At 39.7% G+C, this 72,089-nt stretch overlaps 1 protein-coding gene across 1 annotated transcript; it reads left to right on the forward strand.

Annotated features, from left to right (window-relative positions):
• Positions 1-6,301: 6,301 nt before the first annotated feature.
• On the forward strand, positions 6,302-24,226 carry SLC10A2 (solute carrier family 10 member 2; the record flags this gene model as incomplete). Its single annotated transcript, XM_079721611.1, has 6 exons — positions 6,302-6,678; positions 13,441-13,559; positions 17,687-17,775; positions 18,948-19,123; positions 21,365-21,522; positions 24,069-24,226. 6 exons carry the CDS (start codon positions 6,302-6,304, stop codon positions 24,224-24,226), a joined length of 1,077 nt encoding a protein of 358 aa, XP_079577737.1.
• Positions 24,227-72,089: the final 47,863 nt, after the last annotated feature.

A 72,089-nucleotide genomic window follows, 5' to 3' on the forward strand; every position in this document is an offset into this window, starting at 1 on the left:
AATATCAAAAAAACAAATAATCCAATTAAAAAATGGGCAGAAGATCTAAATAGACATTTCACCAAGGAAGTCATACAGATGGCCAAGAGGTACATGAAAAGATGCTCAACATCACTAATTATTAGAGAAATGCAAATCAAAACTACAGTGAGGTATCACCTCACACCAGTCAGAATGGCCATTATCAAAAAAATCTGGAAACAATAAATGCTGGAAAGGGTGTGGTGAAAAGGGAACCCTCCTGCACCTTTGGTGGGAATGTAAATTGATACAACCATTATGGAAAACAGTATGGAGGTTCCTTAAAAAACTAAAAATAGAGCTACCATATGACCCAGCAATACCACTACTGGACATATACCCTGAGAAAACCATAATTCAAGAGGAGACATGTACCACTATGTTCATTGCAGCACTATTACAATAGCCAGGACCTGGAACCAACTTAAATGCCCATCGACAGATGTGAAACATATATACAATGGAATATTACTCAGCCATAAAAAGAAATGAAGTTGAGTTATTTGTAGTGAGGTGGATGGACCTAGAGTCTGTCATACAGAGTGAAGTAAGTCAGAAAGATAAAAACAAACACCGTATTCTAACACATATATATGGAATCTAAAACAAATAAACAAACCAAAAAAATGGTACTGATGAACCTAGTTGCAGGGCAGGAATAAAGATGTAGACATAGAGAATGGACTTGAGGACACAGGGTGGGAGGGGGAAGTTGGGGCGAAGTGAGAGTAACGTTGACACATATACATTACCAAATGTAAAATAGCTATCTAGTGGAAAGCAGCATAGCACAGGGTATAGCACAGGGAAATCAGCTCAGTGCTTTACGATGACCTAGAGGGGCGGGATAGGAAGGATGCGAGGGAGGCTCAAGAGGGAAGGCATATGGGGTCATATGTATGCATATGGCTAATTCACTTTGGTGTACAACAGAAACTAACACAGCATTGTGAAGCAATTATACTCCAATAAAGATCTATTTAAAAAAAAAAAAGGAACTGATACTTTCAGGTCTTCCACATCTGCTTGTGTGATCTGAGCATAAGGAAGGCTTACTTCCTCTGAGCCTCAGTTGCTTCATCTGTAAATTGGGGGTGATAATACCTTCCTTACAAAGAGATAGACTATTATTCTATGTTACAATGTCATGATCTTACTGTTCCAAACTTGACAGATGATAACTGAATAATTTAAGACCCTGGTGACCTTCTCTAAGAAGCCAAATTTCACTTAATCTATTGATGGTATAAAAATTTACAGACGGTAAATGACTGAAGAGCTGAGATTATGAAACCATTCCTTGAAATTACGCATCTACGTTTCCACCAGCTCTTGATGATGTGATCACATGGTTGAATATTCTCAGAGAATCTGGCTCAGGTAGGAACACAGGTTCTCCATTTTTTTTAAAGATAGTGTCAACTTTCAAGTTTAGTACCACTTTGAAATCATTGTGTGGGTTGCAGTGTGTGATTAGCTGTATTTGTATAAAAATGTTTGCAGGTTTGAACCATTGCAAGAAATAGCAATGGTCATCCTCCTAATAACAGAGGACATGACCCAGAAAACAAACTTATGGTTACCAAAGGGGAAGGGGGCTGGGGGAGGGATAAATTAGGAGTTTGGGGTTAACACACACACCCCCTACTATATATAAAACAGATAACAAACAAGGACTCACTGTATAGCACAGGGAACTCTACTCAATATTTTGCAAAAACCTATAACAAAAAAGAACCTGAAAAAAAATATATGTATATGTGTATATATATATATATATATATACACACACACACATATGTGTGTGTGTGTGTATAACTGAATCACTGTGCTGTACACCGAAAACTAACACAGCATTGTAAATCAACTAAACTTCAATAAAATAATTTTCTTTTAATATTGTGGGTCACTGAGGAAGCAAAAAGGACAGAAGCATTGCCTTCTATAAAGAGGATTTGCTTGGAGGTTTATCTAGAATTGATTAACCCAAAAGTACTTTATTAAAGATTCACAGAGATTAATGTTTTTAGACATTTAGAAAATGTTTGATCACCACAAAATTACTAAGCCATAGTTAGTTAGTTAGTAACCATAGGATGGTTAACAGAACCAATCCTTGTTAAATGGTAAAAGCAAAATATCCATCTCCTTACCTCCCTTCTAATCTTGATCCTCCCCAAACCCCCCACTTCTACCCCCTGCTTTATTCTCACACGAAATCATCTCAAGTCTAGTGTTATCTTCTGTCACTTGACTTCCCTAGGACAGGACATATATCTCCTCCCAGGCTGTTCCTACCAGGACAGAAGCATTGTTATTTTTAACTTCCTATTGAAGTATGGCATACTTCTGAGCTCTTCAGTCTCTTTTCTCCTGCATCCAAGGGTAATACCATCTGGACCTCTAACACCATAGATTAGTGCTGCCTGTTTTTGTATGGGCTCTTGTGAGTCTGGTCTCTTTCACTCAACATTAACCTTGTCATGGTAGATCATCCATCCTAACTGATGTATAAAATTACATTGTGTGAATAGATCACAATTTATGTACCCATTTTACTCCTGATGGACTTTTGAATAGCTTCCAGTTTGGAGCTATTATGAATAGGGCTACCATGAACATTCTAGTTCATGTCTTTCAAAGAACTCAATTTATGCATCTGTTTAGGTCTTTACCTGGGACTGGAATGACTGGGTCAGAGCCCAAGTGTATAATTTAGCTTTAATCGTTTTGGAAAATGGTTACGCCTCCTCCAGACTTTTAATAAGGTTTCACATTCATTCATAAAAGCCTTAAGAATTGGCCCAGTGTTTCCCACAGAAGAAGACCTAGAACTCAGATCTTCTGATTCCAAGTCCAGTGCTTTTCACATTCAGTAAATCCTAAACCCTTCATACTACTTCCTCTCACCAATACTTTGCTGTTTTTTTTTTTTCTTTAATGCAACTCAGATGCGTGGACAGCTAGTCATTCATAGGCTATTCTCCCCAGGGTATTTTTGCCTCAAAGAGGGTCCTTGGAAACTCCAAATAATAACTCTAATTGTGGACTTGCAGGTTCCACAAAAGGATGGGAGAAAGGAGAGAGGAAGGTCATTTCAGTCAGAGAGAACAGTTCTCCGGAATCTCTCAAGTCCCAAAAGACTGTTGGTCTGAATAGAGCCATCCCTGATGAAACACAATAGAAAATAGAAAGCTCATCTTTTATCATATGAACTTCAGAGCAAACACCTTGAAAAGCTATTAAATCCTCATTTCTCCAGAGTGATACACCAGAACCAGAGGGGGAAGCCTGAGCTCTTGAGTTGACTCACAACACTTGGTTTCTCCACCCAGAGAGCTAGGAACGGAAATCTGCTGCTGGTTTCTTGAAGACTGCCTATAGCTGAGCCCAGGGCATGAAGAAACTGAGCAGAAAAGATTGGAAAAGGTGACAATGGAAATCTAGCCCCAGCCTCCTGACGGCCCACTCAGGTGTGCATCTCTTCCCCGATTCTGTGTCGTAATGAAAGCAAATGATTTTTTTTTTTTCAAATTTAGATCTTTCCTATTCATCCTGGTCTGATGCCTGAATTTGAATGCAGCTGAAGTTCAGGGTATTAATTAATTGTGAATCTCTCCGATACTTGAATAGAAGGCCTCTCGAGCCTTAATGTGCAAATTTATGTAAAAACAATGTGAAAATTAGAAATGCATTGGCACATTTGTTTTAACCAGAACTGTAGCACTCTGTCTAGTCAAACAGACTGCTCATTTGCAAGTTGTCTATATGCAAAGCATTCTGCCCCTGGGAGCCTCGAATCTCCTTAGCAAGTTGTCTGAAATTTGAGCAGAGCTTTGTTCTGATCCTGCCCTCTCTCTCTCCCTTCACTTTCTCTCCTGCGGACCAGAGGCTCAGTAGGCTTTCACCTGGCAACTCCAGGCACGGCCAGAACATGAAGCCCCTCCCGGGAAAAATCCTAATCCTTCACCCCACCCGACAGGACCCCAATTTCCCTTTCCAGACCGGACCCAGTGAAGTAAAAGAGGCTGTTTGCGGGCAGGGCCTGGGCTAGCTTTCAGCCTCTCGGGTGATGCTGGAGGTCAGAGAAGCGCAACTGCTTGGAAAGCTGACGGGCCCTGGGTATGTATGTGTCAAGTGCATGATTCTGCAGCTCTGCACCAGGCTGCCCCTCGCCGCCCCCCAGCTTGGCTGGAGATGAGCCAGCACAGCAGGTGCCAAGGTGCAGCGGCAGGGGGCGCGTTCAGCTCATGAGTCCTTGGCTGGCTGGCACCTGAGCTGAGAAGTGGGTCAGAGATCAGGAGATGCTTGGAGCCAGCCAGCAGGGCAGGGCCAAGTCATTCCATACCTAGGAGTGGAAAGGGAGCCCTGACGGGAATGAGCTTGCTAATCATTTAGCTGTGGGGGTGAGAAGGGTGGTGGGAGAGACAGAGGATCTCCAGGACCCGGCAAGCAGCCAGGCAGAGCTGATGGCAGCCCACCCATGCGGGGAAGGTAGCTGATGAAGAGCGCTCCTGGGACAGGGGACTGCACCAGCAGTGAGTGTGAGTCACTGTCACTCTTTGAGGACCGAGCGCAAGGTTTTTCCAGCAGCTCAATCCAAGATGAAGAGGCCATCGCCAGGGACCCCAGGGGCTGAGGTTATTGGCTCAGTTGGCTCCTTTGCTTGGTGGTCCCCCTGTTACCCATAGCTCATGTTCATTCAAGTTATGGAAAAGTTTAATTTCGCGCATCAAGTTGCTCTGTAAACGCTGTTTGCAGTAAGTTCTTCAGTAAGTAAGTGACCAGTAAATTCAATTTTTACCAGCTTGGGTGCTGTTAGGGTCACCCTGATGTCAGTATTCTGAGACCAGTGTGGTCCCTGGATCAGCATCATCACCGTGAACTGTGAGCTTGTGAGAAATGCGGACGCCTGAGGCCCACCCCAGACTTCCAGATTCAGAATCTGCATTTTAACAAGACCCACCGGGGAGTTGTGAGTACGCTGAGTTTGGAGAAGCTCCTTTCTAAGGCATTTCTCTCAATCGCCTCCAAGCCAAACTGAGTTTCAGTATTTCCAGTTATCTGCTGGGTAATCTTGAATAAAGCACTTCATTGCCTAGACTCTCAAGTCCTCATCTGTAAAATGGGGATGCTAACCCTATTTAAGGTGATTAAATTGAATAATAAATTAGAATTTGTCCTATAAATTGTGAATCATGATCCAGATATTCAATTTTATTCTTATGCCGCATCCTGACCCAAAAATTGGATTATAAACTCCTAAGAATAGGAAGAATCTCTCCTCTGCTTTTTTTTTATCTTCCCTATATGCTGAGGACAGCTTTCTGCTCATAATAAGTTTGACCATTTGACATGCACAGAAATCAACCTCCCTTGGAACCTCAGAATCCCCCCCAAAATAATTTCTAATTTCCATTCCTGACGTCAAGTACAAAGAGCTCCCATCACTTTGACCTAATCCTCTGAGGTTCACCCCTCCAAATAATTGTATTGTCTCTTGCTATGAAGCACTTTGTTACCATGGCAACGCATACATAATTGTGTGTGTAAGTAACTGACGGGGGGCTTTCCTGGCCGCCTTCCCACCAGACGGAACAGAAAACATCCTACCCTCCTGCATGTTACTCTCCCATAGGTTTGCATCAAGACCCTACAAGTTTCTCAAACGTAAATATTCTTTATGCACACTATAGACCAATACACACAGACAGAATAATACAGTAGGAAAACTAGTAGGGGAGGAAATTGATGGTCTGGGTTCCAGCTCAGAGTCTGATACTAGTGGGCAATTTGATTTGTCACAAGGCACTGGACTTCTCAGGACCCAGTCGCCCCCATGGCAAGGAGATGCTTTCCTGCGGCTTAACCCCTACAATGTTCTGTAATAGTCTGAGTTGATTTTAAGCGTCATTTAACTGACATTATTGAACAAAGCTTCCCAGCATTAAATATTAACACAGCTCTTTTTATATGGCACTGTTCATTATCATGTCAATAAATGATTAAATAGAATTCTCTGTCTGGACCAATAAGTTGGCAGGACTTTTATGATTCATAATTTGTGCTGTGTTGTAAGGTTACCTCTCGAAACTGACATACTAGCATTTATTGTTTTTTATTGCCTCTCTGAGGTGGCTTTTGAAGGAGACACCAGGTGACATATGTTTCAAAAGGGTTTAAAAGTGACGCAGTTGGAGTAGACAGTACTTATCTAGTGAGGAGAAGAGGACGGGTGCTTCTGTGGACCTCTGTGAGCATTTGAGCAGAAAAGCCAGCAATGAATAATTCAACGGTCTGTTTGGCCAATGCAACAGTTTGCTATGGCGCGTCCTGTGTGGTGCCAGAGGACGATGTCAACACCACTCTAAGTGTGGTCCTGAGCACGGTCTTAACCATCCTATTGTCTCTGGTGATGTTCTCCATGGGATGCAATGTGGAAATCAAGAAATTCCTAGGGCACATAAAGCGGCCGTGGGGCATATGTGTTGGCTTCCTCTGTCAGTTTGGAATCATGCCCCTCACAGGATTCGTCCTCTCAGTGACCTTTGACATCCTCCCCATCCAAGCTGTAGTGGTGCTCCTCATGGGATGCTGTCCGGGAGGAACCGCCTCCAACGTCTTGGCCTATTGGGCTGATGGCGACATGGACCTGAGGTAAGATATCTAAACCTCCCAGTACTGCAGTCACATTGAATTAATCTTCTCAGAAGCCTATGGCATTGTGAATGTCTGTCTGATCTGCCATTGATCTAGGGTCCAACTAAGAATTGAAACAGGAGACGAAATGTCTTGACTCGCCTTCCTATGCAGCTGCTTAGCTCTGTGAATTTAGGGGTTCTATTTTGTGTTTGTGTTTTAAAATCTAACTCAGTTAACAAGGAGTTGTATAATTGCTGTTTCTCTTTGGGAAAAGAGTCAAAGTTTTTCAAAAAAGAAATCCTTTCCAAGCCACAAGCTGCAGCTGAGAAAGTTTTCCTTGTTGGTATCAGAAAAAAAGAAAAACAAAAAAACACTTTCTTTGTGGTGATGAGGAGCTTTGAATGCAATCGTGAAACTAAATTGTTCATTAAAAGTTAGACCCTAGGATGAGACAATGGCCAAGCACAGCCAGTTTTTTGGACAAGCTTTTTCTTGGTATAAGGTATAAGAAAGATTTTGTACATTTGCTTCACTTCTACTGGCATTAAACAAACAAACAAAAAAAGAAAGTAAAGAAAAGAAAAAAGAAAACCACTACAACAGCTTTTTTAAAATTATGCTTACCTTCCTATAAAATAAACAGAAAATGGTTTCTCTGCTTCCCACAGAGTAATCTAAATTGCAATGTTTGCCCAGTTCATCCTGTGCCAGTCTGAACTAGCACTGGAAAAAAAATAAAACTAATAGGAATAAGACAAAGCAGTAATGCAAGGACACCAAGAATTTTAATGCTGCAAGTTGAATAGACAAATGTCTTTTTCCTTCCCTCACCATTCCTCATTTCCTGTGAAAGGTATGCCTTTCTGCAAACCTGCCAGGTGTCAGTGTAACGAGTGCTTATTAGATACCGTACAGTAGGCAATGGGCTCTGTGGATCACGTTATAACACTCAGAAGCAAATGTGTAGAAATATAAACAGAGCAAAATGTCAGACTGGGTTCCAGGTTGATCCAGTGCCTAGTGGGCAACTGGAAGCCTGCCACCTGAGCCCAGCTGGTGAGGATTTCTCCAGAAGTTTTAGAAAAGCCATACAAACGATATACCTTCACGTGACATCTCTCTCACATAAGGAAATACCATCCACTCCTTGCAATAGATTTTTTTTCTAAGGAAAGTCTTGTGAGGAGCAAAGGATGGCAAGTGCTCTTCGGGTTTAGTTAATCTGTGAACCACCCTATAGCGATAAGGCCTTGTTAGATTTCAACTTGGTGTGACCTGGATGAAGACACAGAGGTGAGAATTCTACAGGCAAGTTGCGGGGAGTGAACTGAATTGAATACAGGACTTTGCCACCAAACAGCTTTTACATAATATTTGTAACTTTTTAACAAATCAGAAGTCTTGTACCTCCACGAAATGCCACATGTGTCATCATTCTGTAAGACAGAAAAGTGTGTGTGATGCTGAGTCGAGCAGCTACTGGGGCAGATTCCCTTCTGGGGGCTGAAACTGTAAAAGCCTAACCTAAAAACTCTAAGGTACACTTTCCTGTGGTTTTAAGGAAATCTTATTTCTCTGGAAACAGGAGATGATTATGTAATCTTATCTCCCTCGCATAACAATTCCTGTAAGAAATAAGAACCAGAATTAGAATTTGGAGCCTTGGTGGAAAACCCCCAGCTGAATCAGTATAGATGAATCCTTCAGCAAGTCCTCTAATGGGACACGTGGCATTGAAAATTGTTAATTTTCATTCTAGAAAGTGTGCACTCCACAGACCTCCCTTGTCTTGTGAACAACACCAGGACACATCCAGTGCAGTCATCACCTCTCTAGCGACTTCACCTATCCGGAACACAAACAAGACCCAGTGAAAGACTCTGCACACCCAAAGTAAATCATACTTCATCTCATAGACGTTCCTCACACAGGACCCACTTACTCTCCCGATTGTAAAGCTCTAAAACTTTTCCCCAGCACAGAGGATGAGAAACAAGAAGTGGGGTGGAGCAAGTTGTTAGAGGGGGCAGGCGTATGTCCCACAGCAGCCAGTGGCCCCAAAAGCCTGACTGCAAATGAAAAGATCAAAATGCCTCCAAAGCAAAGGAGATAAGTCAGAAAGCACAGCAGCTCTGCATCACTATTTTAGGGACAAACAGCTCTGTAAGCCTATCACCCAGAAGACATCACCATATTTTAGTGGAACAAGTAATAATGATAACCCATGATCACTGAAAGGACGTTAAATTATGCCTCTAGGAAGATGATGACGTTATGCATTGCCTATGTTAGAGGAAAAACTGTTGAAATATTTCTTCAGAGCAAATTAAGAAAGTAACACCTCAGCTATTGGGAAACAGTTTTCCAACACTTTTTATTCTTCTGGAGTGAGCAGTGGATAACTAAAGTCTCATGATCATTTATGTAGATACAATTCTATCTACCCTTTATATTTCCGATTCTGTCATCTTGGAACTTTACCTTCTCCATTTCCACTTGAACTCTAGCAATGGCAGCCAAGATATGACTGTTTATACCAACAGGTATCTGCATTAGTTGAGCAGATACCATATAACACCGGCAAAACAACTCCATCTGGCTTTCACTTCCTGGGTGTGGTTCCTGGGAGAAACCAAGTCATCTCCCCTTCACGCTGTCATCTCTTCCCAAACCTGGGAAACCATTGCATTCTGCAGTCTCTGGTGACTTAAACACATACACACACACACACACACACACACAAAAATAGCAAAAAAAGCAGACCTTGCTAATGGAATCCTTGCTCTTTGTCATACAGCAAGTAATATTTCAGCTCCTTCTCAGACCGCTCCAGCCTAGACAGTTATGGGAATCTGATCAGTGAACAAGCATTTTCACCTGTTCTAGTTCTGGTGTGGGCACATTATGAACAAAATGTCTCAGGGAGAAATGAAGGTGGTGCTCTCAGGTGAATTTGCTGGTGGCCCACAGTTTGGGGAACAAGCACAGAGACTTCCACCCCCTTGTGTCTGATGTATACCCAAAGACTCCCCATTTTTAAATCTTTCCTTTCTTTAGCAACGGCCTCGGTCACACCACACAAGGATGTTCCTTCCTATTTTCCTTTCTTTATTTTTTTAAATTTTTGTTGGAGTACAGTTGATTTACTATGTTGTGTTAGTTTAAGGTGTACAGCAAAATGAATCAGTTATACATATACATATATCCACTTTTTTTTTTCTGGATTCTTTTCCCATAGAGAGTATTGAGTGGAGTTCCCTGTACTACACAGTAGGTCCCTATTAGTTATCTATTTTATATATACTCGTGTGGATATGTCAATCCCAATCTCCCAATTTATCCCTCCCCAACCCCTTAACCCCTGGTAACCCTAAGTTTGTTTTCTACATCCATGACTCTACTTCTTTTTTATAAATAAGTTCATTTGAATCCTTTCTAGAGATTGCCATACGGAGTGAAGTACGTCAGACACGGAAAGACAAATATCATATGATATTGCTTATATGTGGAATCCATTTTCCTTTCTCTGACTTCTTCTTTGGGGAATCCCTGCCTATGCATCCTTTCTTCAGTTTCCCCTAATTCCTTCACTGCTATGCACTGTCTGCACTCCCTTTGATTATTTTCTAGATTTAAGAGTTTCTAAGTTTTCCTACTACAACCTTTGTTCTTTTGCCGAATGTTGTTATATTTTTCATCTTCCAACTTCATGTTCACTGTTATTTTAGTTATTCAAAATCCCTGACCCTCTGGCTTATCACAAATTCAAAGCAGTTCTTCCCATTTCAATGACACAAATGTCCAGCTCCTCTCTAATCTAAGAATTAATCCAACACTATTTGAATTCCCCTTTATTTTCCCTCAGAGGAACCGAGCTTTGTTTTGCTCTGCAGCATTTCTTTTTATTTACTAGCTAATATTTAGTGGACACTGTTAGGGGCCACTCACAGTATAAGTCCTCTAGGTGTATTTTAATCCTCAAACTAACCCTCTGAGGTTAGTACTAGTATTTTCTGCATTTAATAGATGATAAAATTAAGGCTCCTATCCTTGACAGAGGTCATAGTCAGTACACGTGAGAGTCAGAATCAGAATCCAGACCTATTCGCTTAGCCCTGTCCAGACTCTTAACCTCTGTGCAATACTATTTCTATCAGTCATCATGTATCCACCTTCTAGCCCCACCTGTGTACACTTTTTTGATCTTTCAAACTTGGTGTTTCATTTCTAATATGATTATAATCTTTGCATTCCTTATCACAGACTTCACCAAATTCTTCAGCATTCACTGAATTCTCATTTATTGCTTTCTTTTAATTCCAAAAAGAAAAAAGAAGGAAAACAATTCTCCCTGGCAATGAATAGGACTAAGACAAGAATTTAAACCAAGAGATTTTTTTCTGATGTTTTCTCTTATTCCAATATAAATGCAGGGTATAGTATTCCACTGTTGACATCTTTGCTCTTTGTAGAACTTCAAATTTTTTACGTAAAATGATTTTTTCCTTGCTAATTTATTCTCCTACATTGTCCCTTAAAATCGTTTATCTGAGTTGGTTTTCATCTCATTTTGAGTGATTCTGGCCATCTTTCCTCTTGCCCCTCTGCAGCATCTCATGGTCAAAGTGGCCACTAAATCTAAACCATTCCCTTCTCCAACTCCTGTTTTGTCACTTCTCGTGGCCTTTAAGAAACCATTCTTGCCAAATCCAAGCCAGGACACAACTTCATAAATTATCTTAGCAATGAGTCAGAATTGAAGCTTTCAGAAGGAAATTTGAAAGAAAAACAAGGGGAGAAACAGACTTCCTTCTAAAAGTTGTTCTCATGGTTTAAAACAAAAAATGGTCAGCCTTCTCTTCATTGTGATGCAGGTAATGCACACTGCTCCCTTCTCCACCCCCATCCCATCATCTCCACTCTGTAAAGCATATTGGATGTATTGGAATAAAAGTAATTTTATTATGGGGATAACTTTAAATCCATCCTAATTTATTTCTTTAAATAAAAGATGAAAAAGAGAATGGCAAAGGAAGAGAGAGAGGGGAAAATCAAACTCCAGGATCTTACTTATAAGTAGGACAAAGCACTATTCGTAACAAATTAACGTATTATTCTGGTGTGGAACTCTGCCTTTAGCATCCTATTGCATATCTAAATTAAGTTAACGTGTCACCATAACAGATTGAACTTCTTGGAAATGCTTTACATACATCCCCAGCACTGGTTATTGTTACACAATTTTAGCTCTACTAAGACAAGTATTCTTTTCTAAATCCTTTAAACATGTCTTAAGTGACTTCATTCTGGTTTTTAAAAAAATGATTAGTATACAAGGTAAGCCCCCTGATAAACACTGCCCCATCCTTTATTTTGCCAAAACTGCTTAGTTAGATGCAATGAAACGAACTTCCTCACCTCCAGCTGCTTTCCTTAGCAATGTGTAGGGTGGTTTGTGGTTTTTGGTTGTTTTTCCAGAGGGGAGGCAGTTATTGTAAATAACTTAACATTTCCTTGAAGTCCACATTTAATTCCTTTAAGAACTTACTACTCTGATAGTCTCAGTGCTACGGCTATTAGAAAAAGGGCCTTTCAGAAAAATCTCTCTAGTTTCCTGATTCTGTATTATGCTGAAACACAACACACACACACACACACACACACACACACACCACACACACACACACAATGGCTGGATAGGGTTAGGGTTAGGGTTAGATTTAACTGGCTTTTAATGAGTGCCTTGCATTATTCTAAGTACTGGACTCATTGGGTCCCTTAGTCCTCACAGCCTAGGAGGTAGTGATGATTATGATCTTCATTTCACATTTCTTCATTTCACAGATAAGGAAACTAGCAAAGGGAACTCAAGTAAACTACCCATAGTCATAAATGTGGCCACACCTGCTTCCAAGCCAGCCAGTGTCTGGCCCAGCCGTTTAAGGGCTCTGTTTCCCAGGAAGAGAATATGCCCCCCATCCACAGGGCACTTTTCAGGGACCAAAAGACCCACTACCCAAAACCTCTCCTCCATCTGCTGCAGTAGTGCTAAAAATAGCATAATTTCATACCCCCTCCACCTCCAAAGCCAAAGTCCACTTGTTCAACCATGTCCACTCACTCAAACACTGATGCTTCAGGAGGAGCGCTACCAGACCCTGGTGCTACTGAGCACCATCTGCTAAATTTCTTAGCAGAACTAGAACCCAGGCCCACCCTCCCTGCTTGCATGTTTTCCTTGGTTTTTGAAGTCAGCTTCCTCTCCTTCTCTCAAGCTTTGGGCATTAGGGGAATAATTTATCTGCTTTAAGGAAAGACATTGAGGCTTCCTCCCTTGAATGTGCATTCTCCTCCAGGGGCCACGGAGGCCTGTCTCATCCCGAGCAGACACAGCAAAGTCCCTGATGTCTTGGCGGGTATAAATGTGTTTGCTCTTCTCTGATTGGAGGTTTGAAGGGTGGCATGTCCAAGCACCTTGTACCTTGTTTAACAATGAGTTTATACAGTCACGAAATATCTTCTCTGATCCTTGAGAACTAGTGGGGAGGGAGGGGTGGCACAAGACAAAGTAGAAAGACACGAAATACAAATCTCACTATCTTGCCCCCAGTGTGGCCCTGCACAGACCAGGGTACGTGTGTATTTCTGTCCATCGGACCGGATGGTGCTGCTGGCGGAGGGTCTTTGGCAGGACTTTCTAATCACGCACTGAAAAATGAAACAAGCTCTCCCGTAGAAAACCCAGGTGGCTCTATCACCCTGCCCGTTTCCTTTCAGCATCAGCATGACCACATGCTCCACGCTGCTTGCCCTGGGGATGATGCCGCTGTGCCTCTTAATCTATACCAAAATGTGGGCCGACTCTGGGATAATCATAATTCCCTATGATAAAATAGGTAAGTCATTCCTCCACCAGATTGCTTAACCGGCCCTCCTCCCCTCTGCTTGTCCCTGGGTAGATCCTCAGGCCAGGCTCACACTCAGCTAGACCTTACTTCTTGGACCAGCAGTAGTTTGTGCCCAGTTAGGATTTCAGGACAAGTCTCGCCTGTGTTTGAATGAGGATTGGCCGAATGTGAATTCCAAAGCTTGACGCCGAGGGAGAACTGGTTTTGTCCTCCACTGAAAGCACCAGGGAGGGGGCTGATGGAATGGAACCCCGTGCACAGCCATGTGGACCTGAGGAGGCTGGGGCTGCCGATGCACAGGTGGCTCTGTCCTTCCCTCATCCCAGGGCACAACTTGTCCAGGGCACTCCGGAACACTCATATTGAACGAATACAAAAAACATTCTATTTATGGTTTCAAAATACGGCACCCGGTAAGCAATGGGAACAACATCGTGATTCAGAAGTTGATCTACTGGCCCAGCTTGTGTACCAGGCCCTCGGAGCCAAACGTGCAAGTTATAACTCTGTCTCCACTCAGCTCCCAGATGGTCACCCCCAGCCCCAAAGGGCTTTATTTCCTATTTCTGGAGAACAAATATTGGTGGGAGATTAAGTCATTGGTGGAACATGGGGTCAAGGGCAGGACAAGATAGTTCCTGGTCTACCCAAACCAGGTATCTGCTAGAGCCACGGTCATCAAAGATGAGATGTAAGTGAACTAGTACCTCAGTACCAATGGCCAGCTACTTGACATGCTAAATAGTCTTTTTTCAGCTGACCTTGCAGACCAGTGTCTCCCTGATGGGCTGCCTCAAAGAGGTGCAGGGGTCCTGTGGAAGGGAACATGTGAGCAAAGACTGAACGGTGCCTCAGAAAGATGTTTGTAAACAGGATTCGTGTTGACATGGGAAGCTGGACTGGATGGCTTCCATTTCTAAGAACAATTGTTTCTGTGATAAAAACATGATTTGGGTCTATACAACTGAGTTAGAACAAACTTTGGAACACTCATGGGGGACAATCTGTATTGCAATATTTTCAGACAGACTCTACTCTATTCCTACCATGGCCATGAGACATCCTCCCCACACATACAAAAAAGTGGTCCTTTTTGGCACACCTTGTGCAGTATGGGATTTCTCCTCACGTGGTCCTTCTACAGACCCCAGAGAACTCCTTCCTATCAGATGTCATCTCCTGCAAGCAGGCTTTAGGGTGACCCTGTACAGCCACCTGCCTGTGCCTTACGCTGCTCAACTCTCAGTCTGCTCCCTGGGAGGACACCTTCCTTCAAGGAAAAGAGTGCAGTTTGCTTGAGTGGTGTGCACTGTAGGCCTCTCACAGAATGTGTCTGCTGAATGAGGAGTTTTAATTCTATATTATTTGTTGTTTAAGAAAAAAATGTAAGCCTTAAAATATTCTCCTCTTGATAGTCATTCCCTCCTGGAAAATGCCCCATGGTGATATTGGGAAATTCTAACTACAGTGTGAATGACTGATAGCACCTTCTTCAATGTGAATAAATTTTGAAAGGAAGAGAAAGTGAGTCATTAGTACCTGAAAGGAGGAAAAGGTCATCCTACAAGGCATAAAGGGCAAAAAGAAAAGAAAAGAGAAAACAGAAGGGGAGAGAAATGAAGAGGAAAAGATAAAAAGTTTTAAAATGAGAGTTTGAAAAAACAAAAGTATTAACTCTGCTTATTCACCATTTTGTCCTTGTCCTTTTTCCAACCTAACCTTCTTGCTACCCTTTAATGTAGAAAACACACAACCTGATTAATTCACAAGATGTTTTCAATACTTTTCAATGAGGCAATTAAGTAAGGCTCAGGGTATGTGTTTAATTTGTCCAAGATGACCAGGGAGCTGGAAATAACCCTCGGCCTGCTCTCCACTCTGCTCCGTTGGCCGGCCTATTGGGCCCAGTTTCCATACGGTGCTCACCATGTTCTGATGATTCAATAAATACCCCCTGAGCCCCTTCAGATGGTGACATTTGGATGGAGGAGGGAGGCAGCTTGTGCAGCTGGTACCACTGCAAACACTGCAGAAAGCTCCCATGCCACCTCTTCCATCCTGTGCATGTCTAGGACCACAACCCGTGTATCCATTTCCCCATCTGATTCTCACAACAGCACCATGCATTAGACATAATTCTACCCACTTCACAAACGGGGAAACTGAGGCTGGGAGGCTTAAATGATTCACATGGTTCTCAAAGTTTGCAAATAAGGTTCAGCTCCGAGTCTGTCTGGCTCCAAGTTCTACCCCGTGACTCTGTTTCCCACTCACTTTTCTTCTTTTTTCTTTGTCCCTTTCTTCCCTCCTGTACCTGCCATGTAAACTTGATTAAAGACCAAGCTATGGTTCGAACAGTGCAACTGTAAGCGATGCTCTCTCGTCTCAATGGACAAGCATTTGCCACAGAGAGCTCAGGCACATGGGGAATAAGAAACACAAATCTCTAGGCCTCTGGAGAGTAAAGAATTCCAGGTGGGAGTCACACGCTCTGAGTGGGATGAAGGGCAAAGAGTGTCTTTTCCAGCCAACTTCGAGTCCCGGAAAATCTTTATCCGGTCTCGTCTGGTCAAGAGGGGAAATGCAATTCTGCCATTATCTTTGGCCACTGGTCCTGCTTGTGTGTTTATCTGGTAGCCTTGGGTTGCCCCCAAGAGATTAAGACTCAGCAAAGAGGGGCCGAGCACGGGCTGGGCTGCCTTTGCACAGATCCAACACATGACAGATACATCACCAAAACCTAACCACACTCACATTCCAATCACAGTATTGGCACCCAGACTTAAGCAACCACAGTGCAACCAATTTGTATCAAGACGGCTTTCCTTTAAGGCCTACAAACATCCATTTAGGAAATAGTCTGGACACCCAGAGGAGGAAGTCTCCTCCCAAAGTAGCAGGATGTAAAGATACCCAAAGGGGATTTTTCTGGGGGCTCTGACCAGTACATCCATCTGTGACCTTTTTCATTTTCTTTATTCCACCATTTTCTCCTTACTCTTTCATCCCTACTTTTTTTTTTCTTTTCCTGCTCTTTGTACCCTTAGCTATTACTTAATCCCATTGAGTAATTTCTGGGGAAAAGTAATTGCAGACCCTTATATCACCAGGAGGGCCAGAAGGCTACAAAGACATTATGTTTTCATCACTATTGTATTCATTTTAAATTGATATTTACAGCCCTGGAATCTAGAATCCATTTCCCAGCCCTAGTTCAATCTACTCCAATACTAAACAACATCCACTCTCAGAATTTCATTATTCAATTCCACTTTCTCCTACTACTTTAAAAGGATGTTTGAAAAAGAAACAGCCTGTGAGAAGTTAGAAGTTGTTTGGTGCCATATTATATAAAAGCAGCCATCGGACAAATGAGTGTTAAATAACATGGAGAAACAAACCACATGTCACAAGAACAGCAGTAAATTTAACACAGAGAAACTGAAGTATGACTCTTTTATCTGGCTGGGTGAGCACGTTCCTGCAAAGAATTATAATTACTTGAGAGGTCGACAAATATATTATCTCATGGAAAATTTAAAGCATGCTTTTTCAACCTATACTTTCACTTCTCTGCTGCAGATTTGAATCACCCAAATCAGTCTTAACCGGAAGTCATTAGCCACAGAATGTCTGGAGAATTTTGAACTTTTTTCTTTTATTTCTACTACCGTGAAGTAACAGACAGATGTTAAATATCATCTTTGTACACCCCAAGAATACACACACACACACACATACACACATACACATACTTTGAAAAGGTATTTTTCCTAGGATATAAAGATCCCAAGGGCACATAATCCAAGATTCTGACAAATTGAAACTAAAAGATTTTGATTGGCAGTATAAAGAACTCTAAAAAAAATTAATCCAGGATTTAGGGAAAGGACTTACATCATCAATATTACCAATCTTCCACCAGTAATATTGAGTTATATACTGGAGTAGGTAAAGAAGTAGAGTTTGGGGGAGTGGATTGTTTTTTAAATTATTTACTGTATTCAGGAAGGGAGCCTGTTCTACATCCTAAACCTTTTTGGGGGCCACTTACTCTTGTTTTCCTCTTTCCTGTGCTGTATTCTGTTGATCAAATTGCCCTCTGTCCCCTTTAGGTATATCTTTGGTGGCTCTTGTTGTTCCTGTTTCCATTGGAATGTTTGTTAATCACAGATGGCCCCATAAAGCCAAGATCATACTTAAGGTAAGTGTCCCATGCCACAGGCAGCGTGGTCAAGTGTCCCAGAGTGTGCACTGCAGCGATGGCTCTCTCCATCTACTGAACTGGTTTTTCTCACTGTATTATAAAGCCCCTTCTAGAGGGTCTTAAAGTTATTAGACATGCAGCCCACTCTTCTAGAACACCCTTCCCTGTCCCAACCACAGGTCAAATTTCTATCCACCCTTTGAGATTCCCAATTCAAACTTCACCTCTTGGTTTTATTCTACTCTGTACACCAACAGCACTTTGCTTTTATCTCTGTTATGTGGGTTTGTATTACAAAATATATCTAGACAGCTGTCTTAGAAAAGAAATAGTATCTTTCTTATCCCTGTATCTATATGGCCAGTTCTGTGCCTGGCAACTGGTAGATTTTATATACACATTTATATATACATAAAGATAATAATATATAACTATATATATAAATGATGATATACATAATTAGTAACAATTCATTCCCTTTTACCAACTATATTCTAGCCACCTGATGGAGACAGACAATATAGATGATATAGACAAATATAGACATGGATAGTTTCCACTTCTCAGGGGGGCAAAATAAGCCACTTGGTGTTCTGTTTCTCTGGACCAGAAAAAAAAAATGTTAACATCCCCGATTTTTTTTTAATGTGAAAAGGAGAAAGCAATAACAGTGTTTTGTTTTCCCATGCCTTTTTAACTTTTATAGAATTTTATCTCCATTTTCTCATTATCATACCAATCATAAAATGTGACTCAGGTAAGATTTCATCCTCAATTACAGATGAAACATGTAAGACTCACAGAACTTTCATGATTGACCTAAGGAAGGCAGGCAGGAGGACTTGAATCTGGAAGCCAGCTCTTCTAGTTCTTATTGGAGTGGGTTTTCTTCCTCTCTGACAAGGATAATTTGCAACTAGAACATCTTCTTCAGGCTAACCGAGCACGGACACTCAACTGGTCCTGTTAATCTTCTTAAAAATTAAACCGTGGGACAAGCACCAGCATTTCTGGTGGGTCTACCATGGCCATCGGGCAAGGGTTACACAGAAAGATCACTTATTCTCACTTTCCCAGAGAGAAAGAGATGCTTAGGCTTCTTCTCTGACAAGAATATTTAGATTTGCATTGACTCACGATTGTTGCATCTGCTTGTGTCTTTCTTCCAGGTTGGGTCCATCACAGGCGCCCTGCTCATCGTACTCATAGCAGTGGTCGGAGGAGTACTGTACCAGAGTGCCTGGATCATCGAGCCCAAACTCTGGGCTATAGGAACCCTATTTCCATTGGCTGGTTACTCCCTAGGGTTTTTTCTGGCCAGAATAGCTGGTCAGTCCTGGCACAGGTATGGTGTTTTGGTAAATCAGACTAGGAATTTTCTTCTGTGATAGCTGCTGTATTTGTTTGCAAGGGCTGCTGTAACAAAGCACCACAAACAATGGCTTAAACAACAGAAATGTATCTCCCAGTTCTGGAGGCTAGATGTCCAAAATCAGTGTCAGCAGGATTGGCCCTTTCTGAGGGATAAGGGGGACCTGTTCCAGGCCTCTCTCCTTGGCTGGTAGATGACCATCTTCTAGCTATTTCTCTCCACAGTGCCTTCCTTCTGTGCATGTCTCTGTGTCCAAACTTCCCCTTTTTATAAGGACACCAGTCATATTGAATTAGGGTGCATCTGAATCACCTTGTCTTAACTAATTGTATCTTTAGTGACCCTATTTCCAAATAAGGTCACAATCTGAGGTACTGAGGGTTGGGACTTCAGCATATGCATTTGGGAAAATACAATTCAACCTACAACAGCTGTACATACTGATGCAGATTCAAAGTTTCTCACCTGTAATAACATTACCCTATTTCTGAATACATCATTCTATATAAACTCATTCATCCTTAAATTATGCAAGTCCCCCAGAAAGAAAGCATTGACTGCCTCTTTTTTTGTTCAAATTCTCCTGGACCATTCCCCCTACGGTGCAAGTTGGCCTCTTCCACCGTCACGTGTCCTTATTCTCCAAACAAAGTGACTTCAACCAAAGCATCCAGGTTGGCCTTGTGATCCACAAGGGTTCCTTGGGCCAGAAACAGGATGCACTCATGATCCACAAAGTGCTGGATATTAGAACTTGTTTTAGCATGTATGGGCTTTCCTCTCCAACTAGATCATAGGAATCAATAGGCAGAGGGAAAAGCAGGTGTCGGAGCTGGTACATGTATGAGGTCAGGGACAAGGTGGGAGGTACTGGACAGTGGAAAGGGTGTGATGTGAGTCAGGCTGACCCACCACTCACCCATGGTGGAACCCCACGCCAGGCACTTACTCTTCCTTTGATTTTCTCATCTGTAGAATGGGGCCAGTAATGCCCACCTTGCAGATTTTTGATCAAGATTTCACCAGAAGAACAAAACCAATTTAACAATAAAACAGCAATAACAAATACTCTACCTTGAGTGTTTTCTCAGCCTCTGCTCTGTGCTCTGCACTGTTACCAAGGACATAATTAAAAAGAGTGACATGAACCCCCTCTGCCATTTATGGAACATTAATATAAATGAGCCTGCTCCTTTCAGATATATTTTTTAATTTATATATATATATTATATATATACACACATGTATACATATATATCTGCTTTCAATGTGTATATATTTATTCAACATATAATTTTATTTTATAAGTAAATCTATAAATTTAATCAATATTATATTTAATAAGGATATATTGCTTATTAATAAATGTTATCCATATATTAAATATAATATAAATAATCTCTGTGTATATATACACATATAGAAATAGATGACACAGATACTTCCACTGCTCAGAGGGCAAAATAAGCTAACTGGTGTTCTTTGTTCCTCTGGACAAGAAAATATTATAATCCCCAATTTTTTTAATTTGAAAAGGAGAAAACAATAACAGCGGCTTTTGTTTACATAAAGCTTTTTAACTTTTGTAGAGGTTTATGTCCATTTTCTCATTATCATAACGATCATAAGGGTGACTAGAGCAAGATTTTATCTATGTATATGTAGAGAAAAGTGATAAAATATTTATTTATATTATAATGTATTATCTAATAATATGTTAATAAATTACATATTTGTTTAATATAAATAAAACTATATAGTGAATAAATACATATATTAAAAACAGATATATGTATACAAACATACATATGTACTTGTTCTCATATCTGCTTTTTTTCCATAGTAAATATTTTTTTAAATTGAGGCTTAATTGACAATGTTGTGTTAGATTCACGTGTATAGCAAAATGATCATTATACATATATGTATATTATTTTTCAGATTCTTTTCCTTTATAGGTTATTATGAGATATTGAAAATAGCTCCCTGTTCTAGACAGTAGGTCCCCTTGCTGTTCACCTATTTTATATATAGTTGTGTGTACCTATTAATCCCAAACTCCTAATTTATCCCTCCCCACCCCCCACTATCCCCTTTGGTAAGGGTAAGTTTTCTACGTTCATATCTGCTTTTAATGTTATACAATAACAAAGCAGAACAACTACACCCCAAACAAGCCAATGAAAACATAGGTTCTCGGAACATTTCTTTCAGGTGCCGAACAGTTGCTTTGGAAACTGGGATGCAGAACACGCAGCTGTGCTCCACAATCATCCAGCTCTCCTTCACTACCGAGGAGCTCAACCTCATGTTCACCTTCCCACTCATCTACAGCATCTTCCAGCTCATCATGGCAGCAATATTCTTAGCACGTAAGGAACACTGATCATCACATTTCATTGTGATGTGCTTCTTTGAGAAATTCTGGAGTTGCTAGTATGGCATTTTTTAATTCCCTTTTTCTGGCATTGAAATCAACAGGTGGGAAAAGCCACCCATAATATTATCATGACTTCCCAACTGTTGATGAAAAAAATTATAATCTTACCAAAACGTTCTAGTAAAGGGTATTTTTAAGTGAAAAGTAATGGAGGTTGATTCTCTCCACTGACTTTCTTTTTCTCAGTAATTAAGGAGCATATTAACCTGTTAGGACCATTTTATAGTGTGCCTACCTACCTGCTTCCAGGAAACCTGAACTGGTCATTTTTCTCAAATCATCATCTTGATATGCTTATTATATATGTAAGATATTTATCAGAAAATTAGTATACAAGGGATATTTATCAGGCTAAGTTATATTGGAAGACATGTATGTATGTGCATACATGTGTGTGTATATATATATATTTTATAATAACCATACAATTGAAATAGTTGAAGCAAACATGTTCTTCATTTCAAGTACTAAGAATAGCCAACTTGATTTTTAATTTCACTCTAACGTAGCATATAGCTTTGATCGATTAGCCCCTGCCACCTGCTGGCTTTCACCTACTTGAAACTTTTCTTTATATTTTGTTTTCTAAGGACTGGTCATATTTGACCTTTATTTTCAAATTCTTGGGATTTTTTTGGGGGGGTTGGTTTAATAAAGAAACTTCCTCTTAAATCTTAGTGGCATTTTAATGAGGATTGTATAGTGAAAGTGAATGAAAAAATGTGACTCTTAAGTGATACAATGACCAGAGGTACAGTTTTGTATAGGTTGAGGTTTGGTTTTTCACTTAGCTCCAACAGATGTTTAACTGGCCCATAGGAGTTAATCATTCTCTGTGCTATCATCTTGAGTGTCATTCTCAAAGCAGAGTTGTCCTTTCCAGTACAGGACCCTCTGGACCCATTAGAAACGTTCCACTGACTTATCACTGGTACACGAGGGAGGGCTCCATGGCCTAATTACCTTGTTTACGTGTATGATGGAGATGTACCAAGTTTGGTACACTGTGGGATTTTCCCAAATAATACTAGTGGTGTCTAGTAGCCAAACCAGAGAAAGTAGATTGGTGATAGGACAATTACATAGATTTACTAGTTAAATAACTAATTCAAAAGGGATTAGTAGATAAGCTGAAGGAATCATGGAAAAGTGGGCAATAGTATTGGTCTTGTATTTTCCCCCAGGTTTAGCAGCAAGAATGGAAACAAGAATATGCAATGCCGGGAAACATATTTTGGTGTAAGGATTAGAAGTCTAAATACTTTGGGGGACAAGGAAAGGAAAGAAGGAAGGGAAGAAGGAAGGGAGGGAAATAAATAGTTTGGTTAAATAAAATCAGTGATAAGTTGAGGGATTCCCGGCTCAAAACCGTTTATAATAAAAGTGTTGGGATATTGTAATTAACCACAAGCTCAATTCAATAGAGTCAATAGCTCAGTGGCTTCAAAACCAATATATTAGTAGAAGGGCAGAGACCAACCTAGGGGATATTGACCTTGACATATTAAGACCTTGGAAGCAGGCTATTGTCTCTCTCAGCTTTGTATCATCACAAGAGTTAGTGTTTACTGAGCACTTACTACTCTCGCAGGGCTGTGCTAGACCCTTTACCATTTTATCTCACAATTGCCCTATGAGATAGACGACAGTATTATTATACCAATTTTAAGTGTGAGGTATTGGAAACTGAAGGTGCCAGTAAATAATACTTTCTTTTCCCCTGTAGACTTTGGAACCAGATGAGAAGTAGAAGAAAAAAGATTCAGATATTTAGATAACAAAATAGCACTTTTATTATAGATAAAGCTTAATTATAAAATATGGCTCAAAACAATGACCACGTGGGCTTGGTAATACCGTCCCTCTCCACTGCTTCCTACATGTTCATTTAGTACACGCATACACACATCAACTGCAGGTCAGTCTGTCCAGGTGTGAGCTGACCTCAAAAATATGCTGAGAAATGGCTGCCACCAGAGACTAGCAGCTTCGTGGAAGAAAGGAAGGCTGATCATCCATCAGCCAAGGCTCCCCCATCGTAGGAAAGAGAGAGTGAAGGCTGGGAGAGACCATTATTCCAGCTCAAGTCCTCCAACACAGACCAGTACACCAAGGTCCTGACAATGCCCCTTAGCTTGTAGCGTATTACTGAGGACTAGCACATAACTGGGAGACAGTAGGGACAGAATAAATGTTTGCTGTTGTTGTTATTGGTAAGTACCACCTACAGGGCTGATGCCTGCAGAAATCAGGTGAGCAAATAGCCCTTAACTGTGTGATAGGTCCTTCTGAAGTGCAGTCACCCCTCTTACCATGAGCGATCATGGAACGAAGAATGGTGATCATGCTCTATAAGTAGCCTCCAGCCCACAGAAAATGCCAACTGCTTTTTGAGACATAGATTATAATCACTGTCCAAAGTAAGTTTGCAGCTTATTATTATGAAATTTGCTTAACCTGCTGTGTATTGTTTTCTAGTCTATGTAGTATACAAGAAATATTACAGAAAAAACAATATGGAACTTCCAGAGGGCAAAGGCAATGAACCAGTCCCTGAGTCATCATTCCAAAAGGTGAATGAAGGATTTCAACCAGATGAAAAGCACACACCAGTGGACCAAAAAGAAAAATTCTAAAGAACACGCATCAGCTATAACAATATTTAACTATTTGTTTTGATGGGATATTTGGCAGAAAAAACGTTAAGGAGAAAATTTAAGTTTGAATTGAATTCATGTATTGGTTTTGGTACCATGTGACTGGTGGTCCAAATCCTTAATGTGACAAATATTTATACATATATATATATATATATATATATATATATATATATATATATATATTCTGTCTTTGAATATGCCCCCAAAATATCCTCAAACCTCAGACTAAACCCAACATAAGAAACACTGAGAATTTAATAGCCAAATTAGAATCAAGCCCATAACTCGTCAATGGTTTTGTATAAGCATTGCTCTGCCGTGGGAGTCCAATGATGCCCACTTGATTTTTTTAAGAAAAACAGAAATCTTTCAAATGGCTTGAATTTGGCAGCTCTTCAGGCCCTGGAGAGAGACTTCCTCTAGGCTTGCCTATGTGACACTGGCTACTATGACAGCTATTTGGTTCATACGAAGCTTCCACAGTAGACAACATAGAGCAGGGAGGTGGTGGAAGACACAAAGACAGAAGTATTGGAAGAAACTCGACTGCTCTAGTGGGTGAACTCCATTCAATGGGAGATCATGGGAAATACATGGAAAAGCACAGATAACAGAAACTTGTTTGCAATGCAAGACGAGAGTCAATTAGATGTGCAGAAGTAGCGGTAAGAATGAAGTCAGGGAGCCACGTGAGAAGTGAGTAAGTATTAAACAGTGTTTCAGGAAGAAGAGGACAAGCCCAGGGCCCAGAAATGGGAAGAGCATCTCCAAGAGAGTCCCTGGGATTCTGTAAGCCGATCTAACAGGAGGAAGCAAAGAGGATTTGGCCAATGGTAGCAGAGTTTCATGGCAAAGGGGAAACAGCTGGCCGACAGTTGGGTGTCTCCATTATGGGGCTAATTTAATCTCCTTTCCCTCATTCCGCAGCAAGATGTGGTACCTCCTTAATTCAGTTCAGAGTGGCCTAGTTCCATTTTCTATTCGGACATTTTCACTAACTCATCCATTCCCTTTCAAATGTGTTGGTTTCCAAGGGCCTTTTGCACTTGGTTGATGTGAGTTCAGGCCCAGCTGGTGTCCCTCAACATTACAGGAACATGAATATCAGCTCTAAACTTAGTTCTTCCAATGCCGAGGGGGAGGGATTCTGCTTTTAAATGTTGTAACATTTATACCTTTTTATACCTCGTTCACATTTACAATTGAATAAGACCTCTATATTTTTTCATCATTAGACAAATATATTAAAAGGAACTAAGGATTTTTTAAGGGCTAGTAAAGAGTTGGTACCGATCTTCCTATTAGGGAGGGTCAAAGACTATGCTTCCAACAGTGCAACAGGAAGATTTTTCAATCTATCTGTCAAGTCTCTCCTATACTTTCCTCACCAAATGGAAAACAGGCAGGTTCATTAAAGACACACTGTGAATTCATATCATAATTTCAAGACACCCAAAGTCAAGGGCCTGGATGCCAGCAGCTGCAGCAAGCAGCTTTTTCCTCCCTGTTGATCCAGATATGTAAGTCAAACAGAATGTGACTCTCTTATACAATGTGGTATCTTGTGAGTGTTTTTTTTTTTTTCCTAATGTGCTAGAGGGAAGAAAAATATATGAGCTTTTTCAAATAAAAACTCTCTATTTTTAAATGAGTTTGAAAAGCTGATTAAATTATGTATTTTATTGCCTCTGTGAGTATCCTATTAAATGAATATTTTATTTTAAAGGCTTGAATAAATGAAAATAATTTTTGTAATGGTTAGTCTATTTGGGTCTTTTTGACAACTGTCAAAATGTCTTCACTCTTCAGTTCGAGAGATATAAATAAGGTGAATTTTTTAAAATGTTAAATTGCTTTTTGAAAGGTGCCTGAAAGAAACTCTTAATTAAATACTCTAATAATTAGGTCTCCTACTGATACAGACTGAGGTGGTCCCCAAGAAAATCATACTGGGGGAACATTAATCAAATATTCTTAAAGATAGTGTGACGATACCTGATTTTAAATAATGGTAAAAGTATTATGTGTACTTATAAGACCATCACCTCCTTCTATGAAAAAAAAATAGAGAGAGAGAGAGAGAGACAGAGACAGACAGACAGAGAGATGCAGAGATACAGAGAGACAGAGATAATTCAATTATGGTTCTGGTGCATTAAAATCTCTCATTAAAAAGAAGAAGAGGGCTTCCCTGGTGGCGCAGTGGCTGAGAGTCTGCCTGCTGATGCAGGGGACACGGGTTCATGCCCCGGTCCGGGAAGATCCCACATGCCGCCGAGCGCCTGGGCCCATGAGCCATGGCCGCTGAGCCTGCGCGTCCAGAGCCTGTGCTCTGCAACAGGAGAGGGCACAACAGTGAGAGGCCCGCGTACCACAAAAAAAAAAAAGAAGAAGAAATTCAGGTTATGAACCTCTTTTGACTACTCAAAGACATCACTCTGTTCTACATCTAGGAAACTCTCACTCTCTTCCAGAAGGAAATAGCTTATCTTTCTGGGAATATTTGGCATCCCATTGCCTATTAAGCCTTTATTTCTCAAAAACCACATTAGCTTAGAACAAGGGTCTTCAGGCCTGTGGTATGGATACTCCCAGTTCATGAAATTTCCCAGGAGTATGCAGGCATGGAGGGGAAGCAGGTCCCATTTCTTCAACCTGCATACATACACTTTCCCAAAACTCCCCTGCTTAAATGCTCCAGTGCTTGAGATGTTCTCCCTTTCTACCTCCTCCTTCCTGGCAAGACGCTCCCCCTTGAAAAAGTAAAGCCTTATTCTCACCAGCCCTCATCTTACTGTGGTGCATTGGCCCAGGGTACAAGAATTTTGCACACAAACTAAAGGAACAATTCAGAATATTAGTGTCTAAGAAAGCCTTCTCATCTTTCTCAATTTTTAGAAACATTGAGAGAAGACACTTTTTTTCATCCAAGAGATGACAAACTTATGGCAAATATCCCAACTTTATCTATCTTGAAGTTGGAATTCAAATGTGAGGGGATTGACACAAGGACCCATACTGATGTATTTGTTAGAATTGAAGATGAAGTCAAACATTTTTTTTCTGACAGAAAGTGTGATATCGTTAATGGGTTTGACAGCGGCCTTTGCTTTGCCTGTTAGGAAACTCGAAGGGCATTTTTCCATGAATTAGATGAGCAAAATCTGTAGCACCAGGGTTTTAAAAAATATAGTTAAAAATGTGATAATGTAAAAAGTACATTACAAAAATGATTAATCTAGAATATATAAAGACTTGCAACCCAATAATAAGAAGGAAAAGGACGATTAAAAATGAGCAAAAAATCTGAACAGATTCTTGAGCAAAGCAATAAAGCAAATAAGCACGTGGCCATGGCAAACAAATACATGAAACGATGCTCAACACCCTGAAGAGTTAGATAACTTCAAATCAAAACCACAGTGAGGGGCTTCCCTGGTGGCACAGTGGTTGAGAGTCCGCCTGCCGATGCAGGAGACACGGGTTCGTGCCCCGGTCTGGGAAGATCCCACGTGCTGCGGAGCGGCTGGTCTCGTGAGCCATGGCCGCTGAGCCTGCGTGTCCGGAGCCTGTGCTCTGCAACGGGAGAGGCCGCAACAGTGAGAGGCCTGCGTACCGAAAAAAAAAAAAAAAAAAAAAAAAAAAACAATGAGGCACCACTGCATCCCAATAAAATAGGTAAAATTTAAAAATTACTGATGATAGCAAGTATTGCTGAGGATATAAACACTCAGAGATTGCTGGCGGTAGAGTCACTTCAAAACCAGTTTGCAGTGTTTTATAAAGTTAAACACACACTAACTGTATAACTCAGCAATCTCACTCCTAGGTTTTTACTCAGATACTAGAAGTAAAACATAGTAACAGAAAGATAAGAGGCCAGAAACCTGTAGGAGGCATGGACTGCGACAGGAATGAGGGAACAGTTTTTGGTGGTGGAGATGTTCTATATCATGATGGTGGTGGTTATACAACCTTAAAACCTTTGTCAAAATTCACGGAACTGTACACGTAAAACTGGTGAACTTTATTCTATGTAAATTACACCATTAATAAAACTGATTAGAAATGTTATTGGTCAAGATGAAGCAGGTATATTTATTCCATTCCCAATCCTCTCTGAGAATATTGAGTTAAATTTGAAGCCTGTAAGTGAAAGAGTAATAGGCTTTAAGAGCTATTCGATAAGGCTAGTCAAGATTTCTGCAGTCTATTTCCTAGAAATTGAAACAGTGAATAGCACAAGTTCCAGAGACATTTTGAAAACCAGGTATTTCCAATTCTTTGCTTTCAACAAAACTGAGAGGTTCGGGTCAAGTTGTCAGTCTTGCATAGTTTCCTTGATAGACGGCTGTGATTTCTTTGGCAGGTAACTTGGAAGGAGTTCAGATTCGAGCACAATAATACATACCAAAGTCCTTTCACTGTTGTCTCTCTCTTTATGTGAAACAAGGTTGATCAGCACTTAAATCCATTTCTTTTAATTTTTTTTTTAAAAAAGGAGCAAAGTGGATGCTGATCCCTATCTCAGTCTAAAAATAACAACAAAAGTTTACCTGGTGCTATTGTGTTCCAGGTTTTCTTTAACTTCCATACTACGTGAATTGATTTCGTCTTCACAGCAATCCTATGGCACAAGTAATATTTTCTCCCTTTTACAAAGGAGGAAATTTAGGCACAGAGAGTTCAGTAACTTTCTCAATATCACACAGCTGGCAAGTGGCAAAACTTGAACTCAAGAAACCCAGCTCCACATTCTGTGCTGTTGACCACATTGCTAACCTACAACATATTCATCCACAGGTACATGGAATCTCACAGTTTTCACAAATTCATTAGATTAGAATAATACTCTTCAGTGGAAATGAAATTAAAATATAAATTCAAGTAGAAAGAAAAACAATGTGAAATTCCCAAATATGAATGCAGAACTTGTCCATATTTTTTTTCCTTTTTAAACAGCTTTGTTGAGATATAATTTATTTACCATACAATTCATCCATTTAAAATATACAGTTTTATGATTTTTACTGTATTTACAGACCAGTGAAATTATCTCCATATTTTGAAACAATTTCACCATTTCAAAAATAAACATTATGCATTTTATCTGTCACCCACCTATTCCTTCATCCCTCCCATCCATAAGCAAACGCTTAATCTACTTTTTTGTCTCCATAGATTTCCTTATTCTAGATTTTCATATGAATTAAGTCAGGTAATATTTAGATTTTTTTATGATGGTTTCCTTTCACTTAGCATAATGTTTTCAAGGTTTATCCAACCTTCCACATGTACCAATACTTTGTTCCTTTTTAATGGCCAGATAATATTCTATTGCATGGATACCCCAAATTTTATTTATCCAGTCATTTGGTTGAATGTCAGTTGAAGGCAGAACTTGTCCAGATTTTTTTTAATTGACAATGGGTATCATGCCTATGATGTATGCAAATTCCATTGGATATATTTAAAAGTGATGTAACAATTTAATTTAAAAAGTTCAGTATTTACAAAATTGTGTTTGCAACTATAGTCAGAAATTGAATTTGTAATTATTTTATCTTATGATGACAAATGGCAAATAGCACCTAAAAATGTATAAGGTATTCAAAGGTTTTAAAAGTTATTTGGGGGGTATGAAATCTAGTTTTCTTTTTTTTAATTCTAGTGTTCTAGCCATCTATTAACTTGCTGAGTATTGCATTTAAAAGCCTGGTCAGTGTTTTAGAGGTGGTATGGGAAGCTGAAAAAAGATAGTTTTTTCTGCAAATAAAATAATACAGACACAAACACACACACACACACACACACACACACATGCACAAACACATATAGTGCAAGAAGTAATAAAAAAGATAGTATCATTATTCAAAATTAAAATAGTGGCTTGGGATGTTTAAATACAAAGATTACTTGCATGTTGGACCAGCAGGGTTTTCAGCTGACTTACTGATGTTCATTCATTATATTGAATTATATTGATGTTGACTTCATTATAAAAGTTCTTAAGTCACCATGGTTACATCATTCTCAAACCAGGAGAATTTAAAAGAATAGCTTTTCAAAAATAACAAATATGATTCAATCCTTCTGCTACTGTGGATTTAATGACTTTTTTGCAAGTAGTCTCTTGGAACTAAGGAACGTTATAATGGCTACTAAATGTCTACCCTTTAAAGGAATCAGTAAGAACAATACAGATATTCATTAAGGACAAAATGAAACAGCAAGGTGGACAGGGTTATGAAATAATGTTAAGTGAAAAAATAAATTAGTACTTAATTATCTTTACACTGAAGTACATGCAAATGATACGGGTCCAAAGGAAAATGGAAACATGAAAACTGTTTAAGGAAATGGAAGTGAGAGATGATTTTTCAGTATATTTCTTTATTAGTATATAATATGTGAGAACCAGGTAAACTCAAGAGGGAAAGAAAGAAACATTAAGAATCGCCTCGAGGGATAACCTGGGTTCGCACATGTCAATATACGGATCTGGGTGAATGTGGCTGGAGGGGGAGAAATACACGCCTCTACTGGTTTTAACATCTTCTGCCGTCTGTGCCTTTTCTCTTCCCAGCAGGTCCCCATAAGTCTCTGTTCCTAACCAGTGGAGCACAGGCTTTCCAGGTGTGGCCAACACTATCGTCTGGTTAACCCAACACCCATTTCCGATTCCCTTCTCCCATCCACCCCCTCAACTAAAAAATCATGCTCCCACTTTTTTTTTTTTTTTTTTTTGCAGTACGCAGGCCTCTCACTGTTGTGGCCTGTCCCGTTGTGGATCACAGGCTCCGGATGCGCAGGCTCAGCGGCCATGGCTCACGGGCCCAGCCGCTCCGCGGCATGTGGGATCTTCCCGGACCGGGGCACAAACCCGTGTCCCCTGCATCGGCAAGCGGACTCTCAACCACTGCGCCACCAGGGAAGCCTTGCTCCCACTTTTATTTACAGCTAGGTGGCCATATGCCACAGTTCTAGACAATTACATGTCAGCAGAAATGTCCAGGGTGATTGTAGTAAAGCCTTTGGTAATTTTGTTGATGTTGCTGTGAGGTAGCAAATGCATCCAGCATTGCTCCTTCTTCCACATCCTTCTGCCTTCAAGACAAATGGGTGCCTGATGCCACTCTAGTGACTAGGAGGGAATAAACAGGGACCCGCACAGACACCAGCCCTAGGACAGCTGAGCCACTGAACCAATGCCACCATCCACCTGCCTCCGGACTTACTGATATCTGAGAAGAATAAAACCTACTTTTTAAAGCTGATGTTACCCTGACATGGTATTACTGGCAACTAGAAACATTCCTAATATATAGACCTGGTAATTACTGTAAGTGGAGCTGTCTTGGGTATAAGCCTTCCACACTAACATCTGAGGACACAGTGATGGTGGACAAGAAGAGGCTGAAAGTCGTAGGGGGACAGTCAAGACAAAGATTCTCCAAATACAATTTTGTTCGGGGCACAACAAGGTGACAAGTTCTGTAAAGGCAATGAATTTTTTGGGGGGGAACTCACCACGAGGCTTGCAGTTCCCCAAGCAGGTATCGAGCCCAGGACCCTGGCAGTGACAGCACTGAGTCCTAACCCCTGGACCACCAGAGAATTCCCAGTAAAGGCAATGACTATAACATTTAGTTTGCCTATCTCTTATCAAAAAAGAAGCTCAGTACATATTTGTGACATTGAATACATTGGCTCTGAATCAGATTATGGAAAATGTTGCATATTTTCAAGCCAAAAGAATCTCCCCATAGACTTAAAATTAAAAGTAATAAACACGGAAGTTACAGATATAAGGACTAGGAATATTTTATATTATTTCCAAGTAGCTACTGCCAAGCTATATGTTGGAATATTTCACTTTGTACTACATAGCACAATTATAATTTTTATTAATTCTTCCCAGACCATGCAAATTTCTTTAAAGTATATTTACACTATTCATTTGCTCTAATGTAAACAAAAGTCCTACCCTACAGTGATCGGATGGGATTAGAAAAACAAAACAAAAATTCAAATTATATAATTCTAATGTGTAGTATAGCATTTAAAGATTTCAAATACGTACTTATTACATTGGGTTTCCAACTGTACATACAGTCATGACTCAGACGGTTCTTTTATTGAGTAAATATGCATTAGGTGCAATTTTAAGCACTCATTATTAACTCAGCCAACCAGAACAAACCCATTAACAGTGAGCTTATCTGGTTTATCAAGTGAATCTAGACTAGGTTCTTAGGAATATGCTTAAATGTTATATTTATTCATTAGACCTCGCTAGAATCACAAAGTAACATATTCATTATGCCATGGATCTTTAATGGACCTTGCAAATGATGTTCTCCAAAATGCTGAAGTGATATGATACAATTAACTTCATAAGCCAGGTGTTAACTCTCATGATGTAAAGGGCCATAAATGAATCACCAACATTATAAAGAATTTTGTTACCTTTGGTCTCTAAGCTCCCTATATGATGTCTTCCCAAATTTCCAACCCCCAGTCTCCATTCACCTTAGAAACTTTGATCTCTTTCTTCTTTACCTGGAGATTCTATGGTTGAACCTGAGAAATTTACTGAAAGCTGATGCTTCCCCCAGACCACCAGCCAAGGTCCACTGCTTGGGGCTTCTCCTAAATCCAGGCTCCATTGATTTAGAGCCTGAGGAGGTGAGAATAGAATCACTTGTCCAGCATGAACTGATATCTCTAAAAAATAATAATAATTTTATCTTACATAGCACACACCACATCGACCAAAATGCTGAAAATGATTTAATTTTCAGATTTGGTGATCTCCTTATTATTCTCTACCCATAGATTTTATATCTACACTATCACTTGGCACTTCCCAAAGGCTTCTTTGGTTAGTTTTCTTTCCCCTTCCCCAAGCCTCGTAAATAGGTAGGGTTTGATGAATATTCATTGAATAACAGTTATTTTAAAGTACTATAGATCTTTAAAACACTCAAAGTGTCTTTATTCCTTTTTCATGCCACCTGGCCAAAATTTTCTTATTCTTGTGTTTCAAAAAATCATTAGTCCTATAACATTATTTCATAACTCATGAAATATACATTGGTTCCACACGTAGGTATCAGCAGCCCACTTGTAGTTACACCTTCCTGTTCCTACCTAGTGTTTCCAGGCTCACAGACATTTACCTAAGGCTCACACTTCACACTTTGCTGAATTACAAAATCCTTGGAAAGACCTTCAATGATGAGGGCAATTACCAAAGGGCACACTGCGATTATGCCTGTGTGTGTGTATTCTTGCACTCACACAGGTTTTATGTGTCTAATTAGTACAAACAGGATCCTGATATTTACAGGGAAGATGTTTTCCATGAGAAACAGCCCTATGCTTGCAAAGGTAGAATGCATCTTTGCAAAGGAGAGACCTTTGACTATAACGTTAGCGTGTGTTGGCCGCCTTCTGAACCTTGCTTGCCTTTGTTTATTGCACTCATTTCTGACAATTCAGAAAAGGCCATGTCTAGCAATTAACATCTACTCAGCAGCTTCATTTCCTGAGAGAACGTGCCTTAAGGACCCTGCCCCACCTCTTCTACAACTCCCTTCTTCAAGGACTTGAGCATTTTATAGACTTGTAAAAACACTGTGTGATATCAGATGATGACGATGTACATCTGTCATTTACCTAAAGTTCTGTTCCTTCCACACTCCATCTTATCTCTTTTTTTATAACTCTATTTTATTGTTATTGGGATTACTGAATCATAAACCTAAGAAGAAAAATGTTCCATTTAAAAATATCTTTTATACTATTGGGGGATTACACCCATACTTTGAAGCTTAATCACATATTGCACAGCAGTTCTGTGCAATGTTGTATCACACAGCATGAGAGTATTTCAACCTCTCTTGCATTCCCCCCCACCACCAATATATAACTTCCATGTGGTCAGGGACATTTATACTCAATCCTACATAACCTTGGCATCTAATATAGTGCCTAGCTCATAATAGGGGCTCAATGATATTTGTTAAGCAGAAGTATGAAAATCTATTGTTTAAAATATTGACACGTGAAACATTTTTCTTCTCCTATTTTCTTCCAATTATAAATCTCCTTATAATTCTTCTCATCTTTCAATAATCCCTTATACCATCTGTGACCATCTCCATTATTTAGTTCTTGGCTCTATGCTCTTCAACTACAGTATAAGTACAGTCAGCCCTTGATATCCATAGGATATGTGGATATCCAAAACCCCCAGAGATACCAAACTCAGGATGCTCGTCTCATATAAAATGTGGTAGTATTTGCATATAATCTATGCACATCCTCCCCTATACTTTAAGTCATCTCTAGATTATCTATAATACCTAGTACAATGTAAATGCTATGCTAATAGTTGTAAATACAATGTAAATGCTATGTTAATAGTTGCTGATGTGCAGCCAATTCAAGTTTTGCTTTTTGGAACTTTCTAGAATTTTTTTTTCTGAATACTTTTCATCTAAGGTTGCTTGAGTCCTTGGATATGGAACCTGCAGATACGGAGAGCCAACTATAATGCGTCACATTAAAATAGAATTAATGGTTTAACTTTACACTGTTAATGACATATATCCAGCCTTGATCTCTCATTTCAGCTCTAGCCCTGTAACTCTAATTGCATGCAGGGCATTGCTACTTTAAAATAACATCTATCCTCTTTGTACCAACGTTGTATCCACTTAACTTAATTTCATTTTTTCTATCAATAGCATTCTCCAAGTCAGCCCAGCTTGAAAATCTGGAGCCACCTTCTCCTCTTCCCTTTCCTTTATCTCCTATAGCCAACCAGTTAAAATGACAGGTCCAGTATGAATTCAAAAACCTCCTAAATCCAACCCCTCCTCCTTGCTTTCATCTCCTTACTCCAATATTGCCCCTCATTTTCTCATATCTGGACAAGTTCATTAGCCTCTTGGTTTCCCTTCCTCCAGTTTCTCTTCCCACCAAATTCCCGTCCACCCAGGCTTTGACAGCATCTCCTACAAATATTAAGAGTCGACTACGATTTGTTCAATGAATGAATGGAAGAATGGATTCATGAATAAATGCTCTATTATATAAAGTGCCTTAGATCTTTAGTTCATTGTAGTCTACAATCTGACTCCAACTTTTGTCTACTATTTCTAAACTACCCCATCATCCCAAGTAGCTTTCCCTAAGCGGGCCAGAATCAAGTTTCTCTGGCTTTAAAAAGCACCCATCCGGGCTTCCCTGGTGGCTCAGTGGTTGAGGGTGTGCCTGCCGATGCAGGGAACGTGGGTTCGTGTCCCGGTCTGAGAGGATCCCACATGTTGCGGAGCGGCTGGGCCTGTGAGCCATGGCCGCTGAGCCTGCGCGTCCAGAGCCTGTGCTCCACAATGGGAGAGGCCACAACAGTGAGAGGCCTGCGTACTGCAAAAAAAAAAAAAAAAAAAAAAAAGCATCCATCCCTCTTTATACATGCAAACTTCGCCCCAAACCTCCATGAATAGATGTCTAGAATGACTTGTGCCCCTCACTAGCTGTCCATCTTCTCGGAATTCCTATAACATCCCCTATACAATAGTGATAAATTTTGGCATTCTATCTGCAATGACATTTCACTATTTCTTTCCCCTATGTCTTTTTTCTTCAGCTAGATTTACATAATCTTGGAAGACAGATGCTATGTCTTAAGGTCTTTGCTCAACTGACTATGATGATTTAAAGGGCTATGCATTTCTTTAACTCTCAACAGGCTTCATTTTACCTTTGTATACTTCCTGCAAAGAATAAAAAGGAAACAAACTTTAAAGCAAAAAAAAAAAAAAAAAAAAACAAACACTATACATAATAGGCTCCTGAAAGGCAAGGAAACCACATGTTCTACGCCAGTTAATTAATACGGAGCATATAACTCAAGAGACCTTTATAAGTAGAACTTCCTAAAGGCTTCCATCTACAGCCATGAAACTGAGAAAAGGAAAAGAAAATCAGAATTAGAAGCAGAATATTTTATTGTTTTTATTATTGCTTTCTGAAATGCCCAAATTAACTTACTATTTATTAGCAGTAGGATGAAATGGGAAATATATATATATATATATATATATATATATATATATATATATATATATATATATATATATATATATATAAACTTATTCCTGCTGCTGTGGAATAACTATCTAGAGAAATTTATTTAATGTGATGGTTTTCTATTGCTGAAGAATAACAAACTGTACAACCTGTTTTTTAAAAACATCCAGTAATAGTAAAGTCAAAAGACCGAGAATAAACAGAAACAGAAATCAGATATCAAAGAAAGTACCATATAATTTTATTAAGGATGTTGTTCCTACAACTCAAAAGTTGAAAATGCTCTTATCAGATAAATTTCAAAGATAAGAAGAATAACTGAAGAGTTTATTTTTGACCCTCCAAGGACTAGCAGGCATTTAGTAAAGTATTAAAAATAATAAAGGAAATAACTCACATTTTTTGGCCTTAGGAAATATCCTGCTGTTTATGGAAATAATTCTGCAATCTTTATCCCTTGTTTTTTCAGATAATTATTTCAGTATTCATTTAGCTTTGTTGCTTAATAATAAGAGTTTCAGGGGAAAGATTCTAGACAAAATGACTAATATGTAAACAGAGCAACCCCAGGCCATTCTGTGAGGTGAATTGTGCATCTTCTCCTCCCCCTGCATTCTGCTTCCTCTTCCTACCAGGTGCTCACCGTGGGTCATTAGAAGTTTCTAGTCTTATCTGGCATCCCTTCCCCAGAAAACTTATTCTCCAATAAGGCCGACCCTCTTCAATATTTTACCATCACTCCTTATATACACTTGACTCCACACCTTAATGTGAACCATTTCTGTAGCCTCTGACACCTTCCTCTCACCTCTCCAGATATCCAAGTTTTGTAATCCTTGGAGGTTCCACTCGAGTCTCACCTCCTCTGTGGAGTCCTCCCTGATCACATCAGGGTCTTCAGAAATGCAGCAGAGCTGCAACATTCATACAAATCCTGTATCTTCCCTCCTCAAATAGGTTTGCCTGTCCTGTTGGAATGATACTGCTGACAAAAATAATCAGTCAACAATCTATAATAGGAATAGTCAGACAGAAGTTTTATTTCAGCCAAGCTGAGGACTACATCCTGGAAGTCAGCCTCTCATATAACTCTGAGGAACTGCTCCAGGGAAGCACGGTTTCAACACAGTTTTAAGTCTTGTCAGAACAAATAACACCAAACAAGTCAGAGATACATTCCTTCAAGGTTTCAACAAAACAGATAAGCACCTACACAGTGAGTCAGGATGGCCTTGGCCCCTGGGAAGGGAGTAATCATCGAAGGAGTCCCAGCCTTGGCATCCCAGGAAGGAAGGCATTTGATCTTCATTTTTAACATGGACATTTTTTACCTCTGGTCAATGAGCCCTTTCCTTTAATAATTCCAGCAGATGTACAATGTACATTTGATAGGCCACAGACAGGCTGTTTTAGTTAGCAAAAATTCAAGTTAACTCATGTATAAGCCAGAAAGACTTCCCCATACTTCAATATGTGAACATTTCTTTTATCAATATCATGTTTTATGCTTCAAAAGACAAGTGGTGGGGGCTTCCCTGGTGGCGCAGTGGTTGAGGGTCCGCCTGCGGATGCGGGGGGCGCGGGTTCGTGCCCCGGTCCGGGAGGATCCTGCGTGCCGCGGAGCGGCTGGGCCCATGAGCCATGGCCGCTGAGCCTGTGCGTCCGGAGCCTGTGCTCTGCAACGGGAGAGGCCGCAGCAGTGAGAGGCCCGTGTACCGCAAAAAGAAAAAAAAAAAAAAAAAAAAAAGACAAGTGATTGGGGTGCAAAACATGAGCCTACCTTGTTTAAAATGCCTACCTCTTAAGTCTTCACATCTTGTTTACTGCCTTCTATTTTGGTGAGTTTTTGTGGAAACACGTCTTATCTCTCCTGACAATAGGAGAAGTATCTTAAGAGCAGAGCTACGTCTGATATTGTACGATTCAACCACCAATATGAGCAGTATCATATACAGACTAAGAAATAACTGGGAACTCTGGAAGTATCTGTTTAATAAATGTAACATAGTGCTTTAGAGTTCGAGCATCTGGAATCTAAGTATGGTTCTGTCACTTACTACCAGTGCCATGTGACCTGGGGGTTGTTATTTATCCTCCACCAGCCTCAGCAGCTGCATCTGTGAAACATAACAGCATCAGTGATTTTCGGTACTGTTTTGGGTATTCCCAGGGTTGTGGTGCTTTTAGCAGTCTCCTTCCATCTATAACTGGGAGAACGGCCATGTCTGCGGTGAGAGACAATGCTTTATTTAAGAAATTTTAACTATCCCATTAAACTGTCTGCAGAAAATTTACTGACTCTTATCACAGTATTTTTCTGAAGTTTTCCTTCCAAAGTCATAAAAGTATGGGAAGGCAATAAAAAAAAGGAAACATTTATAATATATATGTTCACTCTTAATAACCCAAACAAATGATACTGCAAAAGCCTTTGCTGTTAAATATCACTTTGTAATCCTCTAGGGGTATCCAACCTCAGTTAGGAGCCATAGGCTGAATTCTAGAGACGGTTTTGTGGTTCATTGCAGTCTTGGTGGAAGTCTTTAACCCATGACACTCACTTCAGTGAAAAGTTCAAAACCACCTTCAGTCATTTCACACATAACAACACGTACTTGCTTTGTGCTATTGCGGCTTGGCTGCAGCATGGAGCTACAGCAAAAATGGATCTGAGCCTCCAAGTGGCAGGCTTCTGGAAACCTGACATTTGCTTACCTGCGTGACTCCCTGATTCTCACATGCCAAAACAATTAAAGAAGCAGGAGTGGGTTAAAAAGTGTCCTTTTTCTTTTTTCTAAGTCATTGCACACAATTCCTCTGCATAATTTGTTTTCCATTTTGCAGACTTCAACATCTTGTTTACCACCGCTCAGATGGACTGTTTCTATTTAGAAAAGTTTCTGAGTTTCTGTGAATTTATTAAGAGTGAGGTTTCGAAATATAAAAAGTAGTCATTATTCAGTAAAAGAGGCATTGCCAATCAACCGTGAGTGTGTGCGATGAGGCACGTGCCCAGCAAGTGAGCTGACTCTGGACCTCTCATTCATCGGAGCATCACTTATCTCTTGTGCAAACCTTGTCTTACAGGTATTGTGCTCGGCATTGGGAGTAGATCAATTTCCTTGCTTTAGGATCCCATATATTGTCTTTTGTATTTGCAATTTGTAATTAAGATGATCTGATTAGCAAATCAAAGAGAGAAACGTTACCATTCCAGAAGATCCATCTGAACACAAGAAAGAGTTTAAAATCAACCTCTCAACAATGTGATACGGTCAAATTAACTTCCTAGCCATGGTCTTTAAAGGTCTTCCATAAGAGCACCTCTCCAACTTCATTATGTAACCCCCCGCACACTTTCAAGCCATGAAATATATTATCTGAGCTAAAATAAGTTAGTCATAGGCTCTGTGTTATAAATGCATACTCGATTTAGCCCTTTTAAACTTTTATTCCACTATTTTTTGCTATCCTCTCCCTCCTTGGAAAATACTTTTTTCTACTCTGTGTCTCTCAAATTGAGACTGCTTTTCTCAAATTCAATCAAATAGAACCATTTCTTCTAGAAAATCCTTTTACGCCGAGTTTCAGTCACGATGTTCACTCGAATAAAGGACATTCAACTCAATCTCATACAGTATCTAGATTATTCTAAAATATAAGTGTAAATATGCATTTACTATGCACCTTGCACAGAGCAGCTGTATAATTAATATCTAATGAATGCATAAAATTTCCTTCAATTTCTCATCTCTCTGCATGAAGAGTCTTTCCAATATACCATCAATCTCTATTAGTGTACATTTTGGCACATCGACAGTTTTGTTATGAAGAGAAACCAATTACAAAGTTATAAAGACCATTAGAGATACTTAAAAAAAATGTGTGGGGTTTGCGTAAAGAGAAAAGTAAAGGTTTAGTCATGTACTAGTATGAGCCACTTCAAAGGGGCCTTTGATTTTTAGAAGTGAGTCCTGGGAAACGTAGACTAAGACGAATAGAAGAGATGCTTAACAAGTTAGCGCCAGTTTTCTAAGAAAACACACACACACACACACAATGACTGGTCAAATCATAAATGGTGTCTTTTATCCAGAAATTTCAGTAATGAATAGACAGATCCAGGAAATTTGCACAGAGAAAACTAGATTTCCATGTTAGTCACCCAATGGATGTAGATCAGCAAAGCAGTTACAGTTCTAAGTTGGACTCCCAAAGGTCTCCTTGGCCAGAAATGGTGGAGGCCCATAGAAACTTCTCAAATTAAGCCAGAATCCTGAGATTGACCTAGCACAGAACCATAGAGAAGCTGGAAAAGAAGCCAACATTGACCTCAGCATGAAACTGCCAAATACAAGGCACCATCAAAATTTTAAGAGAATTACCCTCAACTACACAACAGTCAGAGGGCTGAGCAAGGATGAGAACGCATCTTTTTAACATATCTCTCCTGAGCTCAGAGCATTGACTCTTGCCTAATATCTGACAATAGAAAATATTATTTCACCCGTTTTGTGTCAGAATCAACCCCACGATAAGACCTTAAGTCAAAGCATGATAAGTGGTTGAGGCTTTTTCTCATGTAGGCACAGCAATGCTGAGGAACATGAATGTTAAAAGGGAAAATAGCAGTTTGCAGGACCTAAACTGAGAAAACAGAATATTATTTATATAATATATATTATATAAATATATATAATATATATATGTGTGTGTATATAGCTTAACTTATTAAACTTGATGTTCCTTTCCATTGAATTCCTTATTAAAGGAATGGGAAAGAATCATTGTTTGGTTATTGGCCCCAAAATATAGTTTTCTGTCTAAGTGTATCTCAATACGTGGTCACTTGAGACAGTGATTCAGAATTGGGTGCTGAAGGGATTTCAGCAGAGATGCCATCTTTATGACATTGCAATACAAACGTACAAGTTAATCAAATGCCATGAATTTTTTCCTTGCTAATCTATGCAGCCAACACTGTACTGGCGAGTAGCTGTTTAAATTTACAGCTTCCAACCAGGGGAAGTTTGCTGACAGGTAAGACACAGACGGTCTTAGGAGGAAAAGACCCGTGAAAGCAATTTTTTTCAAGTTCTTAACATCCTATGCCCTACCTCTGCAACCAGTCCCAGGAAATGCAGCTTTTGAGTCATGACACACAATCTGTTGGCTTCAAACTCTGCGAGAAGTTGGATGGGAATCGTCTTTGGACTTAACTATATCCTCTGTTTACCGTGTGACTCTCAACACATGCCTTTTTGTGTGCATGTCCTCAGCTATCCCCTCTCAAGCATCCTGCTTCTGAGTCGGTGAGGCTGGGTTCAGGAACACCACGTCCACCTTGCCCCAATCAAGTGGCTTCACTGTTGATCTTAACCAGTACTAATTAACTCAGCCCTTACATGTAAAGTAGACCAGACAGAAAACAGCGTGTCCTCGATCATCTAATTACATTACCTTCAGCACATTCTGTTCTTTTTTTATATTTTTTGATCTTTCACTCTTACTAAACTTAATAATCTAACACCATAACTGATTTTTTAAATTCTATGTATACACACAAAAAAAAGGAGACTTGAGTGACGAGGTCAGACACATAAAAGTGTGATCTCCCCAGTCAGAGCCAAATTCCTAAAGGGTGAGCCCATTAAATGGCCAAACAAAATAAGACACATTGTTAACTTCATTTTCAAAAAGTTCCCATGTGTAGGTTTATAAGGGCCAGGAAGGATGAGTTGCCCTCAACTGTGTCTTGTTTAATTTGGCCATTTAAAGGGCTGACTCTTTTCTAACTTGGCTCTGGTTGGAGATATCACACCTCTACATGTTGGAACTTGATTCTTAACTTGGCTTTTTCAGGGCCTATTAAATGTTTCTGATTTGGTATCACTCTAAAAGAATGTGTAAGTGGTTTCTTTGCACTAACGTCTGGACAGATTGGGGTCAAGTGTGATTGGTAGGTTTCCACTATTAAATTATTTCACACTCCCTCACCCCCGCCTAACAGCTGTAAGCTCGGAGTTCATCTTCTGTGTAGGAGGCCAAAATATTCTGAGATCAGACACTAAAGAAGTTGGATGTACACATTGCAGTTGCAACAAAAACAAAAATGATAGATGGCTTTGTAGAATAAATGTGTTATCTTTACCAAGGGCTTCTCATTAACACTTTTTACTTGGAAAAAAATAAAGAGGAATTGCTTAATCCAGCAGATAGAAGGCAGAAATTATGTCCTTGTTTCTGTCTGTTTCTTCATTTATTAAATGGAGAGACTACTATTTCTCACAGGATTAACTAGTGTATGATTTAGTGGGAAGAAACTCAAATGGAATAAACTCTGAATTCCTTCATGGAAATGCACTGTATTTGTTTCTTTCCCCAAGAAAGAATTAACTTTAGCCTACAGAGACACATTAAAGCACTAGAAAACCTAAATTAAAATAATTTAGAAAGAAGATTCATGAAATGGAGTGAGGAATGAGTAGATGGATCATGAATGTCAGAGGCAGAAAACAACATTGGAATCCAGACTTATTAGCTTTCTAAGCCATTTCACCTCATGGAGCCTCAATTTTCTTATGTGTAAAATAGAAACTATGCTAATTTCTACCTCACTGGGTTTTTGAGAGACTCACATGAGACTGTAGACATAAAAGTACCCTACAGAGTATAAATCCCAATAAGGTATTTCACTAACATTATAAAAGAAGTAGAGAATAACCGTTAAAATATGGTGGGACTATAGCTGTAAGGGTTCATAGCAAGGGGATAGAATTGAATCTAAGAAGATTAGAAATGGGTTCTTTGGAGCAGGTGTAATTTGAGGTGGGCCTTGAGGATCAGTCTAATTTGAGAAAGTACAAGGGAGGAAGAAAGTCTTCTGGGTGACAGGAGTAGGAAGGAGGTTGGGGGAGAAGTGAGGCTGGAGGGCAGCAGATGCAAAAGCAGTGACAGTCACAGCATGGGGAAGGGGTGCTCGTGGTGGGAACACTGGAGCTGAGGATGGGCACCCAGGAGGACAGAAATGAGTAAGAGTACTGTTGTGGACAGAGTATTTGTGTCCTCCCCAAATTTGTTGAATCCCTGACTCCCAGTGTAATAGTATTTGGAGATGGAGTCTTTAGGAGATAAGTAGGGTTAGAAGAGGTCATGAGGGCAGGGCCCTGGTCTGATAGGATTAGAGCTTTGTAAGGAGAGTCACTAATATTATAAAAGAATTAGGGTACATATATACAATGGAATATTACTCAGCCATAAAAAAGGAACGAAATTTGGTCATTTGTAGAGACGTGGATGGACCTAGAGAATGTCATACAGAGTGAAGTAAGTCAGAAAGAGAAAAACAAATATCACGTATTAATGTCTATATGTGGAATCTAGAAAAATGGTACAGGTGAACTGGTTTGCAAGGCAGAAATAGAGACGCAGATGTAGAGAACAAACGTATGGACACCAAGGGGGAAAAGCGAGGGGGGGGAGGATGAATTGGGAGATTGGGAGTGACTTGTATACACTAATATGTATAAAATAGATAACTAATAAGAACCTGCTATATAAAAAAATAATAAAAGAAAATTCAAAAGAAAAAGAATTCGGGAATAATTAAGAGGTCTTGAGTACACTCAGAGAGATAAGGCCTCCTACAAGCCAAGAGAAGAGACCGTAGAATAAAAACCTACCTTGCTGGCACCCTTGATCTTGGACTTCCCAGCCTTCAGAACCATTAGCAATAAATTTCACTTGATTAAGCGGCACCATCTATGGTAGTTTGTCATAGCAGCCCAAGCTGGCTAAGACAAGCACCAAATACAGAAAGCCTCAAAAAGCAGCCAGAGAGATGAGACTGAATACAGTGGGCTGTAGGTTCCTGAGAGGCATGACAAAATGAAAGGGGTGTCTTTGGAAGATGGTCTTGGTAATGGTGAGCAGGGTGAAACGGAAAGGAATGAGGCTGAAAGCAGAGAGATGAGAGTGCGATGAAAATAATTGGAAACGTAGCAGTGAGGGTGGAGAGACTGAATCTAATGGGCATGTGTAGGACTTAAACAACAGTATCCAGAGACTGGGAATAAAAGAGTGGGAAGAGTTAGCCTAAATCCTAATTTTGGCTCTCATCCTTGTACTTTTTTAAAAAATGGTTGAGGGGCTTGGAATGAGCAGGCTGAATTGCTCAAAATAAGAAACTCAATTATTATTACAATCCATCTTCTTCATTATTAATATAGAACCCTAAGCCTTTGCTCATGGGTTGGCCAATCAAAGATCAGATGCTAGAAGGACTATGCTCAGTTTGGCTTAGTTCCAAGGTTCCAAGAAAGTTGCTTGGAAAGTTACATATATATATATATATATATATATATATATATATATATATATATATATATATATGTATAACTGATTCACTTTGCTGTACAGCAGAAACTAATACATTATAAATCAAGTGTACTCCAATAAAAATTAAGTTTAAAAAGATACGTACATTTGAAATAAGGCCATTGCACACTTAATAGACTACAGTATAGTGTAAACATAACTTTTATGTGCATTAGGGAACCAAAAATTTTGTGTGACTCACTTTATTGCAATATTCCTTTACTGTGATAGTTGCTTTATTGTTGTGGTCTGGAGTCAAAAGGGTAATATCTCCAAAGTCTGCCTATATACAGTCCACGGATTCCACATCCACAGATTCAACCAACCAAAGATCGAAAAAAAAATTTTTTAATTCCGGAAATTTCCAAGAAGTAAAACTTGAGTTTGCCCTATACCGGCAACCATTTACATACCATTTACACTGTATTAGGTATTATTAAGTAATCTAGGGATAATTTAAAGTACTCAGGAGGATTGCATAGGTTACTTGCAAATACCCCACCATTTTGTGTAAGGGACTTAAGCATCCTCAGATCTTGGTATCCTCTGGGGGTACTGGAACCAATACCTGTAGATACTGAGGGACCACTGTGTTCACATTTCACAAAGAAAAAAAAAACTGAGGCAAGAGAGTTAAAATTATTGAGCAAGATCATTTCTTAGGTGCGTGGCCATGCTCAGACTAAAGCACATGTCTGGGATTCAGAACCTGTCCTTTCCAAAGCCCAAACTCATGATCTTTTCATTTTGTCATCCCACCGGCCTGTCTTCTTCCCAGCCTGTAATCCAGGAGGCAACATTCAGAACCCAAAGCCAGCCTAAGAGAACCAGAGGAAGTCACCCTGGGCCTAAAAACAACCAAGAGAGCCAGTCAATTTGGAGAAGATCCAAACTCATCCTTAACCAGGTCTGCTGCTGATTTCTCATGCAGTTACTGAGTTGAGCTCAAAACCAGATCTGAACTGGAGTTCAGAACAAATACATAACCCTTGTTTCCTTTGACCCGTCCTTCCCCTGACTTCCCTTGGGAGGCTTCCCTTTTTGCCCTCTGAACTCTACCTACGCCCCCCTCCCGTGTACCTTCTGTTTTAGAAGCACTCAGGTCCCCACTCTGAGCTCCATGAGTGCGGCCCCTCCATCGCTTGAAATCAGAGGCTTGCTTTCCCACCTCTGCTCTCTCAGTTTCCTGATGTGGCAACCTAATTGTTACAAAACAGAATTTTCCAAACTGTTTCTCTAAACGTACACATAAACAGCTTTTCAAGTTCAAATAAGTTTTGCAAACTTGGTTGACTATATTCCCTTCTTGGGAATTCACTCTACACATATTAAAGCTTTGGGGAAATTCATAGTTAAAAATAGAAGAAAAAGAGATGGAGGAGGAGGGCGAGGAGGAAAACGGGGGAGAAGAATTTGTTTCTATTTAACCCAGTGTTTGCCACGCTCATCTGACTGTAGACCTCTTTGTTTGCATAATTTCTCAAAAATAATATTCTGTGAAATGTGTTTTAGGAAAATTTGCATTAAAGTCTTTATGCCTGTAATTGGATTAACATGTGACTTTTACCTGCTAATGTATTTGTGATTTAACTTAAACTTCCTAGAAATATACCTTAACCCAAAGGAACAATTCCCGGAGGGAGAATCTAATACAATTGACAGTCCTTTGAAGGAGCAGAGAGTGACAGTCTTTCCAGCTCCAGGAAACATCATCAGGAAATGCAGCCAGCCTAGCCCGGGTCCCCAGAGGCACCTCCATGCCTACTCCCACCATGAACACCTACCAGGGGTTCAGGAGTCATGGCGGTAGAGCTTTTTTGTTTTAATCACATTTTTCTACATAAAAGCACACAGATCTAAAAAGCCCTGAGGAGAAAATTGAAACGACACGGTTTATCACACAGTTTTCTTTCTGCAGCGTTTATTGAAAAAGGCATCATCACATGGAATCCTTTTGAATTGAATTTTGATTTTGTAATTTTATTTATTCATGGTTCGCTGATGTCAAGGTATTGTGAGAGTTTCAAATTTATTTCAGATCCACCTAATTGTGCTTTAAAAGATCTAGGAAAACAGTTCCCACCGTGTGAATTATCTGCGTTGTCTGTGCTCTAGGTAACGGCTCCCGCAGCTTCCTGCAGGACTCAGACCAAAGGGTGGTCTTCCCTCTCACCATCCTCTCAACAACTTGCTCCAACTGAGCCAAGTAAAGCCTGATTGACCCACCTCCCTTCACTGATGCTCCACTACCTCTCCGGAAATGATGTTGCTTCAAACGTTTTCTTTATAGTCCGTGATGGATTAACCAAAGCCCACACTAGCCTGTACTTCTGTTTCTCCCGCTCCTATGTTTATTGTCCACTGTCTGAGCCTGTCGGTTACTCTATCTACTACTCATATTCTACTGCAGCTGCAGCAGCGGGTGAGCTGCAGGATAAATAGAGAAAATTCCTTCTAAGGTAGCCTCTCTGCAGCAGTGGGACTGGAGACTGACAATGGATTGTTGAAGCTTCAGACCAGCTCATGATTTTGTCTGTTTGCATCCATCTCAGTCACCTAACATTCATTCATTCTTCAAAAGAAAAATGGGGGCTTCCCTGGTGGTGCACTGGTTAAGAATCTGCGTGCCAATGTAGGGGACACGGGTTCGAGCCCTGGTCCGGGAAGATCCCACATGCCTCAGAGCAACTAAGCCCGTGTGCCACAACTACTGAGCCTGCGCTCTAGAGCTCACAAGCCACAACTACTGAGCCCTCGTGCCACAACTACTGAAGCCTGTGCACCTAGAGCCCCTGCTCTGCAACAAGAGAAGCCACCGCAATGAGAAGCCCATGCACAACAACGAAGAGTAACTCCTGCTCGCCACAACTAGAGAAAGCCTGCACGCAGCAACGAAGACCCAATGCAGGCAAAAATAAATAAATAAAATAAATAAATTTATTTTTTTTAAAAAAAGAAAAAGCTTTAAAAAAAGAGAGAGAGAGAGAGAAATGGAGGACCTACTTTTCTCATGATGAGGGCATATGAAGAATCACAACCCAGGATTATTTCTCACCGAATTTGCAATGTAGCTGGGTGCACCACTTTATAACAAACAAAATGTGAAGGACACAGTTGCAAAACAGCAAGGCAAGCGATGTCTCAGGATGATCTTTTATTCAATACATTGACTTTTTTTTTCCAGAAAAGCATTATTTAGTTCCTACTTTGTGCCAGGCAATATGCGCGGGGTTAGGTATGAATTAAAGAAGAGTTCCTGCTGTCAGAGTGCTCACTGAAGGTCCATGGAGAGAGGGAGAAAAATGAACCAGCACCTACACGACAGCATAGACTTCTACAAATGCTTTGAAGGAAGTATTTCAAGAGCGCTGTAGGAAAACAGAAAGTCCAGCCAAGGAGAGTCTAGAAAATAAGAAAGAGACCCTGAGGTGAGATTTGAAGACAAGAAAACGTTTATCATGTGGATAAAAGAGAGAAAACCATTTATGCCAGAGAGAGTGGGGGAATAAAGGCTCAGAAGTGAGAGAGAAACTGCTGAGCCCAGGGCCCTGGGTTCCTGGTCATGAAGTGAGCATTTGTGGCCCACAAGTATGCCAGGGAACAATGACAAGACAGGAGGCAGCAGCCCAACCATGGAGGGTCTGATGGATCCTACAAAGAAACCTGGACTCTCACGTTAGGGCAGTGGAGAGTCATAGTAGCATTTCAGACAAAGAAATCATATCATTTAATTTGAATATGATGAAGATGACTACTGGAGCACTAGAGGGGTAACTGGAGTAGAGTCAGTGTGGAAACAGAGGGAGCCTGTTCTCCCAGGACAGAGTGGCAAGGAACGTAGGGCGATCTCCCAAATTCCAGCTTCGAAGAATGAGGAGCTGAGGGCTCCATTCACTAAAAGAGAACATGTCTGTAGAGGACGGAGTTTGGGCTGAGTAATTTCAGGTTGCCTGTGGGGTAGTCAAGTAGAGGTGTCCAGTAGGAGGTTAAGGCTGGAGATTGAGGCTGGAGACCAATTTGAGTATTTTCTGGGTGTAGGTGGCAGTGGACGCCATGTGGAAACAGGAGTTTGTCAAATGGTGTCAGATCATCCAAAGGAGATCACGAAAAAGGAGAGGAGCAGAAAGAGGCAGGAGGAACTCTAGGCAATGCTGACGCCCACTAGGCAGGAAGCAAAAAGGAAAGACACAACAGTTGAGTAGTCCAGAAAGAGCTAGGGAACCAAGATGACAGTGGTGTTTCTGAAAGAGCTAGGGAACCAAGATGACAGTGGTGTTTCTCAGGTGGGTCGCCCACACTGCTAGCCTGAGTGGGAGGAGGGATTCCTCACATGGTGTAGACAGGTGGGACCTCTAATTTTTGCAGGTTTCCCTGGGGACCAAGGGCACGACATCGGAGACCTAGCTCCTCTCATTTGTGTTCTGAATATCGGGATCTATCCTTTGCTCTGCTCTTTTGCTGCTTTGGTAATCAACCAACGTGAAAGCAATCTGATTCATCACCCTTATGCATCTGCAAACTGGGAAGATTTCTGTGGTTTTTCCAACCCCATTTCGTTATCACTTTTATTTTACAGATAAGGAAAAGGAGGCTCAGAGCGGTTGAGACTTCGTTACTCGCAAAGGTAATAAGAATTAGCACCAGTACTAAACTCTCACGTGGCTTTAGATCCTACCATTTGTCACTGGATCCACTGGTTCTGATAACATTCCCCATTTGTACTCTTTTTGTCATTTCCAATTCTTTCTTCCAAATGAATCCATATTGAAACTGGAGACTGTTCACACAATTTCACCTTGCCATCCTCTCGTAAATGGGAATCTCAATGCACATTCTGAAAAAACAGCTTATAAAAAACACAAATCGGTGAAGATATTTAGTTTCTGTGCTGTATCTGTCTCTGCTATTTGGGAAAACAAAAATAAAAATAAAAATGAATGGATGAATGAAAACTTCAACAAATTTCAGTTAGGAAATAATGGCCTTAAGAATAATACCATTGATCACATTTTAAGTGGAAAGTACCCTGAAGGGGGTGGGCGATCAATCTAGGAGAACGTATACAAATGGTCTGCAAATAATACGTTAACAGAATTTTCATGACTATGTATCATATCCAGGAATATGCCCCAGGAAACCCTAAAAGACAATTGGTCTAAAGGTTAATATTTTGAGAGTCAAGACCACTAAAATCCTAAGTAAAATACACTGTGAGAATGGGATGCTGCATAAGATTAGGTCAGATTAAGGGGGGCTATCCTTGTTTAGTCAAGGAGCATAACTTTTTTTTAAAAGGTGGCAGAATGTGTCCCTGGTGATTTAAATTATTATGCTGCTACGAGGAAAGAAATTGGGTCAAAACTCATTATCAAGTGGCATTTCCACAAGTAGCAAGGGAATACTCTATTTCCTATCAGACATTACATCCAGAGTCTGGGTAGATTTCATTCCTGAATCTGAGCCTAAAAACCTACCTCATTTCCCCATCTTTTCCCAGTATTTATAAGGATCCAAGTTTCAACAGTGACCATGAATAGCAGACAAACTACTCCAATTCCCTGCGCTGTAAAACTTATTTTAAAAAGTGACTTGTAAATTCAGCAGCTTGCATCAGTTTCTTCCTGTCAACCAAAAATGGCCAACCATCACCATTCCTTGGGACAGACAGAGAGAAACCTTCACAGCCAAAAACTATTTTCTTTTTTTTATTTAGAATAAATCATTTTTGGCACAACTTTGCTTCCATTCCTTCCTCCCTGGAGGATCATTATGGAAAATTTAGTAGCCTGGACTTGCATTATCAGCTTTGGTTTTTGCTTTAGGGCCATAATTGTAAGTTACTGAGAGCATTAATTGTGGTGTTCTTTTGTTCCCCTGGCATCTTTCTTCAGACAACTCTGGGCAATACTGTTCAGTGTTTTATCTTGAATTCTCACAGAAGCCCTAGGAAATAAAAATACCACTATGATTAATCTACTTTTTAAAATATGTGCTTCATTCTACCCACTGAAGTAAGATGCCTACCTATTTATAACTTTGTAATCAAACAAGAGTCATGGTCTATTCCTGACATTTAGGCTTTATGAGGGCAGATATTTTATGATGTTTACTGGATGGATGGATAGATGGATAAGTAAATATATACCATATTCTTGGTATATTTTATTCTTTTCCTCATTTGTTTTATTTCTGATAAAAATGAATGGAAAAATGGATGAATGGATGGGCAGATGAAGAGGTGAATGAATGGATGTAGGCTATATTTATGGAAGGATGGATGAATGGATGGTGGATGATTGGAAAATGCATGGTGGAGAGGTGAGTGGGTGGATAAATGGATGGATGGTACTGCTGATCGTGACCCAAGATGTCATTTTATGCCACAAATGAGTCCACAAAGAGGAAGAATCTCAAATGACAACTAGTAGGAGCTCCAGCTGGGAAAATAGAAAATCCATAGAGACTAAAGGAAGAACTACACTGGATTGGAAATGAGTAGTGTTAGCTGCAAGAAATCTTCAGGTAAAGAGAGATTATTTGTTTCACCAAGTTTGGGATTAAATCAAAATTCAGGATTAAGTGCTGCTTTAGTTCTACAAACGTGCCCCAGGGTTTGCCACAGGATGATGAAGAGGAAACAGAGAGCAAGGCCAACCCACCCCTTCAATCCTCCAATTGAACCAGAATAGATCCACTGGTATCACTTTTATGTACTGTGCCTCCATATAAGAGTTTACCAAAAAGGGAGCTTCCACTGCTTAAAATAATTTAAAAATCAATCTCTAAACTAAGAGGAATAATGTCTTGCTTATTTCACAGAATCGGTACAAGAATCAAATGATCTACTGTAAATGAAAAAAGGTTTTGAAAATCACCAAGGGCTTTATACATATAAAGCATCACCAAAATCATAAGAAATTTTTAGAAGATCTGAGATTTAAGAAAGAGCTAATTCATTTTAATTATGCCTTTACTTTTTCTTCCTTTCTCACCCATCCACCCAGCCCTAGGTCTTTGCAGGTTCGATCTTCTTACAAAATCATAATCTTCATATATCTTATCCTTTCCTCTATGCTTTTTACATCTGACAAAGACTGAGGCTATGAATATTAGAACAAGTTAAGAATTTGGTTGCAAGTATGAGGGTTGGAGAAGACAAAATAGTGTTGGAAAATATTTTGATTTCTGAGGCTAAACTTCTGGGTGGGTGGGTGGATGGTGGGGGGCATGAGGAAAGTCTCTGAAAGCATCCTTCATGTCTGAATTATATGGGTCATCTTGGAATTCTAAGGATCCTCAAAAGTAAGTCATTGGATCTTTTCAATGTAAGCTTTACCTTAAATCAGAGTTGAACCAGTCTTCCAGCAACATCAGCCTGTCCAATAGCAGTTGGAGCCCTCTTGGAAACCAAGAAACAATTGTTTTCCAACATGTATGTTCTATCAGAGATTTTGTGATATGATTTTGATATTTTGATACTATTTCAGTTATCTACTGCTGCAGAACAAATCACTCTGATGGTCTGTCTCCCTTGGAGTCCTTCATGAGATTGTAACCAGATGTTGGCAGGGGCTGGAGTCATCTGGAGGCTCAATTGGGACATTGGGAGACTGAGCCCTTCTCCCTCCCTTTAGGGGCTCAGGGCCTCTCCACATGGTTTCTTCAACAAGGTAGCCAGACTTCTTGCACTCCCAAAAAGGGACTGTTCCAAGAGAGAGGAGACAGAAGCTGCTGGTCTCTTAAAAGCTAGACCTGGAACCGACACAGGGTCTCTCCCTTTGCATTCCATGGTCAACATGAGCCACAGACCAGCCCATACCTACCGGGGGAGAAGACAACACAAAGACGTGGATACCCTGAAGCGCAATTCATAGGGCTGTCTTTGGAGACTTGATGCCATATAGCATTACTATATCAGTAGAAAAGTGTTTCTGCTGATCAAAGCCATTAAAAGGGAGAACTTATAACATCACATACATTATCATTCCTCATAATAAGAAGAATCAGAATCATTTGGCAGGAGGATATTATTCCACTGGCATACTTTAGATGCACACTGTGCACACAGTGGCTATGGTCACGAGGAATTTGATTGAGGATCTATCTCTGCTTATGAACTAAGATTATGAGTGTCCTCTGTAACCTCAAACTCCTTTCTTGATTTTGAAATATTATTAGCTGTTAAGAAAGAAGAACTGAAAGTGTAAACACAACCTGTGTTTTCCAACACACTGTGGTCTGAACATCTGAGTCCTCTGCCCCTCAAATTCATATGTTGCAATGCTAATACAAGAAAACTGCAACTCAAAAGATGGCCTCACCTGACCATGCTGGCACCCTGATCTTGGACTACCAGCCTCTAGAATGGTGAGAAATAAATTGCTGCTGTTTATAAGCCACCCAGTGGGTCGTATTTTGTTATAGCAGTCTGAACAGACTAAGACACAATGCTATTCCTGAACACACAAATTACCTTCTTTGATTCCAGGTATCTCACTTACTTAGGTCACTTGCTTTTCTCAATAATCCTCTGAAGTAGACAGGATTCATGTGTCCTTGTGACTCCTAGACTACCCTATAGATGTGTCCCATCCTGGTTTATCTTACTATTTTCATTTACGTTTCACAGGTCCAATATGGGGATGGGGGAGAGTGCTCTAAATGGTATTCACCTTGATCCATAAGCAAAGAAAGAGAAGAGAGAGAAAGAAAAAGAGTAGAAGTGGAGAGGCTCATCTGATCAGCATAACTGATAAATCCTAACTTTGGAGCTTCATGTAACAAGAGCTGCCACACCCTCTAACATTAATAACTCAAATAGAGAGTCACAGACTCAGGCTCTGGCCCTTCATCCACAACCCTGACCTTCTGATTATCCTGCTTTCTTGGTTGCAATAATGTAGTCACACGTTAAAGCCTGTGACAGGTCACTGAGTTCACAACATATCTCAGAAGAATTGAGAACAAGCAGTTACTACAAAGGCTCCATCCTTACCAACAACAACAAAGCCAAGTAGTAAGTCCCCTACATACAAGCTTTCAAATTGCAAACTTTCAAAGACGCGAACGTGCGTTTGCATGTCCAATCACGTAAGTTAGTTCATGTGTCTGGAGTACTTTGTCACGTGTGTGCATCCTCTACAAGTGGTTGTGCTTTTGTGTACTTTACTGTGCAGTACTGTGTAGAGCACAGTAGTACAGTATCTTTATTTCTTGCTTTTTCACTCAATACCAGCCCTTGGATGCCAGCTGTTGTCCTGTACTACTGTACTTTTCAAGGTACAGTACTGTAAGATTAAAAATGTTTTTTTTATTTTTTGTGTTTGTTTTTTTATGTATTATTTGTGTGAAGAGCATTATAAACCTATCACAATACAGTACTGTATAGCCGATTATTAGTTGGGTACCTAGGCTAATTTTGTTGGACTTAATGAATGCGCTCTCGAAACGGAACTCATTCATATGTAGGGGACTTACTGTAATAATCTGGACAAAATAATCCATTATTATTTATATGATACTATAGCCATTACAACTTTCTCCCACTGTAACTTAACCTATAAATCTTATTGTCAATGAAGCCGCTTAATTGATAACTTAGTGAGTATATATGATTTGTTATAACTTAGTGTTTTGTAGGGACATTTACTACCCTCCATCCTTATACAACATTCCTAACAGCATTTCATCAAAATAATGCTTCTAGTAAACCCCAAAAGTACAATCAAATCACTTTTTAAGATTATAATTTTCAAAGTGGATAATATATTCTGTAACTTAAAGAGAAAAACAAGGTATATTTCCCTCTATACTGCTATTTTGGGATGACATCTGAAAAAAGCCACTTTAAAACGACTGCTGCAGAATCACATGGTCCTTTGTTCATTCTTTCACCGATCACTTGAGTATACACTCTGTGCCAGGCACCGCTACAGATGGCTCCTGCTTTCAAGTATGTTATGATCTATTTGGGAGACAGACAAACAAGCAATAAATACGTGATGCTTGGGACCATGGTGAGATTTGCAAGTGTAGAAGAGACATAAAAGACATAAAATCACACCCTCAGTCTGCTTTAGGGCATGAGAAAGATGAATAGAAAGAAGTAATCCTTGTGGAAACACTTGAAGGAAAAGGACTTAGTCATTCTCATCACAGGACAAGAGAGTGTCTGAGAAAACAGTGTGTGCAAATGTGCAAAAGTGCAAAACACAAGAAATTCTCCTGTATTCAGAGACTACAAGAACCCAAGTACTGGGGAAGAGAAAAGTGCAAGAAGCAGAAGATGAAACAGATGCGTGGGATGGGGTCAGATGGCAAAGGCCCTTGTTTTCCTTGCAGATAAATTTGGACTTGATTCCATAGGCCAAGAATTGAGAGAAGAGGTATATCCTTAGCTTATTTGCTTGTGAGGAGTTGCTTCGAGGCTTAGCTCAAGCCCCTCGCTTAAGAAAACTGCATCTCAATCATCAGAGTCTGCAGAGCATCATCGGAGCCTGCATCTCCATCATCAGAGCCTACAGAGCATTTCTCCATGGGGAAATGCCAGCTAGGCATTGCTTCCATAGCCACAGTGTCAGCATGGTCATCGTAACTACAACGCCTGAATGAAGACCCAAACAATCTCAGGAAAAATCTATCCCAATACTATTCCAATTTTTAGCTGGACACTTGTAGACTATGAAAAAGAACTAAGGAAATCCTTGTTTGAACAGATAGTATGTGCTAAACAACCTAAATTTCTCAAACCAGGATATACAGTTAGATATGAATATGGTGTATCTTCCTGGTGTGTCAGTTTTGCTCAACATTGTGTGGCAAAAATAAACATGTAGATATTTTTCTAAATCAACATGATATTCTAAGATTAAGAAATGTGACTTCTAAACGTTGTAACCTGCAGTTCAAACTCTTCTCCCGAATGCCCATCCCCACTCCCACTCCCAGGGGACAAAACCATTCTTGGATACAGTTATGGGCATCAATGTAAATGTCTGAGAATCCAGTGCTCCATAAACTATGTATGGAAATTATGTTGCCTTAGGAAGAAACACATTCTAGGGAGCTGATATATGTTTTATACTTGGCCATAATTCAATGTTAGTCCATATATGTTAACACCCAATTTTTAAAGACAGGAATAGTAGCACACTGGAATTCTCCTCAACTGTTTAGCCTCTTTCAACAGCCCTGCCTATTTCACAAGGTTATTTTAAGGATTAAATGAGGAAGTGAAAGCACTTTGTAAACTGTAAAGTACTACCCTGATGTAATGTTTCATTAACAAATTAATTTACAAATGGCTAGGACAAGGTGCCTTTTGAATGATGGTTTCATTCCTACAGGAATTAGAAGAAAAATGCTCTAGTGAAGTCTACTGAGCAAAATGAAAGGCTAGGGCATTCCGTGATGTCAGGGCACAGATGTGCAGAATTCCAGTTGTCGACATCAGACAGTAGCAATCAGGCAGCATGTGGAAACCCATCTGGTTCTCATATTGCCTGAGCGAAGTGGTGAAGTGGAGGATTTTTCCTTCACTGAATTTGAACAAATCCTCCTGAGGTTACCCCAGGAGATTAAAAACAGTGCAAACTGTCCTCAACTTGGTCCCTCTTCTTTGATGGACTCTGTCCGCAAACCCTTGACTATCACATAAGACAAAGGCTGAGGTGGTAGATGTCAGAACAGAAATTTCAGAGTTCATGAGTGGTTCTGCGAAATTGTCACCAGTTCATTCAACTCAGAAGGTATGCATGAGATGTTGGAGGTGAACCAAACATAAACCAGACCTATGCAGTTTTCAATGCTCTCAGCTGTGTATTTGTGGGAAATATATTTCTTGGAGGCTTGCCACTTCTTTGTTGAGTACCATGGCTGGGGTTTCTGCTTAATAGTGGTGGTGGAGGTGCTGGTGACAAAAATGTTACAGCCAAACACAGAAGCCTGGCTAAAGAAAACAAACTTTGTCTCAAGAAGATGCACAATTAGCTCCATGTGTTAATAGAAGAACGTTATTAAATTATTTAGTCGATCATCTATGTCAGATGCAAAATATTTTACTTTAACCCTTTCTAAGGCCATGGTATGTTCTTATTAATAGACCATTCTGTGGAAATAAAAACATGGAAAGCTGATGGTAAATGACAGAAGAGATACATTGACATTTTAGAGGATCTAAATTTTTGGTTCTCGGGTGTCCAGCGTTATCCAAATGGAATCCATAGATGTAAAAATAAATTCCTCAGCTGACCCTGAAATGTACTTGATCTAGTATATGTGCCAAGACCTAGTATACAAAAATGGGGTTTTCCTTATTTATCTTATCTACTAAAAGATGGAGCCCAGCCAATAGCTGAGGGAGCTAATATGGTCCTTATAAACATGAAATACAGTTGGGGACATCTAAAGACATTAAAAATGCTTCTTGTTTAAGTAAACCCAGTGTACTGCTTGAAGACTGATGTTGTTGGAACCCAGTATTAGAATGTCATTTCTTCCAACTTACCTAAACTTCAGACTGATGCCAGCGACCCAAGGGTTCCTCCCAACCAGAATTCTCTTGCCTTAGAATGATATACACCTGTGAGCAGTTCTGCAACTTGGTTCCACACAGTAGTTTATCTTGACATGTTATTGGACATACCTCCTAAATTGGGGATCTTTCTTAATTCACATTTCTGATTTGTACTGGCTTTCACGTGCATAACTTTGTCTGATCTTGATCAAGATGAATACTTGCAGTTATACTATGGCTACCCTAAACCCTGCTCTTGTGCTGACTGCACACAACTAGGATGACATCAGTATTAAACTGAGCTTTGCACAAAGCTAACAAGTGGAGGAGATTAAACTTCTCAAGAAATGGGTGTTGGTGTTTGTTTGGTCTGAACAAAATAGCAGCCTAAAAGAACAGACACGTGGACTTCCCTGGTGATCCAGTGGTTAAGACTCCATGCTTCCAATGCAGGGGGCACGAGTTCTACCCCTGGTCAGGAACTAGGGTCCCACATGCCCCACTGCACGGCCAAAAAAAAAAAAAGAACAGACACTTCCATTGCTCACCAAGACTACGTGTGTCTCAAAGACTCTCTTGATCAGGTCTTATCATTATGCTTATTAAGAATAGGAATAGGGCTTCACTGGTAGCACAGTGGTTGAGAGTCCGCTGGCCAATGCAGGGGACACGGGTTCGTGCCCCGGTCCGGGAAGATGCCACATGCCACGGAACGGCTGGGCCTGTGAGCCATGGCCACTGAGCCTGCACGTCCGGAGCCTGTGCTCCACAACGGGAGAGGTCACGGCAGTGAGAAGCCTGCGTACCACAAAAAAAAAAAAAAAAAAAAAAAAGTAGGTCAGCTTACTCTGCCTACAAGCCTTATTAAGATGTGGTAAGAAGTAGTGATCCTGATTTCTGTAAAACTGCCATTTCTTTGCATCTCACTAGAACATTTGAGGAAAAAGAACAATGATGTGATTGCTTTTCATTGCAAAATACATTTTTCCTTCTTTACTTCTGGATTATTGCCACTCGGTTCCTTCTGGCCCCACTCCCCATCCCCACCCAGTGAATCATAATTCTGTTCAGACTCAAGTCTTCTGTCTAACTTCAGATTTCTCTCCTCTCTGGGAGTTAGTCTTCTGGGATCCCAAATGTAATACAAACTGGCTCAACAATCTCACAGTCATGCACAAAAAATTGATAGAAATCTATTCGCTAGATGGGAAATCATGTTACAATTTAATCCTTTCCCATCTCTCTGCCAGGGGCTTCATGTAGTAAAGCTGGACTCAAGAATCTCAATACAGAAGAGATGTGATTTTTGGGAAGCCAGGCAAATCAAAAGATATGATATCTCCCTCTATTCAACCAAGGATATTGATAAGGCAGCAGTTTTCTGCTAATGTTGCCCAAAAGTATGACTTTGTTTTAATTTTCTATAAGTGTCCCAAAGGAAATGCTGATGTAAATGAATATTCTGTGTTTCTGTTACAAATTCACCATGTAACCTTGTAGGAATCGTAAAGCCCATAGATTAATCAAGTAAAACTTATCAGCATATCAACAAATATTCATTGTGCATTTTTTGTGCCCTAAATATAATATACTAGGACTGTTTATGGAACCAAACTAGTAAAACATATACCACCATGTCCAAACCCCCAAGGAGTAAATTTTTTTTAATTTGCATGAAAAGATAACTAGCATAAAAGCAATGGAAAAAACCACAAAGAAAAGATAGACTGACTTGACTGCATGAAAATGCAAACCTTCTATTTCTCAAAACACAAGTTTATCAGATGATAAGCAACAAAGTGAAAAATATGTATTATTACGATACACCAAGGATAATTTCCTTGATATATGATGAGGTTATGTTATGATAAGACACAAGGACCCAGCAGATAAATGGTACACGAACAGGACATTCACAAATGAGGACATATAATAGTTTATAAATATTTGAAAAAATTAACCTCGGTAATTAATCAAAGAAATGAACATTAAAACAGCAACAACAGCAACAAAAATTTAATTTAGCAATCTAGCCAAGACATTTTTAATGAGAACTGAGGAAGTACAATCTTTTTGGTATGAATCTTACAAGTGAAGTAAAGAAACAAATTGTCCCTTTATCACCCAAGTACAGCAACAAAATGGGAGGAAAAATCCACATCAATAAGTTATGGAAGAGAGAATTTCTGAGGAAAAATAATTTTTTAATTAATAGAATTGGAGAACTGAAAGTATTTGGTTGAAGGCAGATTGTAGCCTGGAATCTGTTCAATCTCCTGAGAAATTAGGGAATAACCTTGGCTGTGGGGGCTGGGAAGAACACAGGGGTCATGGAAAGGGCTTTGTGCTATATTAAACATTCAACTACGTTCTTACAGTTAGCATAATTGTAACTTTCAACTGGCTCTCTTTTATGTTGGCCATCATTATAGGCTAAGATCATCAAACCAAAATCATAGTAAAGCAATTCTACAGATGGCCAGTACAAGAAGGTCTGAGCACCCAGCTCTCTGCTGATATGACTTAACCTAGCAGATTTTAGAATATCAAAAGGAACAGCTGGACTTCATAGTCTTCAAAAATACCTTCTAATTGAGTTTCTAGAAAATATCGTATGATGTCTATATCAAACCAGTCAGATTTATTGGGTCCCAGGGCAGACCACCCAAAAGTGGCATATTGATTATTTTGAATAAAAGTTACTCAAGAAACAGCCAATGCAAGAAGGACACTTGGGCCCTCCTCTCTGCCTTCCTGAAAGCAGGAAATAAATCTCCTATATGACAGGTCCACTCCTTGCATCTGGAGGTAGAAGGACACCCATCACCAGAGAGGGAATTCGGGGCAGAGAATCCTGTATAGACAAACCTTGTTTCTTCTTTAATTGGCTACCCCACGACGAAACTCTGTTTAGATTCTTCACTAATTAAGCACCCAAAGCCTAAGTTTCTTGGTCCTGTCAGTTTTTCACAAATTTATTGCTTCTTTGTCTAAAAACTATAAAAGTTGCCTGCTTTGGCCACTTCTTAGGCCCCATTTCTATGAAAACTCAGTGCCCACAAATTAAAATTTGTTTCTTTTTCTCGTGTTAATATGTTCTGTGTCAATTTCATTAGTAGTCCAGCCACAGGAACCCAGGAAGAGTAGAGGGTGGGATAGTTCCCCCTTCAAACAGTGTTTTTCTTTTTTTTTCTTTCTTTCTTTTTTTTTTTTTTTGTTTTGTTTTGTTTTGTTTTTTTGCGGTACGCGGGCCTCTCACTGCTGTGGCCTCTCCCGTTGCGGAGCACAGGCTCCGGATGCGCAGGCTCAGCGGCCATGGCTCACGGGCCCAGCCGCTCTGCGGCATGTGGAATCTTCCCAGACCGGGGCACGAACCCGTGTCCCCTGCACTGGCAGGTGGACTCTCAACCACTGCACCACCAGGGAAGCCCACAAACAGTGCTTTTCATTAGGCACAACTCTGTATGCCTTACCCATCATACCGGGGGTAAAGCTGATCACTCTTTTGAAAACTGTGGGGTTTAATTAGGGTCATCAGGCATCTTTTCAAGGCACTCTTGGTTCAAGATGATAAAAACCTAACACCTTGCAAGGCTTTCTGTCTTCTAAAGGAGAAGGAAAGTTAGCTAACCCACTCAAAAGTAGTATACGCTCTTTAAGAGACTACTTTGAAAGACAACAGAAAACATTCTTTTTTAACACATATTTTAAAATTGTACATTTCCATCTGTCAGGATTCCTTAGCCTGTTTGAATATAACTGTGGGTTTATATTCATGCAGTTTATGTAGTTTAGTCCAAAACCTACAAAACCAAAGCCTGAGAAAAAGTCAATAAAAGACATATGTATCTATCATTAATTCCAGAGTATTATATCCCAAGGAAGTGAAGAGGATAGTGGTAGATTAAGACAGAATCAACATACCTCACATCTCCGTGTTCCTCAGGAAAAGCATTGACCTATGAAAATCAGACTTTTAGTTCTTTAAACAAGCAGCTAGCATACTATTAAAGAGAAATGGTCAATAAACAAATGAGTCTGTAATTTGACAGCTTAGAAAGTGTCCGAATTTTTTAAATAGATGAACTACATTTCAGACAGTTTATTGAGAATGGAATTCCACCATTGAGTGATTTCTCAAAAGCTCTGCAGACAAAACATTATTAAGCTTGATTTTTTTTCATCAGGTGAAAAACAACTTTGCACATTCAAAACAGAGGTTCTTACCTCTTCATCTGTGCCTCCAAATATGCTCCTTCTCCATCTTCCACATCTCAGGAAAAGGTGCCATCAGCCCAAGTGCTCAAGCCGAAAACCTACTAACTTAGTCTCACACCGCCCATCCAACTCTCAGCAAATCCTGCTGGTTCTCCCTTCAAGATGGTTTCTACCATCCTTCTCCAAGATACCAACTCCTCTTACCTTGACCATGAAATTGCTTCCTAACTAGATTTCCTGCTCCCACTTTTGTCCACCTTCAGATAAAATGATACAGAACGGGGCTTCCCAGGTGGTGTAGTGGTTGAGAGTCCGCCTGCCGATGCAGGGGACACGGGTTCGTGCCCTGGGAAGATCCCACATGCCGCGGAGCAGCTGTGCCTGTGAGCCATGGCCGCGTCCGGAGACTGTGCTCCGCAACGGGAGAGCCCACAACAGTGAGAGGCCCTCGTACCGAAAAAAAAAAAAAAAAGATACAGAATGCCAGGAGCAACTTTTAAAAACTCAGATAAGATTATGTCACTCTTTAGCCCACCAAATCCTCTGTAGCTTTTGGATTACTCTCAGTACAAAATCCAAGCCCTTGACCTTGACCTACAACAATACACAGGATCCGTCTACCACCTATCTCTGAGTGGACTAATGGCTTGCCTACTCAGACTATAGTGCTCTTCTTCTCCCAGTTATTCACCCAGCTCATACCCTCACTTCATCTAAATCTCCACTCAAATGTTCCTTTTAAAAGGCCTTTCCTGGCAGCCCTCACAGAAATATCCACTTGCAACCTCTACTCTCATTCTATATGCTTTACCCTGCTTTGGGTAGCCCTCATCACTATTATATATTAATACATATTTATTACTGTTATCTGTATTTCCTGCTAGGATGTTAATTGCATAAGTTCAGGATCTTGGCTGTATTCATAGCTGTGTCCCCAGCCTTCTAAGGTGTACCCAAAATGCAGTGTCCACTCAATGAATATTTGTTGAATATTCATGCCCTTTAATGAAGACAATTACAAAAAGTGGGTAAGATGATTGCAAGCCTTACTGTTATCAACTAAAATCCATTCCACATATAAGAATGTACTTTGATCTAGAAAGCAATGTGAAAATAAGTATCAAGAGACTAAAATGCTTATCACACCAATTTCATTACATTATGGTCATATGTTACATTTTGTGTATAATGTAATTAATATGTACAATGTCAATTGCATTATACTTTTCAATATCCATAGCATCTCTTTACAATGTATTATGCTGTCTCATTTGAGCCAGAAAAATAAATGTTTATTTTCACCTTGATATAATAAAATCTTTATCCTCCTTAGATTTGGTATTTCAAATGCTGGGAATTAGTCTCAAGAAAATTATTCAAAACTTGGGTGAAATTTTTTTTAAAGTGAACAACTTAAAAAGAAAATCTAACAATAACCCAGAGGTTTTTAATCTCAATCCTCCACCAGATAAGGTGTCCCAACAGGATATCAGCTGTTTTAACTGATCAGAGAAGTCCCCAGACTGTTAGATCAACGTCTCATCATTTGGCTGAACCCAAATCAGAATGTTTTTCTTTCTTTTTAACATCTTTATTGGAGTATAATTGCTTTACAATGGTATGTTAGTTTCTGCTTTATAACAAAGTGAATCAGCTATGCATATACGTATGTCCTCATATCTCTTCCCTCTTGCGTCTCCTTCCCTCCCACTCGATCTATCCCAACCCTCTAGGTGGTCACAAAGCACTGAGCTGATCTCTCTGTGCTATGCAGCTGTTTCCCACTAGCTATCTATTTTACATTTGGTAGTGTATATATGTCCATGCCACTCTCTCACTTCGTCCCAGCTTACTCTTCCCCCTCCCCGTGTCCTCAAGTCCATTCTCTAGTAGGTCTGTGTATTTATTCCCATCTTGCCCCTAGGTTCTTCAGCACCTCTTTTTTTTTTTAGATTCCATATATATCTGTTAGCATACAGTATTTGTTTTTCTCTTTCTGACTTACTTCCTCTGTATGACAGTCTCTAGGTCCATCCACCTCACTACAAATAACTCCATAGGGGCTGTATCAATTTACATTCCCACCAACAGTGGAAGACTGTTCCCTTTTCTTCACACCCTCTCCAGCATTTATTGTTTGTAGATTTTAATGATGGCCATTCTGACTGGTGTGAGATGATATCTCATTGTAAACAACTAGTAAATTTTAACATAGTCAGTATTTCAATACTACTTTTTATCATGAAAATCTCATGTGATTGTGTAATAAAAAATTGTGAAAGGCTTTGAAATGTAGTGGGTGTCTTGATCTGATCATTCATCTGAATTATCTCTGCCTGTATTTGCCCTTGACTAAGATTCTTTCCAACCCTGTGGAGCTGAAAGTTAACTTTTAGAAAACTGATAATGCAGATAAAAGTTCCTTTCCAGCGAAATGCAAATTGTGTTTGGCGAAACGCAATTGATTATTGTCCCTGCAGATATTGCTAGTTTATCACAATTTGTAAATTCATTTCAGCATTCCTTATTTCACTATATATATCTGTCTTTTTATTTTTTAGTTGTATGTGTCCTTTATATATTCTGAATATAAGTCCTTTGTCATATATATGATATGCAGGTATTTTTCCTTAGTCTGTGACTTGTCATTTCATCTTCTTAATGATGTTGTTTGAAACACAAATGATTTTAACTTTGATAAAGTCCAATTTATCATTTGGTTGGTGTCATATCTGAGAACTCCTTGCCTAACCTAAGGTCATGAAGATTTTCTCCTATGTTTTCTTTTAAAAGTTGTAACATTTTACCACTTTTATTTAGGTCTATGATTTATTTTGAGTTAATTTTTGTGTACGTTATGAGGTAAGGGTCTAAATTTATTACGTGTTACGTGGATATATAATTGTCTCAGCACTATTTGTTGAAAAGACTATTCTTTCCCCATTGAATAGGGTTAGAAACTTTGTCAGATATCAATTGACCATAAATGTAAAGGTCTATTTCTGGATTCTCACTTCTGTTCCATTGATCTATCTGTGTATCTCTACTACAGATATATTTTTATTAACATAAAATGTATGTTAGAATTGGGTCACTACCAATTAGTAACTGTTCTGAGATTTGTGACACTTTCCATCTTGAATAGGTAGTAACATCTTTTGTATTTTTATTTTTCCTTTTAATAGCAAAGAAAGCCATTTAGAAGCCTCTTTCCTCATATATTCACACTCTATAACATCTTATCAATTACCTGTCAAACACATGTATATGTTACATTATGAAAGGAGAAAGACAGAGTTGCTTGCCCAGGCTCCTGGACTTCAGACTATACTACAAAGCTACAGAAATCAAGACAGTATGGTACTGGCACAAAAACAGAAATATAGATCAATGGAACAGGAAAGAAAGCCCAGAGATAAACCCATGCACATATGGTCACCTTATTTTTGATAAAGGAGGCAAGAATATACAATGGAGAAAAGACAGCCTCTTTAGTAAGTGGTGCTGGGAAAACTGGACAGCTACATGTAAAAGAATGAAATTAGAACACTCCCTAACACCATACACAAAAATAAACTCAAAATGGATTAAAGACCTACATGTAAAGCCAGAAACTATCAAATTCTTGGAGGAAGACATAGGCAGAACACTCTATGACATAAATCACAGCAAGATCCTTTTTGACCACCTCCTAGAGAAACGGAAATAAAAACAAAAATAAACAAATGGGACCTAATGAAACTCAAAAGCTTTTGCACAGAAAAGGAACCATAAACAAGAGAAAAGACAACCCTCATAATGGGAGAAAATATTTGCAAATGAAGCAACTGGCAAAGGGTTAATCTCCAAAATTTGCAAGCAGCTCATGCAGCTCAATATCAGAAAAACAAACAACCCAATTCAAAAATGGGCAGAAGACTTAGATAGACATTTCTCCAAAGAAGATATACAGATTGCCAACAAGCACATGAAAGAATGCTCAACATCATTAATCATTAGAGAAATGCAAATGAAAACTACAATGGCCATCAGAATGGCAGTCAGAATAGCCATCATCAAAAAATCTACAAACAATAAATGCTGGAGAGGGTGTGGAGAAAAGGGAACCGTCTTCCACTGTTGGTGGGAATGTAAATTGATACAGTCACTATGGAGAACAGTATGGAGGTTCCTTACAAAACTAAAAATAGAACTACCATACGACCCAGCAATCCCACTACTGGGAATATACCCTGAGAAAACCATAATTCAAAAAGAGTCATGTACCACAATGTTCATTGCAGCTCTATTTACAATAGCCAGGACATGGAAGCAACCTAAGTGCCCATCGACAGATGAATGGATAAAGAAGATGTGGCACATATATACAATGGAATATTACTCAGCCATAAAAAGAAACGAAATTGAGTTATTTGTAGTGAGGTGGATGGACCTAGAGTCTGTCATACAGAGTGAAGTAAGTCAGAAAGAGAAAAACAAATACTGTGTGCTAACACATATATATGGAATCTAAGAAAAAAGAAAAGGTCATGAAGAACCTAGGGGCAAGAGGCAATAAAGACACAGACCTACTAGAGAATGGTCTTGAGGATATGGGGAGTGGGAAGGGTAAGCTGGGACAAAGTGAGAGAGTGGCATGGACATATATACACTACCAAATATAAAATAGATAGCTAGTGGGAAGCAGCCGCATAGCACAGGGAGATCAGCTTGGTGCTTTGTGACCACCTAGAAGGGTGGGATAGGGAGAATGGGAGGGAGGGAGACGCAAGAGGGAAGAGATATGGGGAGATATATATATATATATATATATATATATATATATATATATAGCTGATTCACTTTGTTATAAAGCAGAAACTAACACACCATTCTAAATCAATTATACTCCAATGGATATACTTTAAAAAATTACTAGTTGTTGAACATTTTCCCAAAGTTTTCCCAATATTATATATATATATATATATATATATATATATATATATATATATATATATATATATATATCCTTCCAATCTCTGAAAGTTGATGTGGTTCTAAATTTGCCCCCCAAATACACATCCAATTGTGAATTGGGATTGACAACATGGTTTCCTCAAAAGCACTTTTAGGTGTTGTGACTTTTGACACCAGAAGTCTAATGAAGGGCTTTTGTGTGCCTAGGAAAGCTGCCCAAAGATCCAATCAACATCACACAGAATCATCACCCACCAGGCCTATTTAGGTCTAAAATCCCTGACCTTCCCTTGCCCAAAATTTGCCCCTCAATTAAAGGTGAACTTCCACACTGGAAAATTAGAGGCTGTTTCTCCTTGAAGTAAGTAAGCCTTAATCTCCAGTTCCTATACTTCCTAAATCCCTAAATCACTTTTTGAGCTATCATCAGCACAGGAGCCACTTCCAAACTATAAAATAGACTTGTGTTCTGCCTCTTCCATGTTAGTTAGCAAGGGCCTCAAAATGATTTCTGCTGGTTTATTTCCCATTCCAATAACAGGTGACAAATCCTCAATAAAATACTAGCAAACTCAATTAAATAACACATTAAAATAATGCATGATCAAGTGGGATTAATTCCAGGGGTGTGAGAATGGCTCAACATATGAAAATCGATAAATGTGATACACCACATTAACAGAATGAAGAATAAATGTCATATGATCATTTCAATTGATGCAGAAAAAACGTTTGACAAAATTCAACATCCTTTCGTGATAAAAACTTTCAACAAGTTAGGTACAGAAGAAATGTACCTCAACATAATAGAAGCTATATATGACAACCCATAGCCAAAATCATACTCAATGATGAAAAACTGAAAGCTTTTCCTCTCAGATCAGGAACAAGACAAGGATGCTCACTCTCTCCACTTCTATTCAACATAGAGCTGGAAGTCCTAACCTGGGCAATTAGGCAAGAAAAGCAAATAAAAGGCATTCAAATCAGAAAGGAAGAAGTAAAACTGCCTCTCTTCACAGATGACATGATTATATATGATATGACATATTATATATATATATATATATTCATATCATCTATATGTGTGTGTGTATATATATATATATAAAACCTATAGACACCACCAAAAAAGGGTTAGATCTAATCAATGAATTCAGTAAAATTTTAGGAAAGAAAATGTACATATAAAAATCCAGAGAAAAGTGTAATTTGGAAAGATACATGCACCCCAATGGTCATTGCAGCACAATTCACAATAGCCAAAACATAGAAACAACCTAAACGTCCATCAACAGATGAATGGATAAAGAAGATGTGGTACATATATACAATGGAATACTACTCAACCATAAAAAAGAATGAAATAATGCCATTTGCAGCAACATGGATGCAACCAGAGATTATCATACTAGGTGAAGTAAGTCAGAAAAAGACAAATACCATATGATATCACTTACATGTGGAATCTAAGATATGGCACAAATGAACCTATCTACAAAGCAGAAACAGACTCACAGACATAGAAAACAGACTTGTGGTTCCAAGAGTGAGGGGTTGGAGGAGGGAAGGACTGGAAGTTTGGCATGAGCAGGTGTAAACAATTATATATAGGATGGATAAACAACGAAGTCCTACTGTATAGCACAGGGAACTATATTCAGTGCCCTGTGATAAACCATAGTAGAAAAGAATATTTTAAAAAGAATGTCTATATGTGTAAACAGAGTCACTTTGCTGTACAGCAGAGACTGGCACAACATTGTAAATCAACTATACTTCAAAAATATAAAATTAAAAAGAAAGATATCATCTCTACCTATTAAATGGTTATTATCGAAAAGACAAAAGGTAACAAGTGTTGGCAAGGATGTGGAGAGAATTGTTATACGCTACTGGTGGCACAGTCATTAAAGAAAACAGTATGGAGATTCCTCAAAAATTTTTTAAAAAAGAACTGCCAGGGCTTCTCTGGTGGCGCAGTGGTTGAGAGTCCGCCTGCCAATTCAGGGGACACGGGTTCATGCCCCGGTTTGGGAAGATCCCACATGCCGCGGAGCGGCTGGGTCCGTGCACCATGGCCGCTGAGCCTGCGCATCCGGAGCCTGTGCTCCGCAACGGGAGAGGCCACAGCAGTGAGAAGCCCGCATACCACAAAAAAATAAATAAATAAATAAAAAATAAAGAACTGCCATATGATCCAGCAATCCCATTTCTGGGTGTATATTCAAATGCAATCAAACCAGTAGATCAAAAAAGGTATCTGCACTTTCATGTTCACTGCAGCATTATTCACGATAGCCAAGCTATGGGAGCAACCTAAGTGTCTGTCAACAGAAAAATGGATAAAGAAAATATGGCGTATATATATATATATATATATATATATATATATATATATATATATGTATGTATGTATATATACACACACATATGCATATATATATATATATGAAATATTCAGTTTAATTAAGAAAAGGAAATCCTCCTGTTGGTGACAACATGGATGAACCTGGAGGACATGATGCTAAGTGAAATAAGCCAGACACAGAAAGACAATCACTGTATGATCTCACCTATGTGAGAAATCCAAAAAAGTCAAGCTCGTAGTATCAGAGTGGAATGGGTGTTGCCAGAGGCTGAGGGGAGAGGGAAATGGAGTGACACTGGGCAAAGAGTATAAAGTTTTGGTTATGTAAAATGAATAAGTTCTGGAGATCTATGCCCAGTAAAGTGACTATAGTTAATAACACTGTACTGTATACTGGAAAGTTGCTAAGAGAGTACTATGTGTTCTCAGTACACACACACCACAAAAAAAGTAACTATATGAGGTGGTAGATGAGTTAATTAGCTTGACTATGGTAATCATTTCACATGTGCCCATATATCAAAACAGCAGGTGTACATCTTCAATATGTATAATGTTTATTTGAAAACTACACCTCAATAGAGCTGGGGGAAAAAACAAAAAATAAAATGAACATGTTTCCTTCATTCCCACTCCCACAGTCCCTCATTTCACTCTTCAATCTTGAACATTCCTACTATATGCAGTGCTTCAGAGGACAAACTATGATTGTCTCTGCTTGGCTGGTGCTAAGGAAGAACTAGGACCCAGATCCACCAGAGCCCCCCCACCCAGGGCCTTCATCACATAACTGCTGGCCGGCAGGCTGAGGGTGAGCATAACCCAGCTTAGCATGAGCCTAGCTCTAGAAGATTTGAAGCAATGGAAAAGATACACGAACACTCACCAACTCCTCTATAATTTCTTCATGACAATGAAATGCTCGAATTGTTGGGGTTATCATTTATTATGTATCAGATATATTTTGTTTCATTAACAAATAAAAACGTGTCGATTGGCATCAATTAACAAGTATAGATGTTTGAGTGGAGATATCCCATTGTCCTCACTACTGTCACTCCATCCACATTAAATGGGATCATAGTGGTAAGCCCCAGGCATCATGCAGCCGTGTCATAGAGTGTTGTTATTTATGCTTACAGGATAGACCAGTCTCGGTAAGACACAGGAGGACAAGCTAGTTTGCTGCTAATAGGGCATGTCTCTTTCCTCACGTAGCTGAGTCATCAGTTCAAAACCTTCTGTGATAGAAAAAGTGATGTTGAGAGAGCTTTCTAGACTGTGTACCAGGGGAACCAAGCCAGTGCAAGACTGTATGACTAAGTGACCTGGGACATCCCAGTAATCAAGCCAGCTCTAGCGAGAATATAAGTTCTGGATCGAAATAATCTATAGAGTCTCTAGAAAATAGAGCGAAAGTTGGGACTGTCCTAGAACCTTTCATGTCCTAAAGAACGTAAGAGGCTCTTTTTTAATGTCTCTCTTTTTATCTGGAGACAAAACAGAATGCTCTGATATGGACAATTTGACACAAGCACTTCAATGTTTCTGTATTTATGCAGTTGCATAAAAATAGACATGATGAAATGTTAAAAGCACTATTTTTTCATCAATAATGTGAATAACAGAAATTGAACTCCACTGTATCCCCGAGGCTGTTCCACAAGCCCAACCCAAGGGACAGATTCAGTAATAGGATAAGTCTCAGGGATACAGCAGTGATATCTCTTTTGCACACTACATAGAATAATTTTTTTTAAGTAGAGTGTTTCTTGAGCTTTTTTTAAGGAGGCGGAAAATATCTGCAAACAGCCACACCACAGTGTTACATAACCAACCATAGGACGCAATCCACAGTCGTTCTATCAGAGACCGAATCTCAGAATTTCAGGATGAGATACCACATCAATATTCCCCTTGTAACCTTCTTCCAACTTCCTTCCTGGGCAATGGACAGGACATTTGAATTTGGTGAAAGATCCTGAATCAGCTGATTCAGGATCCTGAAAGATCCTGAATCACTAAGGACTCTGACATCACCAGAGATGGATGCTTTGTCATTGGATGAAATAGTATCACCTGTCATATGCTAAAAAGGTTTATCTGATAAAGAACAGAAGTCTGATATTGAAAGATGATTGAGGAAATCAGCAGCATGTTAAATATTAAGCATTTCTTGGAACGTGATCACTGTGCTAGAGGTTACCGCAGCGTAGGAAATGAACCTTCAAAGCACCTGAAGGTCTTTGGCTCTGAGTCTCTGCTGAAGTGTAAGAATGTCAAAGTATCTAAATGGGTTCCAGAGCTGATGCGAGAAGGAAACATGACTGCTTGAGGGTGCTTTACTTCTCAGATCCCCAGATATCCTCTATTCTGCCTCCAGGGCTGTTACCCTCAAACACCTACAGCTCTTGGGGAAATACCATTAAATCCATCATCTTGGCGACCTTCCAATTAAGATGCTCTATTGACTTTGTATATTGTTCTCATTGGAACAATGATATATTGTCCCTATATGAAAATTTTGCTCTCCTTCCTCCAAAATATTATCAGATCTCTCTGGCTCTTCATGATGCTACAACAAATGCTGAGTCTATCTTTTTATTCTTTAAATATTTATGGAATACTTCCTATGTGCCAGGCACTGTTTTAGATACGAGAGAGGGGAATTAGTGATAGTTGGCCTTGTCATTTCTTATCAAACCATAGGAACTGTGATTTACCCATATTCTATTTTTCACACCCATGTTGTATCCCCTCCATAAAACTGGGGACCCATCTTTTGTCTGCCGCTGACACTCTGTACCTTGTATACCTCTAGCCTGCAAGGATTTCCACACCTGCAGCACCAGATTGCCTCTCCTCAAACAATAACTGTCAAACTTAATTAGCTTCCATTTTGAGAATTTCCATTCTCAACCACCAACCAGTTACAGCCATCCCCAGGCCTCTCTGTGCTACATGCAACCTTCTGCCCACCTTCACAAATGTGTTCGCTCCAACTTTCCACCACTGTGATCTCCACATAATCCATGACAGAAAAATATGTCTTAGTTTAAGACACGATTGGAGCTCATAAGTTATACTGTTTATAATTGACCCTAAAAACACTAATGATATGCTCATCCACTTGTGGGTCCGTATATAGAAAAATGTTTGCCTGCCCCTTCTGTATCGTTCAAGCACACTTTTCTCCCCCTCCCCCTCCCCCTTCCCCTCCTCCTTCCTTTCCCCCTCCTCCTCCTCCTTCTTCCTTCCCCCTCCCCCTCATCCTCCTTCCTTCACCCCTCCTCCTCCTC

The sequence above is a fragment of the Hyperoodon ampullatus genome (assembly GCF_949752795.1).
Source record: "Hyperoodon ampullatus genome assembly, chromosome: 16".
Classification (NCBI taxonomy): Eukaryota; Metazoa; Chordata; class Mammalia; order Artiodactyla; family Ziphiidae; genus Hyperoodon; species Hyperoodon ampullatus.